General features: G+C 40.1%; 1 protein-coding gene across 6 annotated transcripts; it reads left to right on the top strand.

The window, feature by feature from the left end:
- Positions 1 to 3597: 3597 nt before the first annotated feature.
- Positions 3598 to 56182, top strand: PCGF3 (polycomb group ring finger 3). 6 transcript variants are annotated; one of them, XM_054185752.1, is made up of 11 exons: positions 3598 to 3917; positions 27108 to 27150; positions 27677 to 27757; positions 34058 to 34175; positions 41053 to 41149; positions 43910 to 43965; positions 44938 to 45048; positions 45534 to 45622; positions 46871 to 47008; positions 48916 to 48996; positions 50797 to 56182. In XM_054185752.1, the coding sequence occupies exons 4-11, from the start codon at positions 34067 to 34069 to the stop codon at positions 50842 to 50844; spliced, it is 729 nt and encodes a 242-aa protein (XP_054041727.1). In that variant the 5' UTR covers positions 3598 to 3917; positions 27108 to 27150; positions 27677 to 27757; positions 34058 to 34066; the 3' UTR covers positions 50845 to 56182. The 6 variants fall into 6 exon arrangements, with proteins under 6 accessions (XP_054041727.1, XP_054041723.1, XP_054041724.1 ...); XM_054185751.1 differs by lacking the exons at positions 3598 to 3917; positions 27677 to 27757 and adding exons at positions 20717 to 22212; positions 24280 to 24443; XM_054185748.1 differs by lacking the exon at positions 27677 to 27757.
- The last annotated feature ends 15907 nt before the right edge of the window (positions 56183 to 72089 follow it).

Consider the following 72089-nt stretch of genomic DNA (forward strand, 5'->3'; position numbering starts at 1 on the left):
TGTATCAAAAGCCTTGCTAAAGTCTAAGTACACAATATCCACCACATTCCTTGTATCCACAAAACCAGTCATGTCATCATAGAAGACAATCAGGTTGGTCCACCCTGATTTACCTTCGGTAAGACATGTTCTTCTCCTTCATGTGTTCAGAAATGGCATGGGTGTACTTGCTCCGTGATTCTCTCAGGGACCAAAGTAAGGCTGTAGTTCCCTGAAGTATCTTGCTTGCTATTTTCAAAGATGAGTGAAATATTTACCATTCTCTGGTACTGAGGGACTCCCCCGCTCACCATGATCTTGCAAAGGTAAGAGAGAGGGAGTAGCCTAGCAATGGTATCAACAGGCTCTCTCAGCACCCTTGGATGCAACTAGTCTAGTCCTCAGGCCTACAGGATCAATACAGGTCTATTGCTCTGGAAAGAAAATGAGCAACTACTGGAAATATTAGTTCTCAACTTTATTGTTTGTAAACACTGTATTATGATCAGACTTAAACCAGAACCATTTTGTCATGTATTTGCCTACTTTGTCCTTTACTACTGTTCATGAAAATATCCTGTTTTGTTGGGCTTCTAGCCATTTCCCTGTTTATACCATTACCATTAATGTGCCCATGCTGAACAACACCTTTTCACTGTTAGAAGTCATAAAGGAGACAATGAATTTCTTTTACCTGAAATGTTTGGGGTTTTTTTTTCTGTCAAGTGGTCGCAGATAGATTCTCTTCCATTAATTGTTTTAGCTAGGTGCCATGGTTTAATCCCAGACAGCAACTAGCACTGCACAGCTGTTTGCTCACTCCCCCGTCTCCCACAGATGGGTGGGGAGGAGAGGAAGAAAAGGAGGGGAAAAGGAAAAGAAAAAAGCCTCATGGGTTGAGATAGACAGTCTAATAGAATCATATTAGAAAAGGAAAATAACAGGAACAGTAATAAAATTGGTAAAAGAATACACAAGACACAAGTCACCCTTATTACCTGGTAAACTGGTGAGTTGGCACCATGCCGAGCAGTGATCACAAGCACTGCTTCCCCCTGTCCCTGGCTAATGGCTAACTACATGTATATACCAAGCATGACGTCTACGGTATGGAATATTCCATTGGCCACTCTATTGTTCTGTCTGTACTCCTCAGCTTCTATGGGAAGCTGAAAAAAAGTCCTTGAAAAATACGAGCATCACCTGGCAACAACTAAAACATTATGAATTATTGACCTTCCTTTCATACCAAATGGCAAAACACAGCAACCACTAGAAAGAAAATTAACTCTATCCCAGCTGAAACCAAGAAGGAAATACATGAAACCATGAAACAGCTTAAACCACTAGGAAATACATGCTTTCAGAACCTAGAGCTTCAATTTACCTGTGTTCACATTATGCTTTTGTTTCTGTAAAAACTGTGAGGACTAACGCACGTAAAACTAACACAAAGAATCCCTTAAATGCTTTTTATCTTCCATCCCCTGTTCTCCCCCCAACCCTCCCCACCCCAAGTCATTTTCTGAACTTCTGTAGCTCGATCACAGCTCACTGACTGCAATGCTAAGAAAAAGTTTAACTTCTAATACTGAGTGCTGCAGTTCAGACAAGGCACTCATATCTACCCAGTTATGATCTGGGTAAGCTTGTATTTCAGAAACATCACTTATGGGCTAACACACTCTTTAATGGCATTGCCGAAGGCGTTAGAACAGATGTTAAGGTAATGAGGTTGAAAAGAGAGCAAACCATTGCCTTAGCTCTCTGAAGGTCACAAGAGTCTTGCCACAAGGGGTACATTAAAGTTTGAGTAGCCATGGCCATATCACCTGGCTTCAGGTACACTCTTCGGAAAATATCTATAGTAAGAGAAAAACAAAACCCACAGACTCCAGTCTCAATGGTTTTCCCCATCTGCAGTGTTTGGCTCTGGAAACGATAGGCACAAAAAAGAAAAAGTAGGCAGCCAGCAGATCCAGGGAGGTGAGTCTCCCTCTCTACTCTGCTCTCGTGAGACCCCACCTGAAGCACTGCGTCCAGCTCTGGGGCCCTCAGCACAAGAAGGACATGAACCTCTTGGAGTGGGTCCAGAGGAGGGCCAGGAAGACGATCAGAGGGCTGGAGCACCTCTCCTATGAAGACAGGCTGAGAGAGTTGGGGTTGTTCAGCCTGGAAAAGAGAAAGCTCTGGGGAGACCTTATAGCGGCCTTCCAGTACCTGAAGGGGGCCTACAAGAAACCTGAGGAGGGGCCGTTCGCAAGTAGCGATAGGGCGATGGGTAATGGTTTTAACTAGAGCAGGGTAGGTTTAGATTAGACATTAGGAAGAAGTTCTTTACAATGAGGGTGGTGAGACACTGGCACAGGTTGCCCAGAGAGGGGGTGGAGGCCCCATCCCTGGAGACATTCAAGGCCAGGCTTGATGAGGCTCTGAGCAACCTGATCTAGTTAAAGATGTCCCTGCTTACTGCAGGGGGGTTGGACTAGATGACCTTTAAAGGTCCCCTCCAACTCAACACATTCTATGATTCTATGATTCCTGCATATTCTTATAGTTTGTTACTTATGCTACTGGCTACTTGAACTCCAATTCCAGAAGTCAGGCAGGTGGCCCTATTACTTTCTAAAATGTATCTCTGCAAGCAAAGGCCCATGCAAAGTCATTTGTGGTCAAACTGAAATCAGAATTTAAGTTTCCGACAGAAAAGATGCATCCATTTAACCACACAACCCTTGAAGTTAAACAGAGCAAATCTACGGTAGCTGGCATATTTTCTGCTAACACAGGCTTAGCATCTGGACAACACAGCTCCTAGAGCCAAGCGCAGACCCTGAAGTCTTGGTACGCAATAAAGGCTTAGTAATTTGTTGAACAAGGAGGAAAACATTTTCTAGGGCTGTGCCACGTCAGGCAGGCCATTTCCAGTTGCGTTCTGAGCCAAGGTGGAAGACTGTTTTGTGGCTCATTTTCAGTTGGCAGGGAGGAAAGAAAGAGGGAAACATGTAGGTATTTTAAAGCATTGCATTCTAAATATACGCATAATTGGGAATGTAAAGCTTGCTCTGGTGTCTTAGACTTTGGACAGGTGAATTTTTAAGTACGTGTCTTTGCAACCTTAGCATCCAGCCGCGCGGTGTGAAGCTGAACCACGGGCGTCCCAAGCTTTACCCATGCTGCTTCTTGACCAGGGAACCTCACACCTCTTGACTTTCGGGAAGACAAAATCTTCTTCATTTCATCAGTTGGTGCGCTTAAGTCCCCTGCAGTCTGTCACCACGCTGTGCCTCCTGCCGCCAGTCCTCCCACCTCCTGTCCAACCTCCCGCCTTGGCCGGTGACAGAAGACTTTTGAGGAAAAACCTTGAGACACAAGACAGCTTGGAGCAACGACAGGCCCTTACCCTGTCGAGAAGCCAATCACCTTCATTAACCTCACAGGTGCCACCGATTCTCCGTGGCCGGGCACACCGGGAACGCGGACGCCCTGTCGTCGGGCCGGGCCGGGGCCTGCCGGCGGCGACTCCCACACGCGGCGGGGGCGCGGGCGGGCGCGTGGGCCACCCCGGCTCCTCGGGGGGAGGGGGCGGCCGGAGCCGTACCCGGACGTGCGCCCCGCGCGCATGCGCCGTGAGCGCGGCGCCCCCGCTCGGCTCCGCTCGGGCCGCGCTCGGCTATTTCCGTCTCTTTGTTTTAAACTCCGGGCCGAGCCTTTTAATTTTATCCCTCTCTCCCCTTTCTTTTTGTTGTTAATTTTTTTGGCGGGGGAGGGGGAAGAGGGGCCGGTGTTTCCCTCCGTCTCGCGTCACCTAGCTCGCGTCCTCGCCTTTCTCTCTGTGGTGGCGCCCGGGGAAGGACGGGCCGGGTAGCGGAGGGTCGGTGGCGGGGAGGAAAACCCCCCGCCAGCCCCGGGAGGCGACCGCGCCCCTCCTCCGTCAGGTCAGTCCGGGGCCGTGGGGCGGCGTGGGGTGGCAATGGGGGGGTCCGCCGGTGGCGGGGCCGAAGTCCAGGCCTGCCCCGGTGTGGGGGCCGCGGGCCGAGTGAGGCCAGGCGATGGTCTCGGGGGCGGGGCGGGCCTGACACCCTCTCCGGCCCCCCTCCCTTCCCTCTGAGATGTTCGCCGAAGGGGGCTGCGGGGGGACTCCCGGCACGGGTGTGCTCGGGGCGGGCGGAGGGTGCGGGGTGAGGCTGTTCTGTCCCCGAGGGGGTGGCGCTCTGCGGAGGAGCGGGCCTTCTGCCCCCGAGGTGTCCGGGTTCGGGCGGGGGGGCTGTGCTTGAACTTTCTGTGCCGCAGCGAACACGCTGTGTTCTCGGGGAGGGGGAGGACGACAGGACTTTGTGTGGTGTTCCCCTCCCTAACACCCTTCCCCGGAGCAGGGGATCTTCTGTGGGCCAGGGGAGCTTCTGTCCCTGTCCGTCTGGCTGTCTGGACAGCTACCCCCCGCCCGAGGGGAAGGTGGCCCGTGTCTTCTGGCGGAAGGGCAACCCTGACACCCCCCAGTCTACCCCTTCCTACCCCCGAGGGAATTGCCTGTGGTGTGGAGGGGCCCGTGGCAGCTCAGCTGTGGGCGAGGCGGTGCTGCCGGCGGGGAGCGGGGGTGGATGGAGCTCTCCCGAGTTGTCCGTGAGTCCTTCCTCCCCTTCAGGGATGGGTTTGCAGGGCCCCAGCCCTATGGCTTTGGGAGAAGGGGCCGCTTTGAGGGGTGGGGTGGGGGTTGGCAGTGGTGGAGGAACCGTTTCCAGTAAGCTGGAGAGTAGGGGGGACATGTCCTTTAGGTGTACGACCTCAGCTCTGCAGGTACGTGGCTTTAGTGCTGTGTATCTAGTGGCACATCGGATTTCAAGTCTTGTGAGAAATAGGAAAGGAAGTGGTGCTCGTAGGTAAAAATACAGAATGCTTGTGGCTTGAGTTGTTTTAAGGTCTAAAGATATACGTACACACACACACATACATATATGTATATATTTGATAGTACAAAATTCTGATTGTTTTCTCAGCCACTGAGTTTTAGTGAGTTGTGGTGCTGTCAGATTTATTAAGTTGGTCTCTTTTAGTCTGTCGGGTATTACTTCAGAGCGTTCTGCGTGGAAAGTTTAGCATGTCCTGAAGTTAATAAGGCTCACAGGAGGTTTGATTATTATGGTTTATGAAGTACTTGAATGTTCTTTTGTTACTTCACGTGCTTGGATTTTTTTTTTAATTGTTGCAAAACTATCACTCTATGTATGCTTTGTGTCAAATCAGTTCATCTGTTTCCTGCCTTCTGTATGAAATGCATCCCTCTGAGAAACCAGTTCAAGAAATTCTGTTTTAGTATCTTTATGCGCCCTGGAATGTTCTTCTGGAAATACTATGTTTGGTATTTTTCAAAATAATCCTACATAGTTGCCTTCCTGAGTTTCACAGAAGAATTAAGTTTGTCGATTAAAAGGTTTGAATATAAAAAAAAATTAAAAAATTAGATGAACCTTGTGCTTAAGGAGCATCCTGTGTACATATCCTCCATTGTAAATTGGGCATATGCCAAATATGTTGTTACAAATATTTTTAGTGCTAGGTAGTGTGTTTTTTAAAAAATGTTCTTGATTGTTGTTGTGTAGGATACTTGTGAATGTTATGTTTCTTCTTTTAGTGGCAGGTCAGATGAGAATCTAGACTGTGATACTTATCATGTGTCTCACAAAGGTGCATTTAAATTTGTAAAGTTCTTTGGTTGGTGACAAGGTGTATAGAAATAGAAACCTTGTATCCTTCCAGTAGCTTTACTATTTCAATTTAAATTGTAGGTATTTTATAATGCGTTTAAGAGAATACAGAACCTGTGCAGAACTGAAGGTACTTGGTGAGATCATGTAGGATGCGTGAGAAGATGGTCAGCGGGCTTTCTAAAGAGATGCGTATGGGTGCAACTACAGAAAGCTTGGAAATAAATAAATTTTAAAGCATTTTGTAAACCACTTTTCAAGGAAAATATGTTGATTTCCTTCTGTGGAATGATCTAGCCAGCTTGATCTTGTTACTCTGCTGTCACCATAGAAAGTAAAGACTGAACACTTGTAAATGTATTAAAGTTGACTGAGAGTTTGTAACTGTGCTAGCCAAATACTAGTCCCTAGAATGAGAGAAACTAATTATGCTATGAAGAACTTCAGCTACCACAAGACCGTAAAGTACAGCTTATAGTTGCTGCAGCTGCCCAACCTGCTCTTACTTCTGTTGACTTTTACGTGTTTAAGAGGAGGTAATCTCTAAGCTTTATATTTGAGATACAGGTAAGCTTTCTTGCCAAGAACTGTTCTACATTTGCATTAATAGCTTCCATTTCATTTTTCCCATATAACTGTTTAATCTAGGTGTCCATTTTGGCTTTTCATAGAATCATAGAATGGTTTGTGTTTGAAGGGACCTTAAAGATCATCTAGTTCCAACCCCCCTGCCATGGGCAGGGACACCTCCCACTAGACCAGGTCGTTCAAAGCCCCATCCAGGCTGGCCCCGAACACTTCCAGGGATGGGACATCGACACCTTCTCTGGGCAACCTGTTCCAGTGTCTCACCACCCTCACAGTAAAGAATTTCTTCCCAATATCTAATCTAAATCTACCCTCTTTCAGTTTGACATTGTTACCCCGTGTCCTATTGCTACACTCCCTGATAAAGAGTCCCTCCCCATCTTTCCCGTAGTCCCCCATTAGGTACTGGAAGGCTGCTCTAAGGTCTCCCCGGAGCCTTCTCTTCTCCAGGCTGAACAACCCCAACTCTTTCAGCCTGTTTTCATAGGAGAGGTGCTCCAGCCCTCTGATCATCTTCGTGGCCCTCCTCTGGACCCACTCCAAGAGGTCCATGTCCTCCTTACATTGGGGCCCCAGAGCTGGACGCAGTACTCCAGGTGGGGTCTCACCAGGGTGGAGCAGAGGGGAAGAATCACCACCTTCAACCTGTAGGCCATGCTTCTTTTGATGCAGCCCAGGATATTATTGCCTTTCTTGGCTGCTAGCACACATTGCTGTGTCATGTTGAGCTTCTCATCAACAAACAGCCCAAATCCTTCTCTGCAGGGCTGCACTCAATCCATTCTCCGCCCAGTCTGTATTTGTGCATGGGATTGCCCTGACCCAGGTGCAGGACCTTGCACTTGGCCTTGTTGAGCTTCCTGACGTTCACACAGGCCCACCTCTCAAGCCTGTCCAGGTCCCTCTGGATGGCATCCCTTCACTACAGCAAGTTGAATGCTCCCCAGAGCCTGATGTCATTGTCAGACTTGCTGAGGGTGCTCTCAGTCCAACTATCTGTGTTGCAATAAAGATGTTAAACAGCACTGGTTCCAGTGCTGACCCCTGAGGAATGTCACTTGTCACTGTTTTCCACTTGGACATCGAGCCATTGACTGCAACTCTTTGAGTGTGACCGTACAGCCAATTCCTTATCGACTGAGTGGTCCATCTGTCAGATCCATGTCTCTCCAATTTAGAGACAAGGATGTTGTGTGGGACAGTGTCAAATGCTTTGCCCAAATCCAGGTAGATGATTTCTGTTGCTCTTCCCTTATCCATCAGCATTGTAACCCCATTGTAGAAGGTCACCACATTTGTCAGGCGTGATTTGCCGTTAGTCAAGCCATGTTGGCTGTCACCAATCACCTCCTTATTTTCCATGTGCCTCAGCATAGTTTCCAAGAGGATTTGCTCCATGATCTTGTCAGGCACAGAGGTGAGTCTGACGAGGTTTTTGTCAGGTAATGATCTCCCAGGACTGAAATAATTCCAGATTAACTTCCTGAACTCTCTGGGAAACTCTGTAAGAAGTAGAAGCATTTCCATTGAATCTTTAAGCTACATATGACCGAAGAAGTGCATGTGGGCATGATGTTTTGAAAATTATGCATGCTGATAGTGTTTCACTTTTCTTTAATACAGGTACTGTCTTAAGAGATGATGCCAGTTTACAAGAAAGTTTAATAAGACCTTTTATGTTATAAGATAAACATTTACTCTATTTTTTGTTTTGGAATTATTGTCCAATTGGTACGCATGTAGAAGTAGAGTTATTAAATGGAAGCTTGCATTCATAATGGTGTTTGTTGATGCAAGGGGATTTAAAACTGTTGGCATCCTTGAGTGTTTAGTAGTTTAAACCCTGTTCTCTTCTGGTTATTGCTAGTAAAGATGTTTTAATGATGTCTGAAACTACTTCTTGGGAGGGGGAGAGGGGCGGGTAAGTGAGCAGCTGCATGGTCCTAGCTGCTGGCTGGGATTAAGCCATAACAAAATGCAAGCTGGCTGTATTAGACTGTAAATTTAGTTAATATGTCAAAGCCATAAATACAGTAAAAGGGAAGAGAGAAAGGGGTTATGCTGCGCTAAAAGCAGTCATTGGTTTCGTGATACGTAACACAGTTTTGTTGCTAACTGAAGACATACTGTAAGCAGAGGTTTGTTCTACAATTGCTCTAAAGAGCCAAGAAAAAACTTGCTTCTGTTGTCTGACTGAGATTCTCTCAAGTTAATTTTACTAAATACATGCATCTATATTTAAATCAACAGACTATGAAAATGAAACACTCAGTGTGGTGAGAACTAGTGAGACTGAAAGTCTTGTTTGCTATTGAAAGTTTAATTGAACTTTGCTACTCAGGGACCTGGAGTCTTGCAATCACATTGCACAGCCAGTGTTGTAGGAAGGAATAAAACAGCAGTGAGTTGATCAATGATACTATTTTCCCTTTTTTTTCCCTTCTTTTTTTCCCCTTAATCAGAAACAGGACTTTATACTAGGAACTTCATACTATACTTAGGAACTTAAGAGTCTTTTTTATTACTTTGTCGAACACGGCAGGTATTATTCAAAATTAGGGGGAAGTACAGATCATTCAAAAGTGGGGGGAATGGCAAAGTATGGTGAGCTCAAGTTACTTGTTCTTTGTGCCCAAAGATGACTGCTCTCACAGTTGTGATTGCCTCTTTTTGAAATCACAGTTATAAGTTGATGGAGCTGGGGGGGAACTTGAGGGGGTGGGGGGAGAACTGGAGATAATTGAGGCGTGTGTTGGCATTACTACAATGCAGGGTAAGATTGTAAGGAAAAAATATGCAAGTGTGAAGAAAACCAGGCTTTTTGTAGTTTTGCTGCTAGTGGAAGAACTTATTTAAACTATCTCTACCATTATTTTCCATCTCTCTGCAAAGTGGCAAGAAGGAGACTTATTATTATCCATACAGACATATATTTAGTTTGACGTTAGCAGATAACTATTTCGTATTCTGTCCTTGTGACTGACAGTAATGTAGAACTTTTGTCTACATTAAAAGTGCTTGTGTTCTGGCGGCAATAAGGATCCTCCTTGTTTGAAACTGAGGCTATCCTTGTTGTTGGAAACTGAGGATATGTTTGCTTTGTGAATAGCATAAATTCATTTTGATTTAAGGTAGGAAACGTTCTGTGTATGTTGCATGTGGGTGAGAATGTGCTGTGCAGTATTTGCTTAATTAAGAGAGGAAGGTTATTTTTTCAGGTTGCGAGAATGTTATTTGCTGACTTGCAAATGGCTGTCTTATCAAGTTTTTCTGTTTTAGTTAAGAACTTTCTCTTCACCCTGTGTATAACGAGACAGTCAGTGTATGATACTATCTTTATTCAATTATTATATAATCATTGTGATATTACCAGGTATAGTGCAAATCTGGTGTGAATTATGTGTGGTGTTATGCTGGAACAGGTGCATTATATTAATGCAGACATTAATACAATGTTTGTAACCATAAATGTCATTTATTAATGAAAATATATAAGTATTGTCAGTGCAGTGTTCGCTGATTTTTTTCAGGTAATGTGCTGTGCCAGTTTTTCTAGTTTGTCACCTAAAAGAACAAGCTGAAAGGTACAATATAGCTGTCTAAATTATATATTCTCTATTTATGAATAATAGTCCCTGACATTTCTTGTTGTATCTGAACTATTAGTGTGAGTACACAGATTGGCATAAATGAAAGCTATGGGTCAGTTGTTCATTTAGTTGAAGGACATTGCTGAATTTATTTTAATTTACTAGACAAAATGTTTATTTGTATTATAACAAATTTATTTGATGTACTAAGCAGTGGCAATCAGTAGAATATATTTGAGGAATGGGATTATTTTTTTTCTTACTTAACATAGTGGCATGCTTTTTTCCCCAAAATCATTCGGACATAGAGACATTTGGAAGTTAAAGTTATATCTTGGGGCCAAGGTCAAAATGGACTGGGATCTTACCTTAAACTTATCTTAACTTCTTATTTCAACAGTAATCTGTATGTTTCAGGTTACTGTATTTCATACTGTTCCATTGTGATAATAACTGAGTTTTCTTTCGTTTGTAAATTTTTCCTAAAATATAAAGTATGTTCTAGATACAGGGACTCCAATCTTGATTTGAGGATTCAAAATAGGCAAGAGGTAAGGGAACTTTTTATGTGCTTGTTTAAGTAACTAATCATGCACACTGCTGAAAACACATGCGCTCCTGTTTCTAAATCAAATTATTTCTATTTTAAACTGGTAACTTTTCTTAAACCCAGATCTGTTAAAGATATTTCTAATACTGTTTCCTCACTTTAAGAGACTGTTAACACATCGTAGTGAAATCAGTCCTCTTAATGCTTGGAATGCTTTTTTCTTTCCATCTTTGAATTATTCCTTTATTCTGAAGCGTGGACCCTAAATCAGTGACAGTGTTTGCCTGATTGGTTTTGGCTGCACTTATGAAAGCTCCCCATTTGTGGTGCTGCAGCGAGTGACTCCCTTAGTCTTTCTTGCTTTAGCATTATACTAGTTGGTTGTTTACTGACTGTTTTTCAAGCCTTACCAACTCTTTCTCAGGGAAGAGCAAGCATAACACCACTTTAGAATTTCTTATCCACAAGTGCAAGTTGCTCTTGCCCTGTGCAAAAGTCTGCACTCGTGGAAGGAAAAGTTTTTTTGTGTTGGTGTGGAAACAGTGTAGTAGAAAATTATACTCTGTGAGTGAAATCCATCCAGTTTAGAGATAAACATTTACCTTTTTAAGGAATAGCTGCATGGATTTATTTCATCTGTTGAATAAAATAAGTAACTAAACTGCCTTTTCCTGTAGCAGTTTCCTAAGACTAATTGCGAAGTAGCCTTGCATCTTAAATCAATGTATGCCTTAAGATCATGCTTTTTGTATTGGGTTGCCAGAAGGTGATGATTAATTCACCTGTTTAGTTAAAATCGTGGTAAAATGAAGTTCTTTGATTTGTGCTTATACTGTTCTTAGACAAATTGCAAAGAGAAGCCCAATATTTCTGCATTTTCTTCCTGGAAAATCCATGTATATGTTTTCCTTCCCAACCTTCTTTTCTCAATGTGTTTGGATTTGATAAATTGGCGTTACCTTACCTTGAAATCTGTACTTCATATTCTGAAGTTCAGTGCTACAATCCATGTCTGTTCCTGCAATGAAATAGAAAATCTAGTTATTTGAAAAACTGTGATAATACCTCATTTTACCAAAAGTTTCAATCTAACTATTATTGAGCAGGAGCAATTTAATTGAAAGGTGCTTTTAAGTATCATTTATCCTTGTTAGTATCAGCATTATGCTTGGTGGCACCAGAGTGAGTATTTTATCTGCATTTCAATTTATTTATTTTATGTTTCGAATCTTGTACTTCTACTTCTTGGCTGGCTAGAATGAAGTAGAAAGCCCTCCAAGATCGGGTCATTCTGTAACAATTTCAGAAAAGTCTTGTGTTTATATTTATAAAATGCTTCATTCAGACTTCTTTTTTCAACCATTGATGACAAGAAAACTAGTCTAGATTTGTATAGACTTACATCTGAGGTAGTATAAATGGCACCGGACCAGATAAAAAGGCTTCTGGGTAGCCAGTGGAGCTAATTTTCTTCAGTTCACTTTCTCGCTTGGCAGAGCGTTTCAAGATTTGATAGAATTTAGCAGAAGTAGTCTGTGTATATTGATCCACGTGGTATGAAATGAATCTTGGTACTTGAAGGTTTCACTTTATGAATGCCTTTGAAATATGTAGATGTAGAAGGTACAGTATTAATTGCAGACATTTTTAATGCAGTTTTTTAGGCATAATCTTAGATGCTACCACCAGAAATTGTTTATCAGGAATATGTTTGCTCTAATGTGTAATGGTTACCCTAGTTATTTGTGGTTGTCTTGCCCGGGTGATAATAGTTTGTGTGAATAAGATTTTATGACTAAAAATGGCTTGGATTCGGACAAAGTGTTACAGATACAGAGAGGATAATGCCTTGTTTTGTTTTGTTGTTGACAAAAAGGTATTTTACCTTGACCTTTTTTCTTTTTTACTGAAATTAACAATGCAATGGGACTAACTCTCTATACAAGCCATTCTGTGGTCAAGTATGTAAATGGATTATGGTCTTCACATGAAGTATTTTTGCTACTTCTCTTTGGGAAGGGAAAGTACATTCTGTCCCCATGTTTCAGCTCCATTGCTCCACCAAATACTGGCCTAGTGGAACCTGAGGTAGACTTCCAAAGCCACTACTCTTTCAGGGCATTTCTTCAGCAATCACAAGCATGAGCTGACACTGAATTGGATTTTTGGAGGTGATTGGGAAGCGTCATGGAGATTTGTTTTGTCTTTAGAATGTGGGAATACAGAGTATAAAGATAAGTTAAAAGATTCCGGATTCCTCTTCTGTAACCTCCATTATTAGATCTGATGTTGCTGTAAGATACATTCACTAGAAGAGCGAAGACAAGGGAAAAACGAGCTGCTTTTGCATCTCCCCCAGATTCCTTAGCCACTTACTGGTTCCCACGATAAGTAACCTTTTTTTGAGTTAGTCATCCATTATTGCCATCTGCAGACATTGACAATTTTAGCATGCAAAGGGAAAATAAAATACATCAGCACTCTATTCTGCCAGCTTTAATCCAAAACCAAAGGAATGAACTCTCTTTCCTCTGAAATTACTTTTTAAAATGCTCATAATGTGTGAAGAGATCTACACATGGTACAGCCTGAGACAAAAAGTCCTTCAGATGCCCAGGATTTGCTGTGTGGAGATCACTGTGAGGTAGAGTCCCTTCTGCCCTTGCCAGCCAAACTTTTGATGATACATGTTTCTTGTGAGGTATTTTATTAACTTGTGTTCGAAAGAATGGATGGAGCACGTGTCAGTGAAGATGTCATCTATTTAATCACCTGTGTTTGTAAGTTATTTTGATTGTCCCTTATGGCATAGTTCAATCTCCAAAAGCAATTTTTGTTGGATTGCAGAGAGGAATCAAATTCAAGCCTGTAGATACTGATAGCAGGCTGCAGTAGTTAACACCTTGCACTGAAAGACTGATTCTTCCCTTTTTGCTGTACATGTCACACATTCATCTAGTGTTTGAAATTTGTTCTAGGAAACAATAAGTGTCTATGAAAGTGGTTTTGCTTTTGAAAATTCCTGGGGGGAGATTTGAGGTATACCTGGAATGGAATTACTGCGATGCAAAGCCAAGTTAGTGTTTATTTATTTACTTATTTATTCCTTGCATGGACTGTCAGACCCTGCTTAGGCTGAACCTTTTCAGAGAATATTTTCTTCCTACAGTTTTTGAGTAGTTTGTATTGATGTTCGGCTGAAGAGTTTTGTTGGTAACAGCCATCTCTTTGGAAGCTAATGATCAATTCTGTGATAATTCAGTAAATTCAGTGACGTTTTTAATGGTGGATGCCTTTACCTGTTGAATGAGTAAAGATTGATATAAAAAGCTTCAGATCATAGATGTCTTGCCACTGCTTTCCTGCTGTTGTGGAATATAAAGGTTCTCCAGCGTATCATAGAATCATTATGTCCATGTGAAATGCTGTTGTGATTGCCTGACTCCTCACAGCATAAAAGCCATTTAATGTTTATTTGTCTGCTTTCATACTAGTTTTCCACATAGATGTCTCTTTTACCAAAAGAAAAAAAAAAAAGTTGCTCTACTGATCATTCTTCTTCTGATTTTATTTTTTACTAAGTCTATTGCTTTGTTTTATCTGGTTGCTAGTGCTGTCTTTGTTTACTTGAAGTTGGAAAGAACTAGCTGCTTAGCTGTTGGTTTTCTGTTGCAACGTTTTTATTTTCACCAACAATCTCCCCTTACCTATAAAAGCTGGCATCTATGCCTTGCCTTTGTGCAAGGATCTAAATGCAGAGCATGTCTTCAACTTGTGTACGGACTAAAACTAAACTATCCCAGAGGATGCGGAGTATCATCGCCATGACTGGATAAGGAAGAGGAATTTAACTTTTGTACTGTTCAAAGATGTGTTTTCTATACTTCTGGCTGTATAGAGACAGACTGGAGCATGTGACAAAACGACTATATGCAGGGCTGGAAAGGGAAACTTCTGTTCAAGAGGTTGTTATTTCTGTTGTTAGCTGTAATATGTGAAGCTTGTGTAAGAGCTGCAGCATGTGCTGAGTATGTTGTCTTAAGGAAAACTGGTAATTGCTTACTTTTGCTGAGATTCGGTTAAGCTGTTGGTATTTGACAATTTAGAGAACGTTTTCGTGTCTACTCCTTATTAAAGTGTCAGGTTTACTGAACATAAGGAGGGAAATACAGACTATCGTTTTTGGGAGATTTTACTAATCTATGCTGTAAGAAGAGCACCTGAGAATTATGGCTGACAGGTGAGTTGGTGCATCTATACCAGCTCTCATTTCATCTGCCTTTTTTCCTGAAGAGTTTCCGCTTGCTCTTCTGCTACATCGAGCTGGTACTTTATCAGTGGTTTGTGCTAAGATTCTATGCTGTTAAAACAAGAACCCAATGTGTAAGGAATTTTTGCTTCTGTAAGGGGGGTTGAACTGTTGCAGCCAGTAATTTCTAAAACCACAGAAAGGAGGCTGTCAAAGCCCTTACACAAGTTAAACTAGTCTCATGGTGAGATTATTTTATTGTGTTAATAATTAAGACCTTTCAGCTTCTGCCTACTGCTGACAAAATTGTCTCTGTTTTAAATAAAACAGCAAAAGTCAGGTCACAGGTCACAGCAGTGATTAGGTCACAGCAAAGAATGCAGTTTTATAAGTGCTGAATCCTCTCATGTTATTGTTTTCCACTGGATTTTTCTTGTCAAGAGTCCTTGTCCCTTAAACCAGTGTCATGCCTCAGCGTTAGGACTGATGGACAAGATAGTGATGTTGTAATGGTGTTGCTCTGCTTTTTGGTCAGAGTTTGCAGAACTATCTGTTAATAATGACTTTAATGCAAAGTTTAGAATGATTGAATGACATTCCATGTGTTCTATAAGGTTTTCTTGAACTTTATTAGGTTATGCAGCGAAAAAATATCTTAACAGTTGAATTTTGAAAATCTTTCCTTACTGCAACATGGCCAGTGAAACATAAAGCAAAAAAAACCTCCACCAAACAACACAACACAAACAAACAAACCAATGCCCAACAAAATAAAACAAGTTTTGATAATTGCAGGTATCTTTTCTGTGAAGTGTCATTTCTTTGTGGAAGATAATGCATGTTTTCGTATTGCAAGACATTTAACTTCTTACCTCCCTTCCTACACACATGCAGAACAGTAGGTCTAATAATGACGAGGAAATGAAAATAAATGGAATGTGAGGGCTTTAAAGGTGTAATTCTTTCTACAGGTGTAAGTTTTCAAACACTTACCCTGCTAAGAGTGTTGTGAACCTTTTTGAAATTGGAAATTTGGAGCAATCTTCAACCATTTGCAGTTGGGTTGGGGAAAGATGGTTGGTTCAGTTCTTCAAAGACAAAAAATATCTGCGGTCAGTTGGGCAGGTACTTGAGAATGCTGTTTTCTGCATTCTGACTTGAAAATGTAGTGCTTGTTTTACATGAGAACACATAGCAATTTAAAGACATTTCAGAGATATAAAGCTTATGTCACTAATGCTTTCATTAAGTCTGCTAAAGGTGTGAGGCGCAATCTTTCCTTTATGCGGTGTGACTGATCCCCAGTACAAACATCTTAAGATGAGTTCAGAACATATGGCCCATGAGAAACACGGCTGTTGAAATGTAGTTGTGAATGTTGTCTGTGCTTTGGTAAAAGATACTATCAAACCTTTGTGCTGTCTGCTGCTTCTCATGGATAAAGTTATTGCGCTTAACTGTTGAAAAGCTGTAAAGATAGAAAACCTGTTAAGGTGGCTGGGTTAGAATATCAGTGGTTTGGGGTTGCTCTTTATGTTCTTGTTTAGTTTTAGTATAGTAATGGTGGTACGGTCAGCAAGTCAAAATAAGCCAAGAGCTGAAAAAGCTAGAATTACTGTATTGGAGGAATTTCTTTTTTATGCTTATTGCATGAGTGCAGGTTTTCTCCCTTTGTAGTTTATTTCACTATAAATGGGAATTTAAAAAAACCCACACAGTAAACTAGATAACACTTTGGTGTTTAATTTTCTTTGTCTTCCTGGAGAATAACTTTCCTTTTATTCCTCCTAAAATAGTTCAAACTATTTTTCACTTTCATTTCTGTTACCTGTTGAACATGCCATTTCTTTCCTGATTCTTCTCAACTATTCATTCTTCTACTACAGGCATACGTGCTTTTGTCACTCTGATGGCAGTTTCATTTTAAGTGCTGCTTACGATTGAAGCCTATTTCTCAGTCAGTTTGAGCGCAATTCACATGGGTACCACAGGAGAAAAGGAGTGTTCTGCTGAGCAATCTTACTGTGTCCAGGTTGCTGTTTTTTCCCTGCCTTTGTAGGATTGACAAGTGCTTATTCTTGACCTTGATTCTACAGAGCGCAAGTGGCCCTGAGGGTTCTTTGCACAGCTGTGGAATAGAGGGCCTTGCAGTGTCTTGACGGTTCAGCTGCTCCAGCTGCTCCGTTGCAGGTCAATGGAAATGCCTTTTGGGTCTTCAGCATAGTGGCTGGCTGTCCACTGCCTTTCAAGGGAAGTTTGTCACATGTAATAGATGATACTTGAATGAAAGACTTACCAAGAGAATTATGCATGCTGCAGGAGGCTTATATACGCTGACACTAAATAAGGGCCTGCTAGAATAGGAGCCGATGCTGTTCCCTCTCTAATAAGTGATGATTTCCTCTTGGTATTTTAGTATGACTACCACTAGTGGAAGGGGAGTGAGAGAGGAAGATAGCAAACAAGCACCAGCGTAGCTTGGCTTCAAGATAGGTGACACAATTCTGGCTAGGAGCTTCATGGTAGGATTTTAAAAGTTCCATGCTACTGTTATGATCAAAATAATTTTTTCACAATGTATTTATCTTGTAAGGCATTAAAAGTGAGATCAATATATGAAGTATTGTAGATTCGTCTGTAAAAGCACCTGAAAAGATAGAATTGGCCACTTCAAATATTATTCTCTACTGTCATAAGCATACTGAAGATCAATTTTCTTTTAAAAATACTTAAGTTCTTAATATTTCATTTATGCTAAAGGTTCTGCTCGGCAAAGAATTGGAAATGACAATTCATGTATATATGAAAAATCAATTAACTTTGTTCTGTCTTAAATGATTCAGAGTCATGATTCTAAATGTCCCTGTATTTTTGTGGTAATAGATTCACTGCGATTTTAATGTCCTTTCAAGAAACCTAGTGAAGTTCAGTCAATGTTTTTTTTTTTTTTCTTTCTGAAGTTTACAGGGTAATTTTATGGTATTAATACACGACGCAAATACAACTTAACAACCCTGACTGTAGTATACTACTTTTGAGATGGCTACTTTTATTTGAGGAAAAAAAACCCAAACCACCATAAAAACAAAAAAAACCCACCCTAATATCTTATTATACTTCAAGAAAAGATCAGAAAATTATTTTTAGCCACTCTTAAAGTATTCTGAGAATTGGATTAATCTTATGTTTTGTACATTCTTGGCTAGTTACATGAATGCATAATTTTTGTAATTAATGTTTCTTTCTCTAGGATGAGTGCTTTTGCCACTGGTCAGCTCCTTCTTCCTTTTTTTTTTTTTTTTCATTTTTATATTTTACTTTTTTCCCCTCCCCTTTTTCTTTTGTAGCATAGCAGCAGTCTTTTGGATTAGTTCCAATGACTTCTGAGTATTGATTTGAAGATAACACATCATTATACAATGAAATCTGTATCAAAATCTATAAGCTCAAAATAGATCACTGTAACTGCACTAACGATAGCTTTTTAAGGTAATACTCTGATTAAAAGAAAATTGAAACTATCTATAAACAAATTCTCACATCATGTATTCTTTTATGTTCCTGATCATGTTTTATTTCTGATAAGAGATGCCTGCCGTCTGTTGCAACTCGAAAAGCCTCCTATTGCTGAATTACGGCAATGTGATCTCTTCTGAAATTGCACTTGCCAGTGTGTCTTGTGTGGATGTAATACATATTTATCCCTTGCCTGACTCTGTAAGAGGAGTTGAGACAGTGGAAAGAGTGGAGGAGGAAGGATATGGGGAATAACACACTGGGGCTGACAGTTGTGATGATAGGTGGGAAGCGCTCAAGTAAGTAGGCTAGGTTGCATTTAGTGTGTATATACATTTTCCTTACTTTAAAAAATTTGCTGTTCTCTTACTTTTTACTCTTACTGCTTTTTTCCCTAAATAGAACCTTTTAAAATGCCAGCTCCCATTTAGTATTAATGCATTATGCGTATTCATATAAGGCAATTTTCAATCATCATTGCTTGAAATCAGGAAAACCTTAGTCTTGCATTTCTTTGCACTGTGTTTGCTTTCACCTTCAGAGCTGAAGGTAGCTAATGCCAAAGTCTGTCTCCAGCTTGATAGAAGCAGAGTGCTTAACTTCTGTGCTGTTTTGAATTCACATTTTTACATTTTAAACGCGCTTTCATTTTCAACAAAACTCTGTAGTGGGCTTCCACAAGAAAGATTATAAGAGGTTACAGGTAGCCTTTACAAGAGGGGGTTAATAATGGATGCACTGAAAATCAAAAAGTTGAAGGTATGACGTAGTTTGCATTTGTTGATCTGCAGTTGGCATACTGAAAAGGAAAAATGTGTATGTATTGGCATCTTCCTGAGTTTGCTGTGACCTTGCTATATCAGGGGCTCCATCTTAGAGAAACAATATAAATCTGAAATATTGGCTGGATCGTCTAGTTAACTTCGTTAATGTCTCCACCATCTCCCATTGTCTCTAGTTAAGTAAACGAGGTTCCTGATTACCTACATTAACTGACACGTAAGACTATTACGGATATTTGGGAACGTTTTTCTAAAGTCCTCCTAAACTTAACTCTTAGATAGTTTATGCATGTGTTTTTCATTTCTATCTTATATTTTTAGCTTAAGTAACTCTTTCTGCTTTGTCCTTAAAAGTACCAGTCATACTGCACTCTCAGAGCAGGATGTGATAGGTGAAGGTAGGAAAGACAGAGGTTTTTTTTCATTCATGCTCTGTCTTGTCCTAATTGTGATAACCTTTCCTGCTACTTGGTCCAGTTTCATGCCATTCTTCCTTAATGCGTTCAAGTAGAATTAAAATTAACATTATTTCAGATCTTTCACCAGTGTCATACAAAATTGCACTGGCAGCAGACTGTGGCTATTGAAATTGACCCATGACACATTCTGGGTTAATATATATCTGATTATGTCTGCAGTAAATATTGCTAATGTTTGAAACTTGTGCTTTCATATGTTTGGATGGAAGGCACTATTAATGGGGGATTTTATGTTTCTAAGTCATGGTGACTATGAATTCAGATCTACTAGGAATATAATAAAACTCAACATTTACTGAAAATGAAATAGAAATCTTAAGGCAGGGAGGGTGTCCATTTTCTTTGCAGTGTTCTGTTATGCTAATGGGTAGACAAAGATGTAGATGAGTTAGTTCTTAAAGTACAGTAAAATACTGCATAATACAACTCTAGTCTTTTGCCTTTTAACTGACAAACTGGTATTTATCATATTTAGTTGATTTTATTATAGGAATAACAGTTAATTATTTACTTGATTTTTAAAGTGTCTTCCTTAATTTGGTGCTTTATAATCATCTGTTGTCAGGTGAAAAGTTAAAGAAAAGAACTAACTTCCATAATTTGGGTGTTTGTATATCTCTTTGGCTGCAGACCCTTTGAGAGATCGGTTGTGTTACCATTTTTAGCTAAAATTTAGCAAGCGGGTAGTAGTTGTTTGATTGTTCAGGACTCTAATATAGTCGGTTTTAATACAGACTCCAAGTCTAAGCAATGTGTAAGAGAAAATATTTAAATAAACCATATTTTAAAATGTCTTAATGTCCAGCCCTGGTATTAAACATGTGTTGAGTAACTTCGAGCTTTTTATGATTAGATGCCAAACTGAGATTGAATGGCTCTATTTTATTATTTTTTTAAAATATGTTTAACATTTTAGTAGTACTTACATTTTGTGATTCTTGTAAGAAAGTTGATTCCTCTAACAGCTGTGAGGAGGTGGTGTTTGATGTTTCTCATCCCTCTCTGCAAAGTGAAATGACAGAAAATAAGTTACCAAAATTTGTGTGAAGGGGCATAGGACCCAATTTTGAGTCATTCAGTTGTCTTCAACTGCATTGCTATTTCTTCTGACTTTTTTTCCCCTCCTTACATCTTTTACTAATAACATGCAAGACAGAAAAATTGGACAGTCATCTTCGCTGTTTGGACAACTTACTGCAGAGCATATTTCATTTTGTGTAGACAGAAACAGGTGTTTTATGGAAAAGTATCAGACACATCAGTCTGTCATTGTACCATAAAAGGTAAGTATGTGGAGTGAATAAGGATTAAATCGGTAGATTTAATGCTACTATGTCCTTATTATTACTTTTACTTTATCTCAAACATTTGTGTCAGTTTTTACATGTCATTTATTAACAGTGGTGTCTTACTTTGCATTGAAATGAATGAGACCCGTATAAAAGTGAATGTATTTTGCTTTGGGGTGGACATTTCTTAAGCCACCCTAGTGTAACTATTAGTAATGATGTGACTACACCCTAAGTAGTTTCTCTTCAACCTGTTAGTCAAGTCTTCTCCAAAGAAGACCGAATTTCATAATAGATGAAAGAAATGAGTAGTACCTGGTCATTTTCAGAGGATGTTTCCACGTGATACTAGAGTCTCTTCTTTGTTTTTTATTACCTGGTGGCTGACATTACTATTAATCGTGATCTAAATTCTCTAAAATAACAGACTTTGTGTCAAGTTAGTTAGCTAAAGATCACATTATGTATACTTTGCTTGACTTGTCATGTACTACTCTTTGAATTTTGATCATGAATAAATTGTTAAAATCTTAAGAGTAATGTGTAATGAGTAGTGAATAGTAAGAATTTCTGACTTAAGAATCTGACTAGCATTAAACCCAGTACTAACACAGTCTCTTGGTGAGTGATGTTGAAGGTTGAGTTATACTTACTATGTACAGGCAATTTTACTACATAAGTATTCAGGCAGAGCTTATTTTGGTTGCACGGAGGGAGTGAAAAAACATCTCACTCATTTGTCTAGTTGTGGAACCAAGACTAGAGATTAAAAAAAAAAAAGTCTCAAAGGTGAGACAGATGACAACACAATAGCCAAGGGCTAACTTGAGCAATAGCAGTACTGTGGTCAATATGCAAATATGGCTATAGGTCAATCATCTTACCCCCATAACTGTTTAATTCCCATTTTGCAGGGCTGAAGAGCAGCTTAACATTTATTTTGCTTAGCATCATAGAACCATAGAATGGTTTGGGTTGGAGTGGAACTTCAAATATCATCTAGTCCAATCCCCCTGCCATTGGCAGGGACATCATTCACTAGATCAGGTTGCTCCAGCCCCTGACCCTGCACTCTTCCAGCAATGGGGCATCCACAGTGTCTGTAGGCAACCTGTTCCAGTGTCTCACCACCCTTGTTGTAAAAACTTTCTTCCTTACCCAGTCTAAATCTCCCCTCTTTCAGTTTAAAACCATTGTGCCTTGTCCTGTCACTATAGGCCCTGGTAACAAGTTTCTCTTCATCTTTCTCATCTTTCTCTCTTTTTCAGTATTGAAAGGCCACAATAAGGTTTCCCCAGAGATGTCTCTTCTCCAGGCTGAACAACCCCAACGTACTCAGCCCTTCTTCATAGGAGAGGTGTTCCATCCCTCTGATCACTTTTTGTGGCCCTGCTTTGGACCTGCTTTAACAAGTCCAGTCTTTCTTGTAGTGGAGGACACACAGGTGAACTCTGTGAAGAAGTAAACTCTGTGAACATACTCCAGGTGAGGTGTCATGAGAGCAGAGTAGAAGGGGGAGCATCACCTCCCTTGATCTGCTGGCCACACTTCTTTTTATGCATCCCAGGGTACAGTTGACTTTCTGGACTGCATCCACACATTGCCAGCTCATGTCCAATTTTTGCTCACCTGGATCACCAAGTCTTTCTCCTCAGGGCTGCTCTCAATCTATTCATCCCCTAGCCTGTATTGATATGGAGGATTGCCCCAACCCAGGTGCAGGACCTTGCACGTAGCCTTTTAGAACTTCACAAGGTTCCGTTTGGCCCACTCCTCAAACGTATCAAGGTCACTCTGGATGACATCCCTTCCGTTAAGCATGTCAACCACACCACTCATCTTGGTGTCATCCACAAACTTGATGAGAGTGCGCTCAGTCCCACTGTGTGAGTGACGAAGATATCAAATACTACAGGTCCCGATATGTATCCTTGAGGGACACCACTCTTTACTGGTTTCCTCTTCGACATTGAGCCATTGACTGTAAGTCACTGGAGGTGGCCATCTGGCCAGTTCCTTATCCATCCAGCAGTCTGTGTGTCAAACTCATCTAATTTAGTTGGAACATGCTTCTGCGAACATATTTAGAGAGATCTGTTAGGTTACATGGTAAACCTCATCTGCACACCCGCAAAGGAGCGCAACGAGACAATGTCAGGGGAAATGGGATAATCGTACACTGCCTAACTTCTTCCAGGCCCATCACAGGAGCCACGGGCTTATCAAAGGCCCATCTTCACAAGCCCAGAAGAGCACAGGAGCAGGCAAGGAACCCAAATTAAGGACTCAGAGGAGGGTGTACCCCGTCATGTGTGTAGCCTAACCAGGGCTTTCCCTAGAGAGCCGTCATCCCCGTTGTCCAGACATGACACCCATGACAATGACGCAATGCTGGAACACCTTTTGGACTGGGGGCTGGAGATGTTACTGCCAGGGGTATGGGACATCTAGGGTGCAGGGGACTGCAGAAGACTTAAGGGTTGTTTTGGGGAGGAGCCAAAGGCAGGGGAAGGGAGGTATTTGGGTGATTCAGGAAGGAACAAACATGGGGAAACAGAGGAGCAGGGAGATTTAGAAGGCCAGGCATGTGTTGTTGACTGGTCAGTACACGTGTAGGCAAATGTAACAGTGAGGCAAATACTCAGAAAAGTGGAAAATGTAGTGTAGTATTTGTGCAGGACATCTCTGTTTTTTCTGAGATGATGAAAAATTAATACCTTAATTTCCACTGGAACTGAAGAAACCTGACCTGTCAGTTAGTTTGTATTTGCTGTGATCTCTGCAAATTGCTCAGGACGCCTGTGAAATGGGCACAGAACTGAAATACAGTATTCCAATCAACATAAGGTAAACTTAAAATGTTAACAAAACCCTCTGAACAAATGCATCAGGACGCATGCTGCTTTCTGTATTCTGGGGGTAGTGCTGGTTTCACAATAATGTCAAAATACTATGTACTGATTTGAATTAACTGCATGCTGTGTTTGTGCTTAGTAGATCTTTGTTGGAGACAAAAGTAGATCTTTGATGGAGACAACAAATGTGTAAAGGCTGTTTTTCATTTGTTTTTCTGTTTTTGGGACGGGGGCTTCTTTTTCCATGTTGAGTTGCGAAGATGTATACTTGTTTTATTGAAGTTAGGGCACTGGTGCCATCTGGCGGTGTTAATACCTTGCCGGAAATGGGAAAAACGGCTTGTGAGAAGTTCCAGTGAGATGCGAGAAATTTGTGGCACGACACTAAAAAGAGTACCCGGGTACATTTGCTGCCTTAACATACAATTATGCAGTTGAAGTAAGTCATAAAAGGCTGCACATGGGCTGTTAATCATAACTTGACTTGCTAAAGGAAATTTAAGTCTTTAACCATATTTCTTTCTGCTCAACGAAAAAAAGGTTTATTTCTAGTAGTTTCTTTTATTAAGTGGTGTTTTGCAAACACAACATAAAGAATTTTGTTGAAGTTTTCTTCTGTTACTGCAGTTTGTTAAACCCAGTACAACCTTCTCATTGCAAGTATGTTTGAAGCTACTGTTCTCTTTTTTTTTTTAAGTGGCTGATACATTGAATCTGAAAGTAAAAATTCAACAATGTAAACCTGTGAACAGTGGATATAAACAACTGAGATATGTGAAGCCAAAGCAACCACAAATATGGTTTCCATTATCCTTACATCTTTTAAAAAAGCTGTCCTGCATCTTAAGTTGTTCACCTGAGGTAATATGCTCATCATTCTCTGGGGTACTGTACAGACTGTATTGGCTACAGTTTTCTTGAAATAAATTTCTGACTGATAAATACGAGATTTCTTGCCCTGTGATGGCAAGATTTGCATAAGTACAAGGTACTTTATATTAAGCTGGTGAGCTTTTTTAATTCATTTCAGTTAGCCATTATTCTTTTGATCTGTTGCACGTCACCATGATATTATTCTAATATGTTACTACTAAATAAATTTCCTTAGGGACAGAGGACTGTCTGTTCAGCCATTAACAATTTATATCTTCCTATTCCAACTGATTACAATAACAGGCTATTTTTATGTTTTAATCCAGCTAGTTGAAGAGGCACAGATTCTGTACTGGTATTTCTTCATAATCTCTGACCTCGTGACCACACAACACTGCCTTCAGTTGCATCATAATGGAAGTATGAATTAGACTTCCCTTTTAACTAGGCACTAGTTTTCTATTTACATGCTTATGTTCACAATGTCAGGAGCCTTTTTTGGATTCTGTCTTGATGGAATGAGGTGTTTGCAGGCCTGTTCAGCTAATGTAGATTGTGGAATTAGATGGAAACAGTTGTTAAATATGTTTAGAAGTATTTAATATTTAAATTAATATTTAAATAGTTAATTTATCAATGTTTATTGAACATCTTTGAGAATAATTAATTGGCAGCCATACAAGGACTGGTTTGTTTTGTTGGTTTTTCTGTTGTGTTTTGTTTTTTTTTTTTTTCTGCAGTTTAATTCAGCTCATTGTCCACCTAGGTTTGTCTGCTGGGTTTCATCTGCATGCAGCTACTAACAAAAGTGTGTAAGGCTTATGCCTGGCATAAGCCAGGCCATCATGAGCATCAGATTTCAAAATTTTATTTGCCACACTTAAGTTTTGGGTCTGAGCAAAGCACCATTGTTGTAAAGTTTTGTTCTTAGAGCTGTGACTTTCACTTTAATGACACCGTCCTTGTGAATTGAGGTATACTTGCTGCTTTTATTACTGTTGTCATTCAGCGTACAGTCTCGTATGAGCTTAGTACACTTCAGTAATTATTCAGCAAAATTACTAGCATCTGCCACATACAGCTTTTTATTTTTAGGCTTTTTCCACCGTTAGCACTATACTTCTGCTTTTTAATGAAGTAACGTTATTACGCTGTACTTCAGCAAAAGAAAAAATATATGTGCTTATCCTTATGAAATAGAGCAAGGTTGTAGTGGTTTGCAAATCCTTCAGGCATTCACTGTCGTTCTGGATTTGTACCTGGTAAGAATAACTTCCTGTTTTGCTTTGCAAAACTTAGTGGTACGAATGAGAATTACAGTTTGATAATCTGTTAAGTCATCAAGAGCAGTCATAGCATTTGAACCATCCTTTAAAGAAAACCCATTTTGTAATATTAGTACGTGTTTCTGAGTTGTTAGTGCGCAGGATCAGTAGAGGGATCGACTTGCCTAGTCTCTAATGACTGTCTAGATACAAAAATGAACTGAATTTCCGTGTCTTTAGTTTTTGTAGTACATCACTATCTTCCTGTACCCAGAACAAAAAGAATATGGTGGTGATTTAGGACTGACTTGTTTTGTTGGCTTTTTCCTCGCTAGTTGAGTGCCACTTCCTTTTTCCAGCTGAAATAAAGTGTTACCTTGTCCTCTTCCAGTAGCAGTGAGAGAAGATACATGACAATTCCGTTGAAAGATTGTTACTCAGAAGTTTATGTTGTGATGTGCTCTTGAAATGGTGATAAGCCTCTGACTTGTTTTTTTCGGGAGCAGTGACTGCTCTGTTCTCCACATTTTGCTGCAGAAATAGATCTTTTTTTGTGGCAGATGCCTTCTGAAGCGTCTTCTCCTGTCCATATGAGGTCTTTCTGTCCTCAGTGAGGACTGTTTTTGTGGGTTCTAACAAAAGAGCGTCTCATGCAAGTCTGCATTGCTTTCAGTTAGTAGTAATTTTTTTCCTCTGAATGCAGTCAAAGAAGTTCACAGTGGAATTGCTAAGAGATCTTTATTTGCATTGTACTAAGTTCTCACCTAGTGTTATCATTTATATCTTATTGTATCATTGTATTTATAATTCCCTTAGCAATATAACAGTAAAATCGGTAACTACAGGATATGCTTTTGATATTTTGGAGCAGAAAGGTGGAAGTAGTAGTACTCTATGCCTGTCTCTTTAGGATCTGAGCATTTCCTGTGTGAATCAAGTTAAGAAGAAAAACTGCGTTCTTCTGTCAAACTTATCTACTCACTTGAGATTATCCTCTGGCCAAAGGTGATGGAAAGGTGTTGTTTTTTTAAAATATAATTTTATTTTGGAAAATATCTAGACATTCTGGAAAATATTAATTATTTTATTGAAAATATTTTTTGAAACTTAAGATACAAAGAGCAGATTACTTGCAAATACAGCTTGAAAAATGAGAGTAATACTCATCTGGCTGTGGATCTTCAGTCTAAAATCTTTTCTTACAGACTGATCGCTATCTAGTCCATAGGTTGTGATTCAAGGTTTCTGCTTATTTATTTGGTTCTTTTCCCTGTTATTTGTGAAGATAATGAAGTTCTTTTCATTTCGCCATCACATGATGACAGGACTACTTGAATTTTGAGGAATTTTGGATGTTAACTTTCAGACTATTTTTCTGTCTTTTCAGGTCTCTGGATGGCAGACCCTGAAAAGAAATGCTGTTTTAAGAGGTATGCCTCATGTAGGCCAAAATATTCCTGACTAGTGTATATATAAATGATAAGGCCATATTTCTAAGTCCTCTCGTAAACTTGCATTAATATTAGTTTTCAGTGCTGAAATCTCTCTGAAAGGGGAAAGCTTGTAAAGCGACACTCAGGCTTGTCTTAATGGTGACACAGTTTTAGTAGGGAGATCTACATACCCTGCTTACCTTTTTGCTTGATAATCTTAATACAATACTGCCTTAGTGGATGAAGTATAGCATGGAGAAAATCTGCTGACTATCTGACGTGTGCATATCCCCTGCCAGCCTCTCCTGACTCTGTGTGGGGGCTTGGTTGTTTGCTTGTTTTTCAATTGGGAATATAGTCCAACTGCCTTTGTAATTGTCTTCCGTCACTTCTTCCTGGTGTGATGTAAGATTTAGCAGACAGTGGGAGGCTGACACCATGCTAACAGTGTGGTATAGAATAATGTCAATTGGAACCAAGCTGAAGAAATACTAATAGTTTTGTGATTGTTTTTGTGTATTAGCTGGATGTTTCGAACATTTTCTGTGTTTGTTTGGGCCTTCATGCTCCAGCACTTAAGGAGACTGCCTCTTCTCTCTTGTTGGTATGTCATTTCTGAATAATTCATTGTTTTACAGCTGTTAAGAAAGCAGTCTTTTCAAAATTGGATTGAACAGCTCTTTTGTTGTGTCTCCCATCCATTTCAGGATTCATAAGTGGCAAATTTTAGGAAAGTAGGCTTTATTTGTCTTTCTAAGAGAAAGATTGGTTTCACCCACTCTTTTCAGGGCTCTCCTTGTTTTCATTTTTTTTTTTAACAGGACCTCTTAATTCTTTTTTAGGCATGATTCAGGTCTCTGAAACTTTAGAACGTTTCCTGTTTCTCTAAAGCAGTACAGTCCTGATTTGTTTTGTTCTGACTCAAAAATAATTCCTATACTGTGAAGTACTAACAACTTGGGTTAAAAGTGGCTCTTCAGCTATTGAGTGAGATTCTGGTGTTGCTGGTTTTTATGCTGTGTTTACAAAGGTCCTAAAGAAAATGATGCTAAAAATAAGGGAAGATATTATTGCTATTTTCAGCATACCTGTGGACATAAATAAAGAAGATGGTGCTGGGCTATTCTTGTAGGATGAGAGGCACTGCACACAGGTTGCAACACCAGACATTCTTATGAGACAATAAGAGCACTTTTTGGCAGTAAGGGTGGTCAGACCCTGAAGCAGGTTGCCTAGAGAGGCTGTGGAATCTCCATTCTTGAAGGTTTTCTGAATGTAGCAGGAATAGGCCCACAGCAACTCATTTTAAGTGGGCCTACTTTGAGTGCAAGTTTTGGAGGTTACTTCTAATCTACATCATCCTATAAACCTGTATAACCTGCTGAGGGGCCATTTTTTTTTTTTTGTGTTTTACATTTCCTGTAAAAACAGGTGAGACTCAGGTTGGTGTGTCTTGTTGTGTTTTTGTTTGTGTTTTTTTATTTTTTTAAAGAAACATCTGTAGCTGAGAAGTGTTTTGTGATTATAGAACTGAGAAGTTAGAGTAACAACTTCCTATTTCAGCAGCATGATTTTAAGGGAGAAAGATCATGCTTTGGCTCTAATGTTCACTTGTTGGCTAGGTAAAGAGTGAGAAACTTAATTTTTTCATCAAATGCCACTGTACACTCAGTGGATTGAGAGTCTCTGAAAGTTATCTACAGTTCTTACAGTTTATTTGAGATTGCTTGCTGTAGTAAGTGACTGTTTAAGAAGGTAACTGTGCAGAAGACCTAATGAACCGCTGTGTCCTACCAATTTACCTTCCTTGGCTTTGGCTTCCTAAAAACTAAAGTACGGTATGATATTTCTGTTGTTTGCTGACTGCCTTAGAGGTTTGATGACAGCCTAAGTTTTGCAGTGTTCAACTGTGGAAAAAGTTGGTTCAGAAAACTACGTTGTAAACATTCAGATTCTGGTCTGCCCTCTGAAGTTGTCTACTTTTATATGGGATGATAACTTTCTTTGAGTCTTCTGCTTCTGAACTGGGCTGTGATCCTGTGAAAGACTCAGAAGCTCTTGAGCGTGCATCTATGCAGTGACTGATTGGTCACATTGTAAAATAAGGCAAATTCAAGTATTCTCAGTTTATTATAGAAGTTTGCTTTTCATACTAGCTCCCATGCAGTCTAGTGAGTTTGTAAAGTCTCCGTAACAAAGAAGTCTCAATTTAGAGGTACATTTTGTTTTGTTTTGATTTTTAAAACTTCTGCAAGAAGACATCAGCCTAAGTGGTGCTTTGGAAAAGTAAACTTATCATCCCCTCCTATTATTACTTGAAGCTATTGTGTGTGACTTCAACCTTAACCTGATTCTGCCAGTTTTATTTTTTTAAAGCAACCAATTTTAAATGTTGAGCTCATGCTAACTTCATTGGAGTTGATGTCTATGTGATTATGATAGGACAACAGTTCCTTGAAGTACTGGATGAGCAGTCTGAGAGCAGTCAAAACAGTTAAGAAATTCAGCTCGTCTATCGCATGGATAGATGAAGGGAGTGTAATAGGATAGCAAGTTCATAGGATCATAGGATAATTCAGATTGGAAAAGACATCAGGAGATCATGTAATCCAGCCGCTCAAAGCAAGAGTAAGCTATGAGATCAGACCAGGTTGCTCAGTGCTTTATCCAGTTGTCTGAACACTTCCGTGTTCTTAACCTGCAAGCTCGTTTGGGATTGTGAATTTAGAGATGGTTTTGGACTTTTGTTCTATTTCTTCTTAAAGTTAGATCACTTGTTCTGGAAGTTTCTGCATTCACTTTTAGCTTTTTTTTTTTTTTTTTTTTTTCAACCTATCACTGTTTGAGAAATGGTATGATGAGATTTGTGGAAGGTTGGACCTGGAGTTCAGATTTGGAAAAATGTCGTTCCTCTTTTCAAAGGGAATGTATTAAAAGGAAACCTGGGTTTGCCTAGAAAATAGAAAAATAGGTTTGTTAAAGCAAGCTGTCTAATCTTGGTGGTTCTTAGTAAAACTTCATGCTTTGGACATCGTGCAGTCTTGCTGTTCAGATGCAGTTTGTATGAGATTACTGACATGGATTGATTCTATGTGCAGGAAGTGTCAGTAGTCTAAGCAGAACGATGTCAGTTCATTCAGAAGTGCTCAAAGAAATCCAGGAGCTGGTAAACATGCTTTTCCTCCTTTCTTTGTGTGACTGTATGTTAGTATGGTAAAAGCTGCTCTTTGAGAGTGCTACGTAAATAGCAAAAACAGATGCTGAAACTTCTGAAGGATACCTAGTTTTTATCAAGGTAGATGTCATCTTGCTTTCAGAGGAGCCCAGCAGGTTAAAAATTAACTAGGTTTTAAGTTGCTTTATTGATAAACCCAAATAATATTTAAACTGGAACTTGCAAGCTGATTAGAGTGATGTAAAATCTTAATTTTGTAATAAATAGATTTTTAATTTATTACTGTACTCACAATGCTGAAATAACAGGTAGTCCTTATAATAATTAAGGTGGAGTTAAGATGACATAGAAATAGGGCTTGGGAATATATTTATGACATGCTTGTCAGCATTAATGTCTTTGGAAATTTTTTGTACCTTCTGTTTGCTTCTAATCTTCAGATCTAATCCACGTTTTTTCCCCTGCAGCAGTGTACTTCAGTGTACGTATGGTTACTTGAAAAGTATGTTTGGTGTGGTTTTTTGGTGTGGTGATAAGAAATTGGCTGTCTTACATGATGAAAGTGTCTGTTAACTTTTGTTTGGTAGTAGGTTGTAGGAACATGAGAGTGTTGGGGCTACTTCCCAAGAGCAGATGTGTGGTTCAAAGGTTCAAATAGACTAGTACCCCTTCTAAGTTAGTAGTTGTTAACATATTTCATATATGAACATGGCAAAACGTCCTATATTAACCATCTGCACACATTGAGAGTTTCTTCCTGAGTATTGTGAATGGTGGCTTAGCTTCATATTTTGTAGTATGACTGTGTATTCTTTTCAAATACATTAATAATGATAAAAAAGTAGTTGATGGTGAAATTTGCAATTATGTTATTTAGTTTTCTCTGAAGCGATATAAAACAGACAGGTGATGAATGTGGAATTACTTTATGTTTTTAATCTGTTGCTGCTATTAATGAATTTAATTTCCTTTGTGAGGCTGTAATGCTAGTCCTTCTATTTCTTCTGTATATATCTCAGTAGTTTTGCTAATTTTTATTTTTGCCTCTTTCCGTCTGGGAAGTAATTCAAGGTGTCTTTAAATATGTAGTCTAACTGAACTGACATCTGGGTAATCAAGCATTTCGTTGCTAGTTTCTCCCTTCCTTTCTAAATGGATATGAACTGTCCTGGCTTGCCCTTTTTTTTTTTTTTTAAATATATTTTTAATAAGGCCTCCTGTTGTTACAGGTTAACTGTTTTGAAAAATGAGAGAGGCATTCCAATTTTCTTCTTTTTCTTGAGACCAGATGTCATGGGTCTCAGTTGCACAAGATGCAGGGTAAAGTTGAGTCTGACACTCACAGCTTGTTGACAGACTTCAAAGTTGCATTGCTTATTGAAGATTCAAACTGTTTTGAAGCTACCATCTCTGGGCCTTTGCATATGCAGAGAAGAGATCATTCTCTTGTTCCAGCAGCTGCAAGAAGCTGGAGAACTCTCCTACTTCAGGTTTTGTGTGGTTTTGAAACTGAGGTGTCTAATGCCCTGGAAAAACGTGTTCCCATTCTGTTGTTTCTTCCAGTAGTTCCCAGTTTCTATTCCTCAAAAGTATAATGAGGGGGGTTTTGTGTCATTGTTGAAAGGTCTATAAAATTTTCATAAGGTTGATTTGACAGGCTTGCTCTGGATATTCTAGAAGACATGTATTTTTCCATTGCCAAAAAGTGTATGATTTTTTCCATTCCATCAGTGAAGTGTATATTGTCTTTGCTATCCTCTTTTTATGGCACAATGGTCTTTATTACCATTTTGTAGTATTTTTACTTTCTTCATTGTATGGTTCATTCATTGTTCTCATAATATTATACCCCATCTGAACTGTTTTTTTATTTGTTGTGGGTTTTTTTTTTTTTTCCTAGCAGCAGTGCTTGTCTCTACTGTAGTGGGGAAAAATTGTTGTGCTCTTTCAAGAAAATATATAATTTATTTGCTTCAGTTTTCAGCATAATATCTTTGGCTCTTCTGCCTTATTAGTGCTTGGATTCAGTCTGTGGTGATCCTGAACACCTTTTTCTGAATTCCTGCCTAAGCAAATAACTGGAGTTGTATTGATACTGCCTTTTTAGGTATCCTTGTAGCTTAATTTCTCTTTTGTCTGTCATGAATTATGTTTTCCAATGTGTTGACTTCCTATTTAACTGGTGATTTTAAGCTGTCTCCTGAACTCCTCCTAAAGAGTGATGTTGAATAGCTCTTCTCGTGTGCCATGGAAATGTACTTACTTCATGCAGTAGCTTCTTTACTCAGAGACCTCATGTACTAACTTCCAAGGATTTAATATGTGGCTGGTTTTCAGTTGGTTAGAAATAAATTGATAAAATACAATTTAGAAAAGTAACTTAGTTTCCTAGCGTAGATTCTGACCTCCCTTGTGCACTACAAAACCAAGTTATGCTTTCCTTGTTCTGTAATGGCTAGTCACTAGGTAGTCACTAATTAAGAAATCTCAAATACCATAAAATAAGTTTGATTTTTGTGTCATTTACTTCTTAGCCATGAGAACTGGAAGTCTTGCTAGTCATTTTTGTATAGGACAATGCAGATTTTAATGGGTGGGTGTTGCACTTGCGTATCTGTAGGTTATAATGGAACATAAAGTACTTCTTCAGTGCGGGTATAGTTCAGATTACTGTGAAAGCCTGCCTTTTGATAGTTCTTTTTGCTTAGTACCACTTCATTGAACTTAGAAAAAGAATACAACAAATTAAATTGAAGATCAGACAACCTTATTAACATATTCCTATGTGCAATTTGGGGAACGTGTCACTTCTCAAATTCTGAAATGTTTTCCAAGCTGAGCTAAATGAAAACTAGTAGTTGTGATCCAGGAAAAGTAAAGTCACTTTAATGGAAACAATGTAATTTGGTGACTTCAGCAGTGTGGGAACCAAATGTAATAGGTTGTAAGCCAGTTTAGCCTGCTCTGGTGGTTAACTTGAATGCTGTCAAGTTATGGTAACAGTACAATTTTCTTTTCAATATATTTTGAAAAATAAAATATAGCTATATTTAAACGGTATCAGTTTGTTAAGACATGGGCTTTGTGTGATCTTTTCTCTAAAAGCAATCGGGGTTGTTGCAAAAAAAAGTTAAACGAGCTATTTCATTTATAATTTCTGATTTTTATTCCTTTTAATGGTGGTTATGCCATCCTCTTCAGCTCCATTGTTGAAACACAACTTCAAAATTACGCTTTAAACATACTGGCACAAAGCAAAAGTGTGGTTAACCCTACTATGCCAAATCAGTTATTTTGACTTTTCAATTATCAAATGTTTTCAATTCTCAAATTGCTTTGAGGATTTTCTCCAAATCTTTGTGAATTTTTCCCCATTACTAGGCTGAATGTGATGACTTAGATCATTAGAATAGTAGGTTTTCACCTCAAGTCTGAGTCTCTTGGTTGGTGAAGGAACTTATTAATAGCATGCTGGAGAGACTGTTTTCTATGCCATTGATATTTTGACTTGCAAAATAGCACGTGTTTTGCTTTGTTTCACTTCTGTGAAGTCTGTTAAAAGTTAGTATTATCATTGTGCATGTGTGTGTGCACGTGCATATACAGTAAATGAAATCCTAAAGCTGTATAAACATATCTTTAGGGTTAATTCTAGTTAATAATTTATTCCCAAATGACTTTTATCTGATCACTACAGCTGTGTTACTTTACAATATGTCTTTTCTGCAGACACCAAAGATGCTAACAAGAAAGATTAAGCTTTGGGACATTAATGCCCATATAACCTGTCGTCTGTGCAATGGATACCTGATTGATGCTACTACTGTAACAGAATGCTTACATACTTGTAAGTAGAAGTATAATTAAATTAAAGAAAATGTTTTTGGTTTTGGTTTTATTTTTTTAAAGTTGATTTGCAACATGTTTTAATGGTTTTTAGTTGAAATTAAAAAATCTGTTGTACATCAGCCAAAATAATGCATGCTTTACTAGGCACTGCTTTTTTAACAGATTATTTGCTTTTTTAACAAAGCAAATGAAGAGAACATTAAAATTGAAGCCATATACAATTAGTGGTAATGTATGCATTCGTGAATGCAGTCTGTCCTAAAGGAATGTGGAACACCTAGTTCTTTTTTCTGTGACAGTTGACATAGCATACATTTTCCATGTGGAGCCTTGCAAGTGTTTCTTGTTCTCCTGTTCCTCTGCAAAAAGTCACCATAGTTTATCGATATAGAATAAATATATGGCATTGTACCCTAGAAATAAGCTTTTGTTCTGAAATGTTGTCATGAAGTAGTTGTTTATTGTTACGTTACTTTGCAAATTTGTAGTTTCACATAGGTGAAGTATGTCCTAGTACCTTGCAAAGCCTTGGGCTTCAGGAAAACTGAAGGTGTGAGTCCATCCCAGCATCTCTGTTGTTGCCATCATGGGATAGAGAAGTGGTAGGGTTTCGCAATATTCTGATGAAAAACTTGCATATTAGAACAGTTCCAACTAAAGATGCAGAAAGATTCCTTCTGAGGAGAAGCACCCTTATAGTCCAAAGTGGTAACTCCAAAACTATTTTCTGTCTTGAAACTGAGGATCAAAACATATTCTTTTGCCAAGGTAGGTGTCGGCGGAGGAATTAACCTTCAGTCCAGAAGACCTGCTGTAATGGCATTAAATATCCTCTGTAGCAGCCACATAGATGGCTTCACACCTTACATTACAGGGTTTTACCAAAAGTATTTTTTCTAGCTGTGTCTTCAGAGTCCCTGCAATTTACCAACGCATCCTTGCCACCCAGGAGCTTCCATTTGTGCAGTTTTATCTGCTCAGAGCTTAGAATACCATTTGTTTTGTTTATATGCACCTGTATTAGTCTATTAAATGGTGTTTGCCATGCAACTTCAAGCGCTCCATGCTTTAAAATGCTTGTCACAGTATTTTATTCTGATAAAGCTAGTATGTTGTTTGTATAACTTAATGACTCATAGTACTAAACTTTCTTAGAAGGGAATTATTTGGTGGCAGTGGCTTCATCTCCACAAAATGAAAAGTTTCAGCAGTGTTATTCTTCACCTAAAATGTCTTACAAAGGGGAAATACAATGCTCATGATTTGTGAGAGATTACATTTTGTATTTTATTTCATGTATAAGTTCTGTTCAGCTGTAGAAGTTCAGCTTTAATGAGTTTGTTGTTCTTGTCACCCTTCCATGTCATTTTGGTTATTCTCCTTTTCCTTCTGCATCTGTTTCACATCTTAATTTCCATAGTGTTCTTTTTGGAGTGTAGAGATCCTTAAGCTAGACATCTACTTAGTTTTGCACCAAATTTTTTACTGCTGCTATTACAAGATTATATACAAATCCGGTATTATAAGTTAACATGGCTGAAAGAGCTAGAGGGTCTTTTTTCGTTATTCCATTAATATAAAATGAAACAATCAAACCCCAGAAACCCCTCAGCTAACATCATTTACACTATTTTTTACACTTGCTTACAGAGAAAATTTTTACATTAATCCACAGGGCTGCAGTGCTTGCTTCAAAAGCCAGGGAAAGCTCATTGCTAGCTTCTGCTCCTTTTTTTTTTTTTTTTTTGTTGTATTGTTTTCTTCTTGGGGCTTGTCCCTTCCTTATTTTGGCTGGTTATATTTTCAGAATACTACTTTGCTGTGTGTCACGTAGAATTACAGTTTTCTGAGAAGAGGCATACAGCCCTGTCTTCTTAAAAAAACTTCATACGTGTTGGCATTGTTTGCATTGTGCTTGTTAATAATATATGTTCCTGGAAAACCATCCTTGCAAAATCTGCCCTGAAAGTGCCCTGTCTGATGAGATAATGAATTCCCTGCTGAATTACACCGCTTTCTTTCTTTCTGTTTCTACTTGGAACTGCACAGTTCTCTTACCTTTCTTCATTTTTCTCTAACTTCCTGTCCTTCAGACACTCAGAGACTCTTTACTTCAGTAGGAAATGTGGTTCTTGAGTAGTCCTTTGGTGAGAGTCACTTAGAGGATCAGGGCCAGCCCTTTGGAGGGACAGGGCCAACTTCTTTTGTAAAACACAATTCAGTGGAAAACAAGCTTTTTTGCTCTATTTCCTACTTGTTTCTCTACTGTATCTTTAGTTTTTTGGGACCAGACAGGCCTTTAAGTCAGTAGATAAAACCTTCATTAGTATTAACTCAGCGTTAAATCTTTTCTAGTTACGTCTGTTTCTTGATTAGAATTATGGGTTAGCAGATACATGCAGATCTTCTTAAACTTTTACATTTGTAATTTGATTTTCAGTAGTGTTTACATGTTAAAGCTCTCCTTGTATGTTTTGAAAGGGAAAGCCCTGTGTTATTTTTGCTATGTTATGAGAGGTATCCTTTTGTGGGTTCATGAGAACAATGAAAGACCAACTGTATTCTTGAACTAGATATGGAAATGAAAAAAGGCAAGAGGAATGAAACCATTTAGATTAAAAAAAAAAAATGAGTGAGGATTAACCTTACTTGTTCCTTTTCTAATGAAAGTTCTCTGATATGCTTAAGTGTACTGTAGAAGTAACCAAAAAATGTACAGCTCAGTTCAGGCTTACAGTCAGTGCCCAAGTATCTGCATAAATGGAGATTGGAGACTTTGGAAATGCTAGATAATGAAAAAACTGTAGACATATTATTGTTTCAGACCCTAGAAGGGTTCCTATATCAACTGTCCTATACTCGTGGGACTTGCAGTTTCAGGAGAGTTTTATTAACCCCAACTTGACCCTGTGAAAAAATAACCAATATAGAAGACTCCACCACCCTCCATAAGCTATGTAGTTGCATTTATTTAGATGCTGTGCTTAGACTAACGAAACCTGATAAAGAACCTGAGCCGACTTGTGACAAGTTCAGTTTAGGAGGAGTTAGTGTATACCTAGTCCAAACTGGAAGATGTACTGAAATGAGATATTTTTTCAGAAGGTATCATAGAATGGTTTGGGTTGGAAGGGACCTTTAAAGGTCATCTAGTCCAAACATTCCTGCAATGCACAGGGACATCTTCAACTAGATCAGGTTGCTCAGAGCCCCATCCAGCCTGACCTTGAATGTTTCCAGGAATGGGGCATCTACCACCTCTCTAGGCAACCTCTTCCAGTGTTCCACCACCCTCACCATAAAAACTGTCTTCCTTATATCTAGTCTAAATCTACTCTCTTTTAGTTTAAAACCATTATCCCTTGTCCTGTCACTACAGGCCCTACCAAAAAGTATGTACCTGTCTTTATCATAAGCCTCCTTTAAGTATTGAAAAGCCACTATAAGGTTTCCCCAAAGCCTTCTCTTCTCCAGGCTGAACAACTCCAACTCTCTCAGCCTGCCTTCATAGGAGAGGTGCTCCAGCCCTCTGATCATTTTTGTGGACCTCCTCTGGACCTGTTTCAATGTGTCCATGTCTTTGTTGTGCTGAGGACTACAGAGGTGAACGCAGTACTCCAGGTGGGGTCTCACAAGAGCAGAGTAGAGGGGCAGAATCACCTCCTTTGACCTGCTGGCCACACTTCTTTTGATGCAGCCCAGGATACAGTTCTGTGCTGTAAGTGCACATTGCTGGCTTATGTCCACCTGTTTATCCACTAGTGCCCCCAAGTCCTCCTTGGCAGGGGTGCTCTCAATCCCTTTATTCCCCAGCCTTTACTGATACTGGACTTTGGCCCGGCCCAGGTGCAGGACCCTGTGCTTGGCCTTGTTGAGATTCATGAGGTTTGTGTGGGCCCGTTTCTTGCGTTTGTCTAGGTCCCACTGAATGGCATCCTGTCCCTCAGGTGGCACCACTCAGCTTGATGTCATCTGCAAACTTGCTGAGGGTGTACTTGATCCTATTGTCTGGGCTGTTGATGGAGATATTGAACAGTACTGGTCCCAATACGGTTCCTTCAGGGACAGCACTTGTCACTGATCTCCATCTGGACTTTGAGCTGTTGACCACTACCCTCTGGATGCAACCATTCAGCCAATTCCTTATCCACTGAATAGTCCACCCATCAAATCCATATCTGTCCAACTTGGGGAGGAGGATGTTGTGGGAGACTGTGTCAAAGGCCTTATAGAAGTCCAGATAGGTGACGTCTATAGCTCTTCCCTTGTCCACTGATGTAGTCACTCCACTAGAACACCACTAGGTTGGTCAGGAAAGACTTGCCCTTGGTGAACCCATGCTGTCTGTCTTGAATCACCTCCCTGTCCTTCATGTGCCTTACCATGGCTTCTAGGAGGCTCTTCCATGATCTTCACAGGCACGGAGGTGAGGCTGACAGGGTGGTAGTTCCCAGGGTCCTCCTTTCTACCCTTTTTAAAAATGGGTACAATGTTTCCCTTTTTCCAGTCATCAGGGACTTCACCTGACGGCCACGACTTTTCAAATATCGATGTGAGTGGCTTGGCAACTACATCGGCCAGTTCCCTCAGGACTCTGGGATGCATCTCGTCAAGTCCCATAAACTTATGTCTTTTCAGGTTCTTCAGTTGGTCACGAACCTTGATCTTCTCTTATAGTGGGAGGGACATTTCTCCTGCAGTCCCTGCCTTGTGGTCCATACACTGGAGAGGTGTGGGGAGAGAGGTTGCCGGTGAAGACTGAGGCAAAAAAGTTGTTGAGTACCTCAGCCTTCTCATCCATTGTTACTGGTTTGCCACTTGTGTTCATCAGAGGGGTATGTTTTCTTTGACCTTACTTTTCTGGCTAACATACCTGTAGAAGCCCTTATTATTCTTTGTGTCCCTTGGAAATTCAGCTTTAGCTGCGCCTTGGTCTTCCTGACCTCATCCCTACACAACTGGGCAGCGTCCCTATACTCTTCCCAGGATACATGTCCCTGCTTCCATTGTCAGGTTCTGCTTCCATTGTCAGGTTCTGCTTTCATTGACTTGGTAAGACTGGGGTTTGGCTTCAGTTTTGCAAATGGATCTACTGCTCTGGTGCTGCAATGGAGCAGACTGCTGTGTGAGATTTGTGCTTAGTGTGCAAAGCCGTGAGGCTTGGTCTAACCTCTACCAGCAACGGTACTGTCATCCTAAACATGTAAATGCAATCTAGAATGCAAACTTGCTATGCTTCATTGACAGCTGCTAATTTTTTTTGGTATCAACAGGTGTTTGTTTAATTGTACTGTCATATGGTCTGAGAGGTAGATGGCACTGTAGTTACAGAAATTGTTTCATTTTATGTGATAAGAATGAGTGCATTAATACCAAGATTACATGAACTGCTGCTCTTTGAATAAAAGCTATTTCCTCCCCTCTTTTTTTTTTTTTTTTTTTCCCCCCCTACATTTTTGAGTTGTAACTTCAAATGAGTCAGGATATCACGTAGTAGTGTCTTTACGAGTACTGTTTCTGGAGAGGTGGGGTGAGGAAGTGTAAATATTTTACTTTGAATGAGATACAGATTATGGTGTGGATGCATATGGAAACAGTTCAAAACCATGCAGCTTTATAGTGAACAACTTTTTTCAGTGGCTTCTGCCAGCACATTTTATAAATACTGGAGGTCTGTGCCCATGTAATTTTAACTGCTGTGTACTCTGTGAAAGTTAGAATTAAAATAGCACATAGATATCCACTTTTGGAAAGTTTTTCTGTTCTTTTAAAAAGTACCCAACTTTGGAATAATTTTTTTGTCTTAGGGTCATTGCCACCATACACTTTACTTCTGTATATGGCCATGGTTAAAGCGAATAGGCTTATTATCTTAATGGTATATAGTTCCTGTTATATCATCTGTGCAAGCTGAATGGTGCAAGCAGTATGATGTCGAGCTGCTAGAAATTGCTGCTCTAGTAAATTCCAGAGTGGAATTGTGTGTTGTATGCTTTACTAGGAAGACTCTGGCTAGGTACAGATGCCTTAATTCTATTGCATCAATTCGCTCTATCAAGAACATTACTGAAAGATTGTCCTGGTTCGAAGTAAAACAGAACCAGCTTTCTGTTCAGTAATTTTATTTCTTAGCCAGGCCTCTTCTAACTCTCTGAAATTAACAGCATGTTGTGCAGAAAACATTTTGTTTTCAGAGTGATAAGAGCAATGTTTACAGTTTGTGCCAAGGAATGGTATGCAGAGAGGCCCTTGATTGTACTTATTGCTGTAACAACCAAGGTCAGCTAATTTTGTTGTTTGCCCAGTTGGAGGATTGGAAACGGAAAAGCATAGAGGGGTCCCACCTGCAGGCAGGAGCGGATGGGACAGGTGACCCAAAATTGACCAACAGGGGTATTCTATCCCATCTGCCCCACACTCAGTATAAAAGCTGAGGGATCAAAGGGATCAGTGTTTCTGGAACCCAGTTCCCACCTGTCACTGAGCCCAGTCTGGCACTTCCCCAGTGCCTGATGTCATTGTGGGAGCTTAATATGGTTTTATATATACTGTATCTATTTAATTATTTTCCTTTTAATTTTATTATTAATATTTCATTAAAGTAGTTTAGTTTCTTCTAAACTTGTAAATCTCTGTATCTCTCCTCTCTGTGTATAAGAGGCTGGGGGGGGAGCATCTGTTGCCGGCCATTGGCCAATTTGGCCAAAACCACGACAAAGATGTTGGAAACTATTCTGCATGATTAGACATCACGCTTACAGGGTGTAAAAAATTAACTTTGTGTAAATTTTAGTAAGGTGTATTTCTGTGACAAACTCTTTTTTTTCATTCTGCTTCTTTTATTTCTTTATAACTATGAATGTCCTTGTTATCAGTCTGTAGAAGCTGCCTAGTGAAATATTTGGAGGAAAACAACACCTGTCCAACCTGTAGAATTGTTATACATCAGAGCCACCCATTACAGTATATTGGGTAAGTATGAAATCAAAAGTGCAACAACAAGGTTCACTCCAGATTGTTTCAGCCTCTTTAATATAGTACAACTTTTCCTAAATTTTCCTACTTCCTTATCAGCATGTTAAACCTTTAAAAAGAAGGTTGAAGGTGATTAAGGAGACATAGGATCAAACTTTGCTATGAATTTGCAAATCCTTCACTTCTGTTAGCTTCTTTCAGACTTAAAAGCAAGCAAAGTGTGCGCTTTACTGTTTAATTTCTGTGTGAGTTTTAATGGGATTTAGTCATTGCTCATTTTGTGTTCTTGAGTCATAAAAGTTACATAAATGAAACATTTGTAGAAATTGTACTTTTACAAAACCCTCAAAATAATTAGTCTGTTGAAAAGTGCTTTTCAGTGTCTGACAGAGTAATGAGAGAAATAACTGTCAGTATTATTGTTCAGTTAATCTTTCAAAGGTCTTTTTAGTTCGTAGGAACAGGTAAGAATATGGCAACAAAAATATTAGACAAGTATCTTTTAATCTCTAGAATGGAGCAATCTTATCCTTCATTCTATTTTGATCCCCACACAGACTGCTCTCACTTTCTGACCTAACATGAATGTAGTATTGTTCATCAGTTTCCTTTTTTTTAATATGTGTTTTTGGTGTTTTTTTTCTTCTTTCTTTTGTTTCCAGAAAAGACATTCCCTTTCTTTTCCTTCAGTGCTTTCCTTTACTTTTACTGATTTGTGGTATCTTTTGCTGATGGAAATCCATTGTGGCAGTGTGTTTGCATGAGCTGTTGCATATCAAGTAGTGTTTTGCCTACCTTTGTAAGAGTTTGCTTTCATTTCTGGCAGTTTCAATGTGCCTTTCTCAGTTTTCTAACAACTTCTGAAGCAATGCTTGTAGAAAATGAGTCTGATTTGTCTTCACTTTTACTGAAAACTGTTGATGTTCTATATACATTTATATTGCTCAAGCTGATCCTGATTCAGGCGCCTGAAACTAGTTATACCATCTCTGCATTTGAAGAATAATAGTGTACACTGATAATACATTATATGATACACTGATAATTCCCTATATGAGTGTATACTTTGAAGGGACAAGTAGATGCCAATAGGCAAGAATGAATAAAAGACACTTAGAACTGTAGAATCATAGAATGGTTAGAGTCAGAAGGGACATTTGAGATCATCCATTTCCAACTCTCTTGCTGTAGGCAGGGACACCTTCTGCTAGACCAGGTTGCTCAAAGCCCCATCCAGCCTGGCCTTGAACAATTCCAGGGATGGGGAATCCACAACTTCCCTGGGCAGCCTCTTCCAGTGTCTCACCACCCTCAGAGTAAAGAATTTCTTCCGAATATCTAACCTAAATATATACTCTTTCAGTTTAAAACCATTACCCTTTATCCTATCCCTACACTCCTCAATAAAGAGTTCCTCTCCATCTTTCCTGTAGGCCCCCTTTAGGTACTGGAAGGCTGCTCTAAGGTCTCCCCGGAGCCTTCTCTTCTCCAGGCTGAACAACCACAACTCTTTCAGCCTGTCCTCATAGCAGAGGTGCTCCAGCCCTCTGATCATCTTTGTGACACTCCTCTGGAGTCACTCCAATAGTTCCATGTCCTCCTTATGTTGGGGCCCCAGAGCTGGACACAGCACTCCAGGTAGAGCGGCAAAATCACTTCCCTTGACCTCAATCCATATTTGACATTTGAAAAGCCCAGCCTGTGCAAATGGGATTGCTACTAGTTGAAATGACATGAATTTAGAATTAAAGATACTTCGATTCTTCTTCTAGTGATACATTAAAAGATTGTAATGGTTGATTTTTAAATCTCTTGACTTGTCAACATTTATGTACATGTTCACTAGTCTCCGCTGCTGTGAAGTGCTCGTGTCAGGTGATCAAAAGCCTGAAACTACTCTTGTAAGCCTCATCTCCTGTTTAAGTCAGATTCAGGATTTTGTATTGCAAGCTCTGTTGGGGTAAGGACCTTGCAGCAGCTGAGACAGACATTTGAAAAGTTTCTGATTTTACTTATCAATTGGAACTTAGGGTACTTTGTTTCTTAGGGTACTTGGGGAACTTTGTTTATTTCAGACAGTGACTTATGTTAGACTAAAATGGAATTTTGTCTAGGTGAGCTGGAATTAAAGTTTAGAATCCTACTAAAGTAGAGTCCTACTGCTCCAGTTGCAGTGGGACTATTGCCCTTCTTTTACTTGAGCCACACTACCTACACAGGCTTCTGAGCTACATGATGTTGCTCACAGTTAAAATGTTGGCTTTTAAGAGGAAAGTAAAATTTTATTCTTGTGATCTTTTCCTGTGAACTGTTTTCTCGCATTTTTGGAAAAGCACAGTAAAGGTAACTAAGTGATCTAGAAATCTAAGAGATGAGTCTGTAGAGGTAAGAAACAGACGATCCTTGATTCTTTTGTAATAAAAATGAGTTTACCTCAAAGTTGTCAAATTTTGACATTATTAATGACATGCTTGCTTTGATGTAGGAGGCCATGTTCCATGGGTCATCGTCTTCCTCATGTCCAGGACTATTCTCCTTCAAACTTCCATTGCGTTTCTGTGCTACCCTGTACTTCTTCATAATTTGTTACGTGTTATTGTCCTCTCTTGTTTGATATAAATACTGATGGGAGAATTGAAATTATTCTTAGGTAAATTTGGAGATTTTACATCAATTTTGTCCTGGAACTTTTTAAAGAGAAATACTTTTAACCAAGATGATTGACCTAAACTTTTGATTTCGTTTTTTTCTTGCTAGTCATGATAGAACAATGCAAGATATTGTTTACAAACTTGTGCCAGGCCTCCAAGAAGGTAAGTGGTGGTATCACCTTTTTAGAGATAGTTTTGCACATATTTCCTTATCACTTGAGAGAAAAAAAAAAAAAAGCTAAATTGGGAGGGGGTGGAACTGGTGAAAATACAATGGAAACCCATATTCCTTCATTTGTGTTATTCCTAGTGTTTAGGTTAATTTCATAACTGTACTAGCAGCAATTGGGGGTGGGAGCAATGGGAGGAAAGATGGGCGATTTCTTCAAAACATATTATTATATAAAGCAGAATAGTAGTTTAGCTTTTGAATGGTGGCACACTGTAACTGTCACTTGTTCTTTTTAAACTGTGTACTTAAATCTGTTGGGCCAGCTTTCTAGAATTCTCAGAGGTAGATTGTAATGTAGAACAGCTTTTAGTTTCAGTGAAGTTTCTGCTACTGTGTAAGTCATTTCTTAGCAGGTAACTTTCAATTTGGGTTTTTATAATCCTCTTTGAGACTGGATCTGTTGAACTAAAGAAGGACCTTATAGTAACTTCTCAGTAATTCTTGTCTTAATCTATGTTACAACATTAATTTAAATTGAGTATTTTTAATCCATTTAAACTGCAAACCCAGAACATTCTCAAACATCAATAAGATTAAATAGATTATTTAAAAATATTTCTAGCATATTGAAAATCAGAACTACAAATAAAAATTCAAAAACAATGGTTTGACTGAAATACCATGGGAGGGATTCAAAATAAGGTATAGTGTTTTAAATGCTATGTCATTCTAATAGACTGTTATAATAGTAGCTATATGGATGACTTTGCAGCATTCTAACTCTGAAAAATAAGATGAGGCATGACTTCATACAAGACCAGAGATAGAAGAGCAATAAATCATGGCAGTACCACTGTTTGTTGGCAAGCCTTTTTCACTTAAGAGGGAAGGGATTTGGAATAACTTCGTAAATATTGCATTAGAACTTTATTACAGGGATTAATATTTACAATTTTAAACAGCGGAAATGAAAAAGCAAAGAGAATTTTATCACAAACTGGGCATGGAAGTTCCAGGGGACATCAAAGGGGAGACTTGTTCTACAAAACAGCACCTAGATTCCCATCGAAATGGTAAATGGTCCTTTATTTATTCTGTCTTGGGAGGGTGATGGCTAGTACAATGATGAACAGACCTGTTGGAGATACGTGCCTAGTTGGTTTATTACCATCACAATTGTTTTATAACACTGCACAATACAGTGCGAAGTGTAGGATTGTTGCTTCGTCCCTTATTTGTGCACAGAATCTTTCTGTTTAGCCAGTCCTAGCATATTACTCTTGGCAAAGGAGATCTCCATAGTAGTGCCTACATGGGGACTCTGTGAAGTTACCCAGCTTCTGGGCTGCTCGCAGTTGGAGTGAAGGTTGTGCTCTGTATGTATTCCTCTCTTTCATCTGTGGGGCTGTCGGCAGCCAGTGTTGCCTGAGTAGATAAGCATAATTTGGGAAAAGCAAAGTTTGTTCTGTATTGCAGTCCTGAACTGTGCAGTTTAAATCATATTAGCATTACAAGCTGCTGCTCAGTGTTATCCCATGTATCTGGTTTTTTATCTAAGGTGAAACTAAACCAGATGAAAATGCAAACAAAGAAACTTCTGAGGAAAAACAGGAAGAAGATAATGACTACCACCGAAGTGACGAACAGGTGAGCTCATAAGGCATGTTTTAATTTTAGCTTTTATTTTAGCTTTAGTGCTTTGTTAAGCTAACAGAGAAGAAAAATAGCTATCTCAAAGTATTTTTTTCTGTCCTGTGACACAAACAAGATGCAGCGTTGTCCAATGCTTTTGTGTAAGCATGAGTTTCACCTTTGGGTTTTGGCAGGAATGGAGAATACACTAAAGACATTTGCATGAAGATTTGATAGTTCTGACTGTTTATGAGTTTCCAGTGTATTTATTTTCTCTCAAAATAAATTCAGGTTATGTGGCTTCCCTTCTGAAGGCATGTATCCTAGTGTTATTGTTATATTCTGAGCTGAATGCATATCAATAATTGTGAATAAAACCTTTTACTCTTTTACTAACTTACTATTTGTTTTGTTTTAAACGTCTAATACTAAGACAGTGTTAGCCATTGACCATAAAAGTAGTTTGAAGGCCAGGTAGTTCACCATTAAGTTTCAAACACAAAACACGTTTGAAAGTGAAACCTCCTTTTATGGTAAACAAGCCATCCCTTCTATGTTTTGCTGTTATGTATGTCTGGAGCAAATTAAACTTGGATTAATTTTCTTTTCAACTGTAATGCAAGGGAACTTTCAAAGAGATTGTACCTAGCATTAGATCCTCTTGGTGCACAAAGTAAATCATCACAAAGACTAAGTAATGAAGAGCTGTATGAGAAAAGAAGTGAGAATTGAAGAACAGAAGTTAGAGGGACTTTTTGGGGGATAATTCTTAGAATTTTAAAAATTTGTTATGCCATTTGTATCCATTCTTTCTAAACTTTAAATTCTCATTTAAACGTATGTTAAAATTCTGTTTTAAACTGGATTTAGCAGTTGCATTAAAAGCAAGAAGTTATGTTAGAAGCAATCATTAAAAATTGGCAATAGTGTTCTTAGTGTTTATCTTACTCTACCTTTTGACATAGGATCCTCTTGAGTTATTGGCAGCTGTGAATTTGGACTGGAGCAGCCTTGTTCCAACATAAAAAAAATTTTTCTTAAACTTCTTTGTTGAGATCTGTTTTGGTTGCAGTAATGCTTATCACTAAACTGACAAGATGTTAGAACTTCTTTTTTAATAGGTCTACAGGCGTTTGAGTTTAAGGAATACTGGTACTGTACTTCTTTCACTTTGATGTATTAATAAAGACTGCATATGGAATACATAATAAGGACTGCAGATAATTGTTCCAGCCAACCCTGACAGCTTGCTTTTTCTTGAAGGTAAGCATCTGCTTGGAATGCAATAGCAGCAAATTGCGTGGATTGAAACGGAAATGGATTCGCTGCTCAGCACAAGCAACAGTCTTGCATCTAAAGAAATTCATTGCCAAAAAGCTTAACCTTTCTTCTTTTAATGAGGTAATATTTTAATTTTTTAAAATTATTTTGCAGATATAAATACCTTATGAAAAGTGTGGGATTGTTCCTTTGCAAATGAATGTCTTTTCTAGCTATTTTCTTGTCCTTTCTTGGGTCTACACAGGACTTGTCACTTAGTTTGCAGTGCATCTTTTCATGTCCGTGTATAAATAGTTGACCCAAAAGCCTTGGTTATGTGCTTCCACATGTGTTGAAATGGACCCTGGCAACGTGCTTTGTTTGTCAGCTTGCAGTCAGGTGTACCCCACCCTCTCAGAGATTTCACACTCCTTGGAGGGGACAGGCAGTGACAAACGCTACTGAAGCCCAGATTAAGAGAAAGCATCACAAATATTTTGTTCCTTTGTGTGCTCTCAGTGAAGCTCAACCTAAAGTTGCTGCCTACCATGAGGAGGGTGTTATCAGATACGTACTTTTCACTTCCTTTGCAGGGAATACTTGGAATCGTGGGAAGAATTTATGATGAAAGGTACACAAAGAAAGGCAATTCTTTGCACTTCTCCAAATTCAGATTTGAAATTAACAGTGGCGAACCTATGAATGCAGCCTCTGTTTACCACTTTGGTGGGTCTCTATTGCAGTCTCCAGACACCTATTCACTGAATCTCATTTACATTTGTCATGCAAATCAAATCATCTGCTTTCCAGTCCAATGTGGCAACACCTTTCTGCTCAAACTTTTCAACAGTCAATTTACGTTTGTATCACTGTTCCTTCCTAGCTTCTGTACACTTCAAACCAACAGACTGTCTTATCATTGGAGTATGTCCCCAAACTCTGCTCTGTATCTCCTGTCATGTCCTCAGCTGGCTTGGAAGTGGTTGACCCCTGGCAGTAGCCCAGCAGCAACATAGCTACCATCACTGTTTGAAAGGGGTTGTGTGTGTGTTTGTGTGTGTTTAATCCCTCCATTCCACTGTGCCAGTCTGTGACTTAACAACCTTCTTGGCTTTTACCGAAGGAACAAACTTCCAGGAGTACTGTTCATTCTTTTGCTATCCCTCCCTATCTTCTTAAGTGTACATAAATTGTGGTGTAATAAGTGTACTGGATGTAATCAGTGTAATGGGTACAGTTAGTAGAAGGATTTAAACTTGTGGGCACTTAGTTGATTGCCGTAGACTGTTGCAGGTTTGAGTTATTGCCAATTAGATAAGCCATGAAAGTGGGCTGTGTGTCCATTCAGGCCTTTCTGGGTTGTGTGCTAAAACGTTGTTAATATAAGCCACTTGGTGGAACTTTCTGTTGTCATGCATGTTCCGTCTTTGAGTTCATGTTCAGCTGTTGTAGTTCTGCTGATTAGTAGTCATATGATCCTCATGTTTTTATGTTTATATCCTCACTGTTTATAATACCAAGATCTTTCAGCACTGAGATAAGAAAGTAAAAATAGCTATTGAGTATGTGCAAAAAACCCCATAAATATAGTATATGAGGAAGGTGGCAGACAGGTTTTTTTTTAAAAATGTATAATTGTAGCAGAAAGACACCTGGCTGGTGTTACGTAAAAAAAATTCATAGTATGGTAAATAGCATAGCTATCTTTGTCACTTGTGAGTTGTTTTGCTTTGATTGTTTTATTGGGCCTTTTTAAAAACATGTAAAGCTTTCAGGAAAGGGCATTAATACTGCTTGGGAAGATAAACAGCTAAGTCCAGTTCATGCAATATTTCCTAGGTAGGCACAGACATGGTCTTTCAGCACTTTATATTGAGAAAGTACCTTTTCTTTCCTGGTACTATTTTTGTCTGCAGAGCAACTGCAAGATGAACGGTTCCAGTGTCTTCAGAGAAAAGAAATGTTGTCAGACATTTGTAATATTATCTGAAATACGTTGTATCGTGTACTGTGTCCCACTAAATTAACTGTCGTCTTTGTTTTGTCAGCTGGACATATTATGCAACGAAGAGATTCTTGGCAAGGATCACACGCTCAAGTTTGTAGTTGTTACTAGATGGAGATTTAAGGTATGACACAGCGATTCCAAGTAAATCATGAAGTGTCCAAATAAAATGTTCATAAAATTGGCATCATTTGGAACTATACTGCAGTAACTGCAAATTCTATAAAAAGATACTTTGATAAATAGCTAATACAGCATCCTTAAGCATCAAGTATTAATTTTGTTTTCAAGGAAATGAAGGACAGGTCCATTAAGTATTAATTGCAAGGAAAAAGGGAACACTGCATCAATTGTCAAATTGCTATTAAGTCTAGCAAAGGAAGTAGAAGACACAGGAAAGTATTTTTAGCTATTTCAGGTAAAACTGGTTTTAATCCATGTAGGTGAGAAATTGATTGTGATGGAGAAAAGGCGGAAATTTTCAACGTAGTTCTCTTCTGTAGCTCAAGAAAGATATTTTACCTCTAAAGGAGAGGCAATAATTGCAATGCTTCTCTGCCTTAGTTAAGGAAACTTGTATCGGCATTTAGTAAGCATAAGCAAGGCTTGCTAAAAATGTCGTAGTACATCTTTGACTTGCTTATTGTGGTTTATTTAAACAACTTCCTTGAAACTCAATAGTAAACAGTGGGCCATTCATTCTGACTACTATCATATTAGTAATGGCAGCTCAAGTGAAGTGGGTGTAAGAATTAATTGCAAAATCAAACATTTAGGAGAAAAGTCACACCTACAGAGTCAGTGTATGTGTATCTGGGGATATTTGAACTAGGAGTTAGTGATTGTAATGGACAAGCAACACAGTCCAAGCTTACAGTGTACACTGAGGTAGAAACACTTGATGGCTTTGGCTTGCATGTCTAGAAGAGGTGCAGGTAGCAGTAGGGAAGCGTTTTTCTGTCTGTGTAGAAAAATAATTCACTTGCATTAGAGTCACAGGATAGAAGTCTATGTGCAGTCTTTGAAATGCAGAGAGGTCATGAGTGGAATCCTACCGGAATCTGTTTTGTATGATGTTCCTGAATGACCTGGAAAGGGATTAGAGTGCAGTGCAGTAACAGTGGACTGACAACATTGTGGTTACTTAGGATAGTGAAGACAGATTGATCAGAAGGAACTGAAGCAAGCCTTTACAGTTCTGACTACAGGTGATTAATGAACACCTTAAGTTCGATGTAGGTAAATATAAAAGGACACAAAGCAAATGTTAGGGATTTGTATGGGCAGGGGGAAAGAGAACCAAACAAGAGCATCAAATCGATGTGCATCTGTACAAGTGTACTATTCACCTTTATCATGGAAATTTATGCAATTGTGAATCACATGGAAAAGGGAACTGTAAACTGCTCAAGTGAAAGAGGTGGGGGATGTAAAATGAAACTAGGAGGTGTGAGATTTAGAACAAAGAAGAGCGAGCAATTCTTTACATGAGACACAGAACTCCTTGGTGCAGGATGTTGTGGATGTTAGAAGTTCACTTATCCATAAAAAGGTAATGAGTACATTTATAGAAGGGGAATCAAGTGGGAGCTGTTAAATATGAAGTACCACATCCTCTTATGCTGCTTTTTTGACATCTGCATTTCTCCCTTACTGGGAGTGGGTTTTCCAAGTTAAACAGATCTGGTAGAACTGATCTTAAGTTGATCAGCTCCTGAGAGAAAAGGGAAAGGATTTTTCATCTCTTGTTGGAGTTTCACAGGTGAAATTGCATCTTATCTTTGCCTTGGTGAAATTTTGGCAGATCACATAGTTACTCTGATAGCACATTTTATGCTTTAGTTTACCTAACAAAAGTTTTGCCTACTGAACAGTTTTAGTTCTGGTTTTGTTTCTTAACTTACCTGATGTTTCTGTCTTGCAGAAAGCACCTCTACTGCTACATTACAGACCCAAAATGGACTTGCTGTAGAACTTTATTGTCCTTCTGGACAGAGTTTTTTGCAGAGACTATCATCTGGCACCTTCTTAGTGCATCACTAATTACATGACACAAACCAGCCGAATAATTTTGGAAGACTGTAGGGCTTTCATAGTGGACTGTCCTTCTGAGTATTTCTTCTAGGGATGTGCTGCCTAGATTTCTGGACAGAAAATATTTATACTTTTTTTGTATGGAAGAAAGAAGTCGCAACTCAACAAGACACTACCAGCACTAAGTTTACAGATACTGAAAACACTTCACAGTTCCATATATCTTAGCCTGATTTATCTCTTACAGTTACACAGAAATAAGTTAGAATGTTGTGGGGTGATTTAAAAATGTTACTTTTGACACCAAGTTGCATTTAGTTAGTTCTCACATTCTGAATCTTTAAAAACTATATTTTTGCAAATTGTTACTGTCTTATATAGTATGCCTGATTGCATTGGCTTTATTCAAGTTACTCTGTAGAGCATTGAACGTACCTAATGATATAGTGACTGGTGATAATTTATTATGCTGCATTGAAAACTTCTGAAAATCTGGGAAACCAATAAGTTTGTCATTTTTGCTCAATTACTGCTCTCCCTCACTTTGTGTTTTAGTAGTTTTGCTACTCCCCTATGCATGTAGATTTGGTAAGATTAATAGAAATCATTTAATTTGATTTTAATGTGCCCTGATGCTGTGCTGTGGCATAAATTGCACCACATAATGGCAAATACTCAAAAGTGCTAGATTTGTGAACTTTTTAAAAAATAAACATTTCTTATGTAGTTGTGGCTTGCAGAAATCAGTTTTTAATGTGGAGAGAATTTGCTCTCACTAGCTATTGAAACACTGTCCTTGGGCAACTTTCAGTGATATTGCACAGTTTTCATTTCTCTGATTAAAAATTACTCAGATCATTATGTGCAGCTTTATATTTCCTTCACCTGTTTTCTTATGAAACCATAACATTTTCTTTAGCGCAATTCCTAGCTGTCTTGGGGGAGGAGGCAGGGGGGGATTATTTTAGCACCTTCTTGCCTTAACTGATAATTTTGCTTGCATCAGCTGTAATGGATGCAAGGTAATACACGTGCGTTGTATGTATGTGTGCATACATCTAGACACACATATAACTATATGTGTTTTTGAATGCACCCACACTAGCACTTAGCAGGGTTCACTGCACTTTTTATAAGGCTTTTTGAAATAGTTGGCTTTTTAACAACAGTAGTTGAAAGTGATTTCTGCAAGCTGTATACAGAATAGCACATATAGTATGACTGTGAGAGTATTTGTCTGGCATGGGTGTCAAGTCATTGAAAACAGGCTATGACATATTACTGGCAGCTGGAAATAGTTAACCTTCTAATTTTTGGAAGAGTTTTCCAGTCAGCTGAAAATGCTAGTTGCTGTTCTTCTTATTAAACCCTGTTATTTTTTGATGAATTGTCTTTGGATAAGAAAAAAAGTTTGCCTGTAACTGCCCTGCTTCGTCTAACTGTGCTCCTTCCCCTCTTCTGCTATAGAGTTTTACTTGTTACTCGATAATAGGAAGCTGATACTACAAGAGATTTATACAAGCGTTTTAAATCCTCTTCCTCTTCTTGAGTTTTCAAAGCACCACATTCCTCAGCGTGTGTCCCAAAATTTCCTTCTTTGGAGTCTCCAGCCCTCCGTTCTCAGCTCTGCTGCTGCAGAAGTGATGCTCCAACTTGTGTTTACCTTTGAAAAGAGGGTTCCAGTCACAGGTGTGAACGGGGAGGAAATCAAAAAGTATGGGAGCAGAGAATGAAAGGGAGCCTACTGAGCTGTGGAGGTGGAAAGGAAAGCCACACAAAGGCCAAAAATTGCTGCTGTCCTTGCAGATGAGGTCATAAGATAGCTGCATTTGTATGTTTGGGTTAGGTAGAACTCCACATCAGGACTGGATGGCTGGGTTTGCATGGGAGGGGGGTGTGTGTGTCTGTGCATGCATGCATATGAGCAATGGAATCAAACTTGGCTCTGTTTTTCTCATGCTGTTTGTAGACTCAAATATATGTATTTTAGGGTTTTTTTTTCTGTCTTTAACATTACTTGAACTGGCAGAAAACAACAAATGAGATCATGGGTCTACCATTCTTATGATTTTTTTTCATGAAACGGCAAATGCAGATGGTATGGATGTGTACACAAACTGACATACTGGGCCTTTCTGGAGCTGCATATGTGGTTGTTGCTGTCTTAGTGTAAATAAGGGACTGGCTCTAGCCACTGAGGCACTGCGAATATGAACAGTGCTATTATGTGTCCACCTTCTGTGCACCCTGAGTATACAGACACTGGCTGTACCTGATGTAGACATTAAGGCTGCCAGACAGCATTCTGATTAATCACCTTAATCAGGGTATAAATATACATTTAAAAAAAAAAAGTGAGATCTGTCTACCTCAGAGTGTGTGTACTGCAGAAACTTTTTGTACGACTAGATGTTGATGCAGTGCTGTTAAAGGACATTGGGATATTAGTACTCTCCTGTGTACTTGTGCATTTGAGAAATGAGTTATGAACAAGCAAATCCAGAAGCCTTTCAAATCTATCTCTTGCTACAGTAAGAGTAGCAATCTACAATCTACAGTACAGAACATATATTTATAAGTTTATAACCATCTTTAGAATCACTTGAATTTGTTATGGTGCTATCAATATATTGAAAACTCTGTTTATACCTATATGGATACATAAAATCACAACAGTATTAATGCATACAGCTGGGTTTTTTGCTCATAATTGTATATATCTGCTTTTGCAATGTCCTTATCTGATAAAACCTCACCAGTAAAAAGGAAGAAAAAACCTCAACCAAATACAAAACCACCCAGTTATTTTTCTAAATCACAGGTCACAACATCTTCACTACAGAAACTGTTTCCCTCAGAAGGGATGTCTGGACCGTACATTTATTGCCTTTAGCCTTACTAAAAGACTGCAATGCAATTGAATTGAGGTGAGAGGCAGATTTTCTTTGAGTCACAGCCTTGTTTCACTTCTGTGAAGCTTAAGAGACAGTTAATTTATATCAAGATTATATTGGGTAAAATAACGCTGTTACTGTTCAAAGTTGGACTAAAAGTTGGACTCAGCATAGATATCTCTTGGTTCTAGTGAGATCATGTTAGTTTACTTTGACTTTCGTGAAGATGCTGTTACTGTGAAGTAGTTTTCACAATTACTTAAGCTGGTAAATAATTGCAGTGAAGAACTATCTTGTTATCCTCATTATCCTCAGCAGCAATGAGACTGATGAATCACCCAGGCTCAGAGTCTCATTAAATATAGTTTCATTAAAATAGAGAATTCAGATAGAATATATAATATTGAATTTAAATAAGATTTGGGGTTTTAAATTTTAACTTTATAAAATTATTTATTCTATTTTAAGCTTTCTGTCTTATTTTACCATCGAAGTATTTTTGGTTTCAGTGCTCCAGCTTTATTTACGGGCATATAAAATGAAATTGTAAGATGTTTTTACAAGCTTCTTCCTTTTACATTGAGTTTGAGTAGCTTTTATTTGTATGTTTTCGTTTGTACGGATAAAGAGCATTACTTATGCTTTTGTGCAATAGGTTTGAAACATGCATTTATTAGGCATATTTTTAAATTGTAAATGTAGCGTCTGCTTACCGTTAAATTTAAAAGGAATCTAGATGGCTTTTCTCACTTGTTCAAATGGGTGTTTATTTGGGGCTGTTATTTGGGGGAGTTGTTTTTTGATTTATTCTTTTTCTTTTTTTTATTTTTAAGAGTGAAGTGTGGGATTTAAATTTGTGTACAAGAACTATCTGTCAGCAATATTTTAAAATAAATGATCTTGCAAGAAACCTTAATGTGAATTGTGGAAGCAATGGGCAAGACTTGCAGCCTATCTGAAAATTTTTTGTGCCATTGTTATGTCTGGTATATTTGTGTACCATCAAACCTGGGAATATTTATTTTTAATGGTTGTGCAATAGTGTACACAACACTATCACTTGTGGGGATATGGAATCATAAAAAATATCAGACTACAACTATGATGGTGCTATTTTTTTCCAATAGGCTATGAGCCTTTGAAAGCTTATCTGGCTCTTATTGTCTTTATAACAACACAGTCCTAGGAGATTCATTGCATTTTTTTCTACTGGATGATAAATATAACCATACAACTAGCCTATTTTACAGCATTATGCATCTTACTATTGAGCTAAATATAATAGGAAAAAGCCAACCTGTACATCAGCAAGATGATTCTTAATAAGTATTTAAAAAGCATTTTGTACAGAACAATCAAGTTTCTGTATTTCCTCAGGTAATTACTTCGTTTTGGTTGTTTCACTGGAAATGTTAATGCAACCTACACTTCAGTTAGTCTGCCTAAAGTTGATAACAGGGCAAAAAATTGTCCCATAAACTAGAATCTCTATGTAAGATGTAATTAACTGTAACTAACATGTTGAGATCCATTTTTGAAGTAAAAAGTTGCAGAGAGAACAACGTTAAGGAACATATAACAATGCTTCAGTCTCTGCTTTAATCAAAAATTGCCATCAGTGCAAACTCTTTCTAGGAGCTTGCGTCTTGTGGGCAAGTCAACAGTAATGTTTTACTGTGGAGTTATGCTTTATTTATATAGAAGTTAAAAGCTCTGGTCCTGCTATTTGATCCATGTTCGATAATCCTTAGGGCTTCCGGGAAATCTTTCAAAGCCACAATGACCTGTCTGGATCCTAGTGGTAGGGTAAGAACTAAACGTCCAGTTCTATAAACACTATGAACAATGAACTGAACCTCACTAATCTGGAAACACACATAAACCAACGGGACCATTCATGCAAAGGGTTACGTGTGGCTGAAGGAAGGAGCCCTGATTTCTGAATACTGATGTTCCACTATTTCTTTTTAAATATTTTTATTTGAAAGTCAAAGCATTGGTTTAATGCAATCTTGAATTCAAATTACTTATCGGGACAAAAGGAGAGTTTGTTCTTTCCTTCTGCAACAAGATTATTTTACAGTTAAGGGACAATAAGCCAGTGCAACCACTAAGCCTCTATCCTCGTATGTGGCATAATAAAGATTCTGGAACTGTCACAGTGTAAAACCATATTTTTGGCTTAGCTTCATTTGAAAGTTTACAATTTTTTATGCTTTGTGTTGCTGTGTAATTTTTGTACTATTGGTGGCTAGTTTTGTCTGAATAAGCCTTTTGGGATTATTGCTTAATGTTTTGATTTTATGATAGTGAAGCTTGTATCCAGTGTTTTGCCAATTAATATTATATGCTTGTTAATAAAAGCAGAGAAACTAACTGAAATACTGTCAGGCTGGAAGTTATTGTACCATTTTTCCCCAAGAAGATAAGGAGCTAGCCGCCATAATGTCATAGCACTGAACAAACACAGCATGACCGAAACAGTCGTGGTGTGGCATTGCATTGTCATAATCAGCCTTTTACTCAAAACACAAGTGTGGCCCAAAGTATTGTTCCACTGCACGGAATGGCAAGACTTCTGTGGCAAGTAACTGCCAGTTAAGAAACTAAATAGCTTCAGCTACAGCCAGGAGAAACGCAGTTTCCCTCATGTCTTCATGTGTCCCGATAGAAAAGAACTGACGCGACCTGTTTGTGTTATTTTCAGTCTTACCCTTAACTGGTGATGTTGATGCACAGGGGACAACGGCAGCATTTTGCAACACAGTCACTTAGACCCATGCCAAACTGAAAAACATATCTACACACATTCTGATTTTGTGTTATGTTACTTTGGTAAGCTGATGGGGGGGGAACAAAGTCTCTTACTTATAGGAAGCATTGATTAATGAACTGAATATGTTTTGCCTTCGAAAAAAATGGTATTTTATGGTTATTGGCAAACATTGGTTCCTGCCCTCTTTGTAACTTCAGGAGATTTTTTCCTTTAAGATCCTTGAGATGTATTTTAATACCTGAACAGATCAAAGGTATGGGGGAATTTTTAGGTAATTGAAGTGCCTAGTTGAGATAATACAGTAAAACTGCAAAGCGGATGCTACAATAGTTGATTTTCTTGCAGTATTTACATGCAGTAATGCAAATTTATCGCTTGTGAACTGCTCTGTACATACTGAGAGGGCAGGAAGGGCTTTTATTCCTGCTATTGGCTTGTTAGGAACTGCCAAGTCAGTGAAGTCAGGTGTTTATTCATACACATATTTCTTATTTGCACTGATGGTACCCACGTATAATTGTCCTGCGGAAGCCGGGCATTTGCCATTTACTAGCTTCGTTTAAATACCAGCATGAGAGACTTACTGCAGAAAGGTCCTTTTGCCTCTGTATAGTCACTTAAAAGTGAATAAATGTTGTCACCAATTGAGCAAGCGTTACATTGGTAAATTTTCCATGCTCTCATTAATGGTTCTAGCGCTTCCCCAAACTTTGTACCACTGGTTGCTTCCATCTATCTGTGAACTAACCAGTGATGGGCCTGGCTCAGCCTGCTTCTTTCCTTCTTGCATTTTCAGCAGCTATTACAGGAGCCTAGAGAAAACGTGCTCAAATAGAGGGGTTCTGTTTCATGGGAGTGTGATTACAGATTTTCTGACCTCCGTAAATGCTGGAGTAGTTAAGAGATGACAGAAGCTTTCTTCTCCTCTGCAAGCAGAAGTACGTAGTCACTTGGTGCTGTACACAAGTTGTGGTCTCTTTAATTGGCACATACATCATGAAGAAATTGCTCAGGTTTGCAGGAGGAACGACTTACGTGTATACCTCACTTCAGGAATGATTAAAGCATCACCATCAGCATCTTGTTGTGGATGTGACCTTTGAAATGGTTGTGGCAAAAATTGTTTTGTATTGTTCCATGTAAAATACACTTGTAGAAATTCAGACCGTTCTCTGCCTTTGATTTGGACAGAAGAAATAACTTCTTTGATGTTTTATCTTTTATTACCATTACTTTATGTTAGTTTGAAATGAGTCATTTAAAACTAGACTGCAAAACCTAAACAACAGAAATATGTGATGAAACTGAACTAACTCCCCTCATTGCCTGAACATGTTGCTAATCTAATAACTAAGAGCAAAAACAATTCCAGTTTGACTGAAATCCCCAAAACGCCCAACAAGAAATTGTGCTAATAGTTGTGTTAGCTAGCCCTGAAAGCATAAATCGGCCATGCAGCTAGTAGGAGCCAACTGTGTTTTTTCCCCCAGAGGTAATTAAACATGACAAAGCTCTAACTGGTATTTCTTGCTTTATATGTAACTGATATTTTCTGGTGCCACCGATTGAGTATTCTGCTATAAAAACCAGTACTTACAAGTGGAATATCTCTCTTTTGTGCATTAACTTCCTTGGGGTGCCCTTGAGGTTGGAGCAGTCAGAAAAAGTAATCCATACTAATTGAATATGTAAATTTAAGATAAATGCAGCTGTTTAAATGCTGGTGTAGACATTGTCACTCCGAATTAAACTGATCTCAGCTCAGTTAAGCTTAGTTCAGTACCACGTCTGAATTGCATCCTTATGAAAAAAGTCCCTGTGTGTCTTTAATTTTTAACAGCTGCCTCATTTAGCTTTTTCTTTTCTCGAATATTTTTTTTCTTCAAGCTTCCTTTTGGTTAGCTTTTCAGTGAGAAACTCAAGCAGTGAACTTCTCCTTTTTCTCCTTAGTGGAGAAAAAAAAATTCACAAGAGTACTCTGAGAGATTCAGTATTAAAAATAAAATGTGGGCCACAACAATCTAAACAGTCTTTCACATGACTGTATTCTTGGACTTGTACTGTCACTGTGTAGAGGTGTTGTATTGATGGATTTGAGTTAGGCATGTTTACGCTTTCTATGTTGTGTGTAATGATTGTATGTTGGTGTATCCAAGCATACACCATACCTGTGAAAACAAGAACAGAACAAAAATCCAAGCAACTGGCTTCAGTAGGAAGGCTGACGGGGTGGTTTCCATGAGGGAATGCAGCCTTGCTGCTTGTTTTCCGCCTCTGCCTATAGCATGTAATTGTTCCTCCACACACACGGGGGAAGGGAAGCTGCATTTTCATTAAAGTCTTTAAGGCCGTTCACTTATTTTCTCCTTTGATGCAAAGCTCACTGTCCCTTGCCCGAATTTTGACTCCTCCATTCAAGACACTACAAAGCATTTGATTATGGATTCTCTAAGGCTGCACCATATGAAGATCTCCATTGCTGTCGTGAAAAATGCTGACTGCTGAAGCAGCAAATAGTGCCTCTGCTTCTGGGCTCTTCCGCTGGTTCTCAGGAGGCTGCAGAGCAAAAATTCTGCTTCGGTGTAATTCATAATACACTGTATTCTCTAAATGCTTTTGATTTCCCACTTAAGCAATGTCTTCGTAACCCGCTGCAGTGGATTATAGCAGCATTACTTGGATTATTATTTTAAATGTGTTTTGCTGATTTCTGGGAGTGCCTTGAAACAGACTGGTAGTACAGTGGTGAACATGGATGTCAAGTAGAACGTATGCCGTGGTCCTGCCTTCACATCCTTTGGAAAAGATTCCTTTCTCTGCTTCATTTCAGCCTAATGGTCTACAGCTGCAACATCTGAGACCTGATGGTTTCGACTGTTCCCTCTGCTCAGCTTTGAGGCTGTCTCTGGATTTTATTGCAGTAGTGTGCATTGCTTGAAAATAGTGATAATGCTGGTTTGAACCAAAGACACTGAGTAGTTGTTTCTGGACCCTGTCCCATTGGCATCTCAACAGATCTTGTGTGTCCTGACTTGAGAGACAACTGACTTCTCATTCTGGAGAAACGGTCTCCTCTTTCCTCTCCCTGGAAAACAAGCAGTCCCAAGTCTGCGTGTATTTTTATATGACAGGGACTGCTTCACCATTGCTTTCTTCAAGAGCTTTCTGAATTAGAGGATCCTCATGTTCAGACAAGGTTTACATAGTTCTACTCTAGTTCACAAAGTCTTATAGGAACTTTGCTAGTTTTAGCCAGAATGGTGGAGGTTAAATAAGTGAAGAGTTGCTAGCAGGGGAGTTTGGGTTCTGTGATGGGCAACTGTGATATATATCACATTGCCCTGCAGAAATTTCACAGTTCTGAGATACTAGATGGCGCCTTTCTTCAGCATTTTCCATAGCTAACTGGCATCTCAGTATCATTGGCCAGATCTCTGAGGTCCTCCTTAGCAAAGTGTGCTTTCAACTTGCCTTGGGCCTTCTCCTCCTGCTTCCTTCTTGGCTTTGATGGGTTGACTGGATTTGTCTCTGGTGGGGTAGCTCTTCTTGCTGGGTATGAGAAGGCCTCATCAACTTTCTTCATCTTTCCCTGGTCACTTACCCTGATCCATGGTCTTTTTGATGTTGCGGTCTTAGCACATGGACGTTTATTAGAGGTGACAGCCTTGTGGTGAAGCTGTTCTAGATCCAGTGACAGGGTCACCAGCACTTCTGCTGTGTACTTTCAAGTGAATTCACCTGTCTGTCTTTTTCAGGCTTCTTGAATGTTATAGCACATGAGAAACTCCTACAAGCAGCCGGTTTGGGTTGGGGGTCTTGGGACTGCAGTCTTGCTCCCTCATTGTGAGGTATGGCAGCAAAGTGCCCTTCTCCACTTTTCCACAGGCAGCTGCTCGTTCAGGCTCTGAGGTGTGAAAATATTACTACATCTGTAGGGAAACCTCTTTCTGTGCTGGTTCCATCTGCCCCTCTACCTCCTGGTGCAAGTGGAGGCATCTGCTGAGCTCATCCCTGCCATCACCTTAGCAGTATCCTAGACCCAAGCTACAGTCAAGGAGGCAGAAGAGTATGACCTGCTTTCTGCTTCAGCAGGGTCTTCCCTGTCACCAGGCTCTCGCCTTCAGGGCCTTCTTGTGCAGGAAGCTCTAGTGAGCTGTAACTGGTTCTACGCTTGACTTTCCTGCTGCTTCACTCACTCCACCTAGAGGAGGGAAAAAGGAAACGGTTCTGCTGCTGTCTGCTCCGCAAAGCAGCTTCCTGCTCCTGCGAGATGACAAGTCCAGCTGCAGGTATACACACAGCCTAGATATCTGAGCTGTGCATCCTGGTGATGTTTTGAAGGGGGCAAGGTGACAACCATACCTGAACTTGTCCTTCTCTTTGTCAAAAGAGTAGTAGGCTTAGAGGTTGAGACCACTGAGCTCCTTTGCCAGACCTAACGTGCACCAGCGCTCTTGATGCTGTTTTGGGGTGAAGAAAGCTGTACAAGTTGCTAGTCCAGTGCTCCCCGCACTGGGCATGGTGATGTAATTTTGCAAACATATCCACCCCCATTTATGATTCACAGGATGGCATTGGGGAGAGAACATGTGAAACATGGCTGCAAAGCAGGCCTGCCTGTAGGTCTATCATGGTTATGCGACCAGGAAATAAGAAGAGACGAGAGGAGACAGGGTGAGAGGAAAAGGAGCTAGATATCTGGCAGACTGAATGAAGCTGAAATTACTAATGAGGCTAACGGACCAGGTGAACATGAGTCCGGCAGCACGTTTTGCTTTCTTAGAGTTGATGACTGCAACTGGAAATCTCTGTCTGGTATGCTCTCTGTATTGTCTTGAGCAATAGAAGCTGTACTTTTCCCTGGAACTGACACGGTCTGAATGGCAGGCACAGCTGTAAACAAAGTCTTTCTGTGTTCAGGAGAACAGGTTCCAACTGTTGGCAAAGCTGCTGTGTATTCCTTGTTTACTATTGAAACGGAGCACGTACTGGAGCATTAACTGGGAGCAGTGCAGGCCCTTTTAAACTTTGTCATGCTAGGCAAAATAGCAAAGCCAAGGAAACAACAGCAGCTGCTGGAAAAGCTGAGTTTGACTGCTGGGTGTTTAACAGTGCCTGGGTTAAGTTAAATCAGAGTTGCATAAGCCATGCATTCACATGGGCATGCTTAGAAAGAAAAATAGGGAAACGAGAGAACTTCTGTATGAAGCACAGCTAAGCAGTTCAGCTTTCTCCTTCGCGCTGGGAGACGGAGGTGCTTGGCACAGTGGCTCTTGGCATGGGAAGTGCTGGTGCCCTGCTGTGACGGGGATGCCCAACCCTGCAGAGGGGATGTGAGATGCAGAGGCATCTTAAGCACAAACGTGTGTTTCTGGCACAGCGCAGCAATCACCCGGTGCATGGCTGGTCTCTGGGGTGCATCTGTCCTTGCTGGCCAGAACACCGGCATGTTCCTGTAGATTTTGATTGCTAGGGGTGAAGTTTAATCTGCTTCTGTGACTGTCCCAGGGAAAACAGACATCTTCCTAGCACAGGTGCCAGCTGTCATGCAATGCCTGGTTAGAGCAGGGTCAGGCATCCAAGTGTGTGTCTTTGCTTCAGCCACTGCTTGGCTTCAAGGCAAAGATCTCCCTGGTCACACTGGAGTGCAACCTGCAGGCTTGTGCCGCCAAGCAGCAGCTCCGCTCAATTTCCCCAAGGGCAGTGGGGAATAAGCATCCTGCTGCTGAACAGATGCTGAATGGATACGTCTTGTGGGATTCTGAGTAGCTGTGGGACAGAGGATGGCCCATACAACTGACTGCTATAAGTGATAGGGTGTTTGGGAAGAAGAGGCAGTGAGGTGCAGGAAAGCTAGTCATGATCAGTTTTGTTTGTACAAATTGCGTACATAGGTACTGATGATGGTACAAATTATGTACAGTCATCTGTTTTTTGTGATTGGAATTGAGAGCAGAGGCTGGTTTTTTTACTTACGAACTTTATCCACAGTTCACAAAAAGAAGTTGCAACTGTGTGTAGACTAACAGACTGGAAAATACGAAATATAATTATTGTGGCTGTGGATCTGAAAGGACAGCCACTGTTACGCAATTAATATTAGGCTCAGTTCCTGCATTCAAAGTCATCATAGGTTTAGACCATGTTCAGGGTCCTTGCTCATTCCACCTTTTATAAGCCTTCTTAGTCTTGGACTCCAGAAATGGGTCTGCTTATTTTAGAACTGGATTTTCATGCCTTAGCTGCAATTTTTCTTTCTTTATCTATCAAAGAACACTTTGTCTGGATTTCTCGTGTCTCCTTCTGTTTTGCTTTAGGGAATCTTGTAACACACAATGGCAGCTCCTTTACAATGTTGGTATTTTTTTTGTGTCTGGTTCATTCAGGAATTATTAATGCTAGACAGGACAGTCTTGGACTGCTCAGATGACAAAAAACCCCACCACCCTGGGAGCACGTAGTTGGACCAAGGCATGGTGGATTTCTAATCTGAACTGCAGCATGGAAGCAGTTATATATTTCTTTATAACTGTTGAGTCTAGGCATCTGCAGAGAAGTGGATGGGGTGGGCAGTGTCTGCGGATAATCTGATGCATTCTAGTGACAGTTAATTTTGTCCACATACGCTGGGTTGTATGCTAATACATCTTTTCACCATAATAATTGTAATTCAGGAAGCCTCTTGGTTTTGTCCTCCACCATGCTTAAGCCCAGCTTTTTGCTTAACAGGCATGATTGCTGATCTATATGAGCTATTGGCTTCCCTTGATCATCATGCATCTGTTTTTTCTCTTACTTTGCAAAGGGTTTCTATTCCAAAACTGTGTTCCTTGCCAGCTGGTGATCCATTGGCAGCTTGCTTTAGAACAGCAAAAGACATCCATACTATGTCGCAAAAGAACCAGATGCTGAACGGCACTCTGCTCACAAAAGTGTGTTTGTTTTCAATGTTGCTTCCATGTAGTACAGCCAGATTTCAGTTGCAGTGAAGCTTGTTGAATACTGTCAGCTTCCTCTGTCTGTCAATACTGCAGAAAAGCTGTCTTTAGATGCCTTTCTTTAACTTCCTCATTCAGTCCTGCTTTGGGGTTAGTCACTGTTTATCCTCATCTTTCTTAATCTGCCCCTAAATTAACCAGTGCAGTCCAACATACAAAGCTGTACCCAATTCCCAGAACTCTGTTCCAAGGGAAGAGGATGTGGTCTGACAGCACCAAGTGAGATGCATATGCTTGACAGAGCAGAAAGTGGATGAAATCACGGATTTTAGTTTGCTTTGTTAGTCAATGAACAGATTTACAGTATTGGTGTTGAGGGATCTGAGGAAGAGCAAAGTTTCGAGAAACACAGGCTCTTCTATCTAGAAGCCAAAGACAAAACAAAAGCTCAGAACTGGCAACGGTAACAAAAGGTGCAGAATGGACATGCTTGTGTATGTCTGTGTGTGCTGGGGCCTCTGAACTTCACATATAGTCATTCACAGGAAAATTTAATTGGTACAAGGTGGGTCCCTCCAACAGCTGGACTCAGACTCCCGGTCCGCCCAGTAGCTGGCCCCTGGATCTCAGTCTCCCCCGTTGCTCTCGCTCGGACAGACATGCCTTTGAGGCCACAGCTCCACTTCAGTTGCTCATACAGTTGCTCATCGCGCACACACAGCTGGCCAGGACTCCCCTGGTCCCACAGATGACCCCTCTGTGGTCTCACTCCTAGACACACACAGGCACTCTCATGCAGGTAGATGGCCCTTGCAGACCCACTCAACCCCTTGTCCTGGGCCACTTCTATTGACCATCTTGTGGGGCTTGACCTTCGCTAGTTCTCACACACTCACTCGCACAGCCATGCTTGCTGCAGCTGCCGGCACACCATGCCCTCCAACCCATGGTCTGACTTGCAGTTGCTGTCACTCAGGCCCCCGTGGAGACACATGCACACAGAAGAGAACCCCCTACCCAGGAAGGCATTAGAAAGGAATTCACTATGAAGACAGGACAGGTGCTGATCTTCCACAGGGGATGGTTAGACATCGTTACTGACGAGTCAAATATTTTACACAAAACTGGACCTTTTAATCCCATTACTCCTCTTTTTTCCTATGTTTTTTTCCTCCCCAAATCACCTAAGCCTCCCCCTTTTCCTGCCTTCGGTTCCTCCCTTGAACATCACATAATGAGTCCTGTGCAATCCAAAACTGCTTTTCCCCTGCATCCCGTAGTATGTCCCATAGCACTACACAGCAAACCCCCTCAGACACCTGATCTGGAGAGCTGCTCCTCATGACTCATCATGGTAGGTATCGCACCTGGACATTGGGCTGATGGTTCTCCTGGGACAGCCCTGGAAGGGACTGGACAAGGCTCCCCAGGAGTCCTTCATTTGCCTGCCACTGTGCCCCTGTGTTCCTCTGGGCTTGTGGACATGGGCCTTTTGTGGTCTGGTGGCTCCCATGGTGGGCCTGGGAGCAGCTCAACAGCGTACTGTTTGCCCCCTGCCAGTGTCTTTCTGTGCACCTTTGTGGTTGTGTGTATGAGCTAAAGCTATAAGCACGTAACCTAACAATGGTGTGTTAGACAAAGTGACATGCAAAGACTGAGGTGCGAGGTCCAGCCCATGTGGCAGTGTCAGGGTCTTGCCAATCTTGCGCAATGTGCATCTGACATAAGAGGCATCTTCCTGACACAGTAGAATACTGGTGGAGTATAAGATGGGCTGTATTAGCAGGTCTCACAAGGGGTGTGCAAGCACGGCAGAGTTGCATGGGATCTTGTGGTCCCACAGGTTGCTTATTTGTCCCACTAGACCTAGCTTAGAGAATGCCATCTTGCTCAAGGCTCCCTGGGACAGCTGTGATATGATTGAAATGCTCAAATGACAGTGTCAAATGCCAAACTATAATGTTTAACTACAGTACAAAAAAACCCTCTCCATTCCTGTTCCTTTGCTCCTACTGCCATCCACCAGCTTATTTATTTTTAAGGAGCAGTAATTCAAATGAAATGTCTACTAGTGAGTTCCTTTGCCTGCAGGCATCCATAGGACTTGGATGGATGAATCCATACATCCAACAGCAAGTAAATATCCTCCAAGGGGTATTTTCTTGGCTCTGTTCAGAATGAAATAGAGATGAAAAAAAAATCCTCCTGGTGCAAAAATGATTCAGTTTTGCTGTTGTGCACATACAGAATAGCAGGAGAGGAGAGATGGTTGCAGGCCTTGCCCACTTCTCACGTTGGAAAGATCAGACAGGATGCTCACTGCTGCCAAGTCATACTCACGTGGATGATGATGAAGCACGTTCTCAGCTCAGCTTCATGTGTGGCAGTCAGACTTGGTGGTTATTCTGCAGAGGTGATGTCTGCCAACATGGGATTAACCACCTGTCACACATCTTTGTGTTTTGTGAACAAGGCACTTGCCTGGCTTTTATCTGAGGACAATCAGCTAGGTGACCACAGACAGGAAGCGCCAGAGCCAGGGATGGAGCCCATTTCCTTCGTCAATTGGACAATTACTTTACTGTCATCATTTGTCATGGTGCTAGGAACACACCACCACCTGTTTTTTTGTGCTGCCTGATGCCATTTTGAATAAACTATCGTCTTGTTTTGCACCTGTGACCCTGACGCTTATAAATTTGGCAGAGAAGTGAGGTCTGGGCAGGGAGGCGCTGCGTCACAAACATGCTGCTGGCCCTATGGGAACATGTATTTTGTCTAATGGCTCAAGCACCACCAAGTTCCCTCAGCTTTAGTATTGTTTTTATCACTAATCCTTAAATCAAGTAGCTTTTTTTCCCCCCGCTTAAAAAAGTTATTTATTTTGGAACTAGATTATGAGATTTCCAAGACATTTTGAATGAACTCTGTTTAAAGCCCCCACCTACTTTGCAGGGAATGGGAAGTACACCACTTTTTTACTTCTTTTTGTTCACACAAGAGAATGAAACTCTCCTGGGCATGCCTGTGTTAAATACTTCCTGTGAAATAATTTGGCAGGGTGCCTGCCTGCTTTTGAGGTCCTGAAGCACTTTGAAGAAATCTATTTGCCGTCACCTAAATGCAATTCTTCTTTCTTGCAAGGCAAGAAAAGCCTTGGAGAGAAAGCTGTGGATAATGCTTCATAACGGCAAGGCTGTGTGCGGGACACTGGGCACTGGAACACAGCTGCTCAGAGGAGCTCACAGCTGAGTAAACTGCCTGGTGGCGGGACGAGGGGTGCTGTTTCTCGGTTTACCTGGCACTTCCTTCTGTGGTGCATTTCTGTGGCATTCAGGTTTTAGGGTATTAATGGCTTTTCTGGTTCCAGTCTCGATTGGCATGCAACATTTCTTTTTAGCTCCTCAGGAACCTGTAGATTAAATTTATTTCCACCTATCACAGACTAGTCAGTGTTAAAGATTCTTTCCCCCAAACAAGTGACTGTTGTAGTTTTCCAAATACTCCATCAGTGTTTCCCTCGGTCTCACTGAGGAGGCCTGTTGATGCAGCTGAGCTCTACCGGGAAAACAAACATACGCGGTAAGTATCACTTTCACTGCCAGTACTGTGAACTCCACTCTGCATCCCTACCCATCTTAGCTGTTCTGCAAAGATGAAACCCTGATGGCCACAGCTAGAAGAGTGTAGGTGACATTTTACTGGCAGGGGCTGGGGTGGGTAGTGGATGTAAAGTTTTTATGACCTGAATGAAAACCTGATAGGGAATTCAGTCTGGAAAACACTCTCCTCCGGCCAGTCTGCTTTACTCATGGTGGGAATAGGTCTTTAGCAGAGGAGTAAGTGGACAAATACCCAGGAGGAAAAGCATGTAAGCTTTTATTCACGAGGGTTTAATACAGCTCCAGTGAACTGGGACAGATATTGTAGCAGAAGCAACATTAAAGGTTGTAAAAAGCATCAAGAAAGTTCACATATGTGTAACTCTGGATTAAACCTGCTAAAACAGAGCTCAGATCCAGGCACCTTGGACAAACCACTGCTGTCTTTTCATGTGGTGCAGTGCAGTAGAAGGATATTTTCCTCATCTCTCTTTCTCTACTAAGTTGTCTTTTCTGTGTTAATATAACAGCATTTTGGAAATAGCTCAATAAAATATTGCTCTGGAGACCTGTGAACTCTAAATACAAGAATCCTAGCTGTCGACCTGCCGTATTCCCCTGCCCTTTAAATACTGGAGTGAAGCTTGTTGGCTTGCTGCCAGAGGTGTCTCTCCTATGGCTAAAGTCATACCCTCCAATGGAGAGATCTCAAACTGGTCCTCACCAGAGGACCGTGACTGGCACAATCTGAGCTGAATGGCTCAAGCAGAACTGAGGGCTTAGGTGGGATGGCTGGCCTTTTGTCTGTGTTTGTCCCATCCATCTTTTCTATCAAATTACTCTGGATACCTGTTTGGATCACTGAACCCCAATGATGCTGTCTGGGACTCCCTTAGCTTTTTGACACCTTCCTCCTCACTTGTTAAGTATCTGAGGTCAGGGTTTCTGTGCTCCTCAGCTCTGTAACTTGCAGGCCTCCAGCAGAGGGAGCGTTCCTCAAAATAGAAACAAAAGACTGTGTTTTAAGTCTTGGAAAAAGAAAAAAAAACTTGAATGCTTCTGGGTTGGTTGTAAGTGTCTTGCCAGGAGGATATACAGTGAAGTGGGGTGATACAGGTGCACCAGTGAGAGGTACTGTGATGGCTTAATTCTCTATAATGTGGTGGTGGTGCTCACTGCTGCAGGAAGAATAATACTTTCTGGAAAGCCTCTATAGGTTATCATCCTGACGTTTCATAAGTGCTTTGCACAGATTCCTCTCCTCATGTGTTCGGCTTTGCTGGGTGTGGAATCTATTTCTCCATAGCAAGAATAATGGATTATAGCTGGCAAAGTAAGCACATGCTGAGCTGCCCACAGGCCCTGAGTGCACTAACAGCAGCGTGGCAGCTACCTGATGGCTTTTCAAAGTGACAGGCTTTTTAGACGGCCTGGAAGTGGGGTGACAGTCAGGGGTGGACTGTTTGTGTTGTGTGGCAGCAGGTAGGGTTGTCGTTTAGAGAGCACTCAAACTAATGGCTGTTTTTATGCTGTACCTCCATCGGACTCTGACGTGTACTTGCCCCGCTTGGTGACAACTGACGTACGATAGAAATACCTCATCAGTTCAGCTCCTGGTTGTCATCAGAATCAGAGACTAGTACACTGCAGATCACATCCGTTTTTAATATAACAGCTGATCTTCCTGATGTGTTGCACATGCTCATTCCTTCCCCCCTCCCTTTGAGGTGAGGTCATACTCAGTTTCATTCTGGGGCTCTCAAAAGCCAATTTTCTTGAGCTAATTGTAGGTTCAGTGGGACACATCCCAGTGCAGGGAGTGCAACAAAAGCTGAGCTCCGTTTAATGTGGTGTTTGATGTCTTCCCTTCAGGCCGGCCAGCCTTGCATTATGCTTACCATTTTGTAAAACGTCCCTCATCCAGCCATGCTATTTTCGTGCAGCGTGTGAGCATGAAGGTACTTCAATGAGCTTGGCTCACCGATTACAGTATTGGACAGAATGAATGGGACTGAGGCCAGAACAAGCAGAGCTCTCGTGGTCTGATACTTGGCAGTAAGCTTGGAGGTAAAGTGAAGCTGAGCTTATCCAACTCCACAATAGAAACTGATTGTAGGTCTAAGTCAGGTTAGTCCTGGAGTTCTGGATAATTTTGGAGCTCCTTCCAGGCTTTCATGGGCTTCCTGGAACATAACCATAAGCTGAAAAATATGCATTCTTTGCAGGAAGATGTCTTTTAAGTGCATTGTGCCTGTGGGAACCAGCAGTGTCTGCAGAATGCTACATGCTGACATAATGAAATATTTCAAGGGCACCTCAGATGGCTGGGCTGGTTATAAACACTACTAGAGGAAGCTGCATGAAAGTCACATAAACTACTTCTAAAAATCTCTTCAGGGAGGTATTTTTAATACCCACCCACTGCAGTTTCATTACAACCATCTATCTTACATTTGGAGAAAGACAGAGATTACGTTCTCCAAATATTTGTAGTACCCTAAGAAGCACTGCATGCAAGTGATTAAATATTCTCTGTGTCCCTTCACATTCAAATATTTCTTTTTTAAGCTTGACCACTGCCTGCCTGAAAGAGAAATTGGAGGACTGCTGGATTCTGTGAGATTTCACGGTTAATATCTGAAGCATATTAGCTGTTGGCACCAGGAAACATTCAATTCAGATGTCTGCAGTGCACTCAGCTATGGGAAGCCAGCAGCAATTCCTGGGTATTTCATAGTTGTGAATTTTATTTAACTTTCCAGAGGAATATTTGAAGTGATGAGAAGATAGTAGAGGGGTGTAAAATTCAGCAGGTTTTGTAATTAGCTCTGTAATGAGTAGAGATTCTCCCATCTGTCCTGGGGAGCTGACTGGGGACATTTGAAGCATGCTGTAGCTTGGTGATCATTAAGCAAATTTAGTTAGGAAGAGTAAATGGAGAATTTGGGACTGGTTGGGGTACTCCCAGAAGTTACTGAAACTTTCCTCGGGATATGAGCAAACTTTGAAAGGAGAATATCAGACTTTCTTCTGGGTCAAGCACCTTCACTTCCAGACCTAGGACTTTAGCCTGTTACAGTAGTGCAAGCTGGGTTCCTGGTCCGATTCCTGCCTAGGACAACAGGTCTAGTCCACATCCCAGCTTTTCTTACAAATGAGTGGTTGCAGAAGTGCAGTGGTTCAACTAAACCGGGAAGTGGCACTGTTTGAAAGCAATGAGAAGTCAAGTCTTCTGTGCAGCGCCCAAAAAGGCAAATTCACAGACAGATAATCTGATGGGACAGGGATGGAGTCCTAACCGCCAAGGCTGCGAGTTACCTTTATGTGTCACTACACAAACTCTGAACCAGAATGCTCTGGAGGGATGTGTGTGACTTCTATACAAGCTTTAGCAAAAGGCATGTAAAAATTGCAGAAAGAATGAATCACAGTTTTCACCCACTTCTTGCCCTTCAGAACCTCTCCCAAAGCTCAGATAATTCAGAATATTCCTTCCTGCCGTGCCTTTGAAAGGCTTTTCCTGTTTCAGAACCTAGAACACAGAGATGGCATATGAACATCCCAGGTTTTTCTCTTAAGGCTTCAGATCTTCCGGAAAGCCTTTTCGTCTTTACAAAAACATCAGGAATGCTTTCAAGGGACTGACACCTGCAAAATTAAAGATGTATTTATTTTTTTGCATGGTGATCTGGTGGTGCTGTCCAGTACTACTATACGAGAGATGCAACATGGCACAGCACAATTTGCAAGGCATCGGACATTGACTTAGATTCTCTCAGAGAGAGAGAGAGATATTCTGCTTCAGCCCCAGGGAACGTTTATTTCACAGCTTCCCCTACTGTGGGCCACTGAGAGGAGACTTAGCTTTCCCCAGAGTGATCAAACACCAAACAGGCATTTCCATGTCAGCTCTGACCACTACCTGTTTGATCTTGCCCTGTAGCTTGATGGTAAACAACCAACACATGCCTCCAGAGGGAAGGCACACAGTAGCTTGGCCACAGCACAGCTTTTGAACTGTGAAGTCACCTACTGTATTTCTTAGTGTTTCTGAGGCCACTTACGGCAGCACTTTTTTGAGGTAACCGAAGTTTGCTAAATTGCAGAAATAATTGTCTTTTTTACTTTTCCACCCTTTGCCTTGTCTTTTAGACAGCTATGCTCTAGGCAATACTGTGCTTTGATAAGCCTTTGACTTGAGTGTCTGTGCAGTTGCCCAGCAGCTTGGTGCTATCAGCAGCCAATGTCACTGTGCAGGGACCTCCAGGGCCTGGCCAGCAGGCAGGTGCTGCTGGTGGAAAGCTGAATAAAACCCCTCCTCTGTCACTACAGATTTGCGCCTTCTTCATTCCCTGCAGACTGTGTGTGTTTTTCAGACTGTGTCCCCGCGCATGCTGGTTAGCGTTTCTCTCCGAGTGTGTAGAGTAAGGTAAGAGACAGGTAAATCAGTCCTAATGACTCTGATGTATCATTGGCATGAGCACCTTTTTTTGATCTTGGTTTCTGGGCCATTTCATTGATTCAGATCTGCTGTAGTATTGTCATGGGTTATTTGAACAAAAAAAATCATATTAGATTTCTTTTAGAAAGGCAACTGAAACTGATAGGTCACCAACCAAACAGCTTTTAAATTAAGCTTTTAAATTAAAACAAAGCAAATGACATAAGCATTTCTGGGTAATATATTGTCTCCAAAAAACGATCCTCCTCTTTTGGATCACATTTTTATTAAATAAAAAACCTTTCGTTAAGCAAAAAGGTGGTGCAAAAGAGAAAGTTAATAATTTAGCTTTTAGTTATTAGCTTAGCTTTTAGCTATTAGCTTAGCTTTTAGCTTTTTCAAAAACTTTGGTCTTTCTTGCTACATATCCATCCCTTACAGTTCTCACAAGAACCCTCATACCTCCTCTTGGGAGAGTGGTTTATTTAATTAAATACGTGTATAATGCTAGTGCAGTGACTCACACTTAACT

This window comes from Rissa tridactyla, chromosome Z (assembly GCF_028500815.1).
Source record: "Rissa tridactyla isolate bRisTri1 chromosome Z, bRisTri1.patW.cur.20221130, whole genome shotgun sequence".
Lineage (NCBI taxonomy): Eukaryota > Metazoa > Chordata > Aves > Charadriiformes > Laridae > Rissa > Rissa tridactyla.

What these genes read in the sequence shown, in the direction of transcription:
- PCGF3 (XM_054185746.1), top strand. Translation starts at nt 34,043, where the DNA reads ATGTCTTTTCTGCAGACACCAAAGATGCTAACAAGAAAGATTAAGCTT. An exon ending in CACCCATTACAGTATATTGG is followed by an intron (nt 41,150 to 43,909) that starts GTAAGTATGAAA and finishes TTTTCTTGCTAG; the next exon opens with TCATGATAGAACAATGCAAG. An exon ending in CCTAGATTCCCATCGAAATG is followed by an intron (nt 45,049 to 45,533) that starts GTAAATGGTCCT and finishes TTTTTATCTAAG; the next exon opens with GTGAAACTAAACCAGATGAA.